A 72089-nucleotide genomic window follows, 5' to 3' on the forward strand; every position below is an offset into this window, starting at 1 on the left:
GGTACAACAAGGAGTTTAACAACCCTCGACAGACACACACTCGTGCTGAATCTACCTAGCTCCCACCAAGCAGATCTAAGAATAGAACACCTCTGCCTTACTCACACAAGAAGCTTGTCATCTACCTCTCGAGTTGGAACATAAGGCGATGTGGGCATGCAAGAAGCTGAACTTTGATCTAGAAAGTGCAGGGAAAGTCTGGAAGTTGCAACTGAATCAGATGGTCGAATGGCGAAGGGACGCCTACGAAAATGCCAAGATCTATAAAGAGAGAACTAAGAAGTGGCATGACGACCGCATAAACAACCAGACATTCATCGAAGGTCAACAAGTATTATTGTTTAACGCACGTTTGCGATTGTTTCCAAGGAAGTTGAAGTCTCGCTGGTCTGGGCCATTCCGCATCAAGACTATTTTTCCCCACAGCACAATGGAACTGACAACTGAAGACGGAAGTAACGCATTTAAAGTCAATGGTCAACAGATTAAGCTTTACTAGGGGGCGATGTGGATCGACGAATGGAGACCATTGACTTGGGCAACCAGGACTGACAGCTTGCGGGGGATGTCATTGCGGTAATTCTGAAAAACTCTTTCACTTAGCATCCTCATATCTATGTTTAATTTCTTTTTCTACAGCTTTTATTTATTGCTTCCTAAATTGCGTTATTTACTGCTTATTGGGATTAGCCTTTAATGTTTTCTGTATTTACCTTCAATTTGATGTCATGTTTCATTTCTTTAGTTTATATGCATTAGTAGCGTCGTTCTTAAAATCTCTGTGAATGACTGAATAAAACGATAAATACCGCAAAGTCTTTTTGACTTACATTATTGATGAATTAAAAAAAAAAAAAGGAAAAAATAAAAATTGGTATGCAACGCGATGATGGGTGCATCTCATGATAACAGATACACTTTGCTTCCATTAAACCTAAATGCATTGCGTTTAAGGGTGTGGCGCGCTTGTATGTATTATTAGCCTGTCCTTAGTGAAAATGCACTATGTTGAGGTAGCGATGCGCTAGTAGAAATACCGTGCCCCATCCTCCAGAAATGCGTTGAGTTAAGGAGTGTGTTGCGATGGTACATGCGTTGTTGCCCGTCCTCAGAAAAAAATGTATTTGCATTAATGGAAGCGTGGTGTTAAATTTTAATCGTGCACCTGTCTGAATCAAATACAAAAGATAACTTCAATTCATTATTTTTCTATGTATAGAAGCTAATTCTTTGATTCTTTGTACATGCAACAATTTTTGTATTGCGTTAATTGTAATTCCTTATATACTTAGTTAATTTTCAATACAACTAAGTAGCAATTCTTTCAAGTACGCAATAGCCTCTTCTTTATCATCCTTTTTCATTATTTACGATATTCTTGATCTTTTACTTTGCGTTATTCATTGCAATAAATATTTCTTTTTCGATTCATCCCTATTCTCTTTTTATTGGAGAATTGAAGGATCTGCGATGATGTATAATATGCATACACTTAGTAAAATTTTCCATATTTTGTATTTTCTTACTAACACCTAGTTAATTCGTAGCTATAGCAATGCTTTACCTTTTATCCTTCAAAATTCTGCTCAAACCTTCTTTTTAAAATTTTGTCTAAGTATTTGTCTATTATGTCCAAACAACGCAATGAGGACCTTGCACATTTCTAAATTTGGGGGTGGGGAAGGTTTGAGCAGATGAGATCAAGTGATGCGGTCATTAAGAAAAATGCGTTCATCATCTCTACTATATATATATATATATATGATAAATTTTCATATAAACTCCAATGTCAGCGCAAGGGAAACTCCAAAAACAATCCCAACCTGATATGAGTTAAGTTGTGAAAGGAGCCTGCTCGTAGTTGGATGTTTGCATGATACCCGTGGGAGCAAGCCAAAACGAAGGTGGGTTTCCAAGAACAACACAATATGAAAAGAGAAAAATAAGAAAAAGGAAAAAAAATAAAAGAAACAAGAGACAACTCCTCTAAAACTCAAGAATTAAAGTTGAGATTGGCACACAACCATAGTTGGATGTTCGCATGACACCCGTGGGAACAAGCCAAAATGAAGGGTGTAACCATGATCAATAGTCTCTAAATAAATGACGCAAAGTTTGACCACCGCATCCAGACGCATCAAGTTGTTTTGACAAGAAGAGGTAAACATTCTTTTTAAAACTAGAAAAGCATTTTTAGCAGAAATTTGTTGCATAGAAGAATAAAGTAGGGCTTTGCTAGGAATTTTCAAGGATAGAAAGAAATTGCGATGTTAAGTAATGTGCCTAGGTGGAGCATTCGGAGCAACCAATCGACACAAAATTTAGGATAGGAATTAAGCAATAGTATCTTAGTAGAAGATATGCTTGAGGACAAGCATATATCTAAATTTGGGGGTGTGATAACTTGTAGAAATACAAGTTATTTATACTATTTTAATTAGATATTGCAGCCAAAAGAAAGAAAAGTTGCGTCAATTATATAGAAATTGGCTAAGAAATACAAGAATTATAAATTTTCGTCAATACACCCATTGACACCATTATGATGATAGAAAAGAATATTTCAAGTCTATTTTGCAGGAAATCAAGTCACCGCATATGTTCAAGGCTCAAGATAAACTGAACAACGCATCTACGTCGCATTGCCCCATCATTCAGGAATGAATAGACGATCAATGCAATGACGGCGCATGCAACAATCAATCAAGAGCTAAGCAATCAACGCAATCTCAACCGCATGCGGTAATAAAAAACAACACCGCATGCGGGCAAACGATCGAAAATGTGAAGAGCAACGCAATTGCAGAGGATTCTGACACGTGTACAGCTGACCGTTGTGCATTTCGGACGGGATTGATTGCGTAACCAAAGGAATATTTACTCCACCATTTCAGGAGTTGCCATAATAATAAAGTGGGGACCACAAGTCAGAGAGTCAAAGATTAGCCTATAAATAGCACCAACCATTCCACTGAAAAAAGGATGCTTGAATACAGAGAAAAATGTATATACTGATCTGAGGGAGAGACTGGTTGAGCGACTAATCAGAGTAGATTCAGGAAGAATTAAGAAACAGGGCCGAGAGGTGAGTCTCCGGACAAAGAATCATTCCGATCCCCACCTTGAAGCTCTGTACAAAGGTCACTTCTACTGGACGAGCAAGCCTGAAAGGAAAGCTCTTCTCTGTTCATCCACTCCACACATCGGCAAGAAAATCCACCATCCAGATCTGTGTCAAGACATTGACACTCTTCTGTATTTGTTTCTATGTCATTATCATCACTTGTACTCATCTTCTTAATTTCTATCATTCAACCATGTATCAAACGCTTAATCTTAGTATTAATTGTTATGATCATTTTCATTCTGTCTATTTCCGTTCATCCATATTTCACTTTCTCCACGATGTTTTCTTAATCCCTTAGATAATTAGCAATAATTGAGCAAGTAAATTAATTGGGTTAATGAAATAATTATGTTTAGTCAAAGCATGCTAGACGGCATCTTCATCTGTGAGAGCAGAAGTGAAGATGTCATTCCGCCCATCGAGAGAGGGTTGGAAGAATGCATTAACTAAAGCGAGAAGTACTTCTAGAGATGGAAGCAACCTTGTGTTCACCACGTTCATCCCTGTTTCACCATAGAGATATGGGAACGCGACTACTCATTTAGAGGTGTACGCCAAGGGAAAGCGAAATCTTAGTTATATCTTTAACACAATTAACAACCTTGCAATGTTTGTACTAATTATTCTTTCCCCTTCTGATTCATCCATAAAGTCTTGCCATCGCATACCACGATCCTTTGTATAAACTTCACAGTCAGTCTCGAACTCAGCATCATGTATATCATGTATCTTGTATCTTGCATCACATTAGCTTAGGTTTATTTTTATCGCACGTTATTTTATTAACACAACTTTAGTTTATCTGCACAATTTTACTTTACCGCAATTTAATTTCCTATACAAACACACTCTTTATTAATTGTAAAAACACTGGTCGCATATATCACAAATGTAATACACTAACGACAACAATCCCTGTGTTCGACCTCGGATCACTCCGAGAAACTTGCATTGGAATTATACTTGGTTTCAGCGCAAGGAAACTTGTGACAACGCATTACTCCATAGCATACTACAAGCGTTTCATTAATATCGCATATATCTAGAAGTAGTATCGCATAAAGTGTAAATAAGCATAATATAGCATCCACACTCCATCTCCATCTTTCCAAGTCAACAAGTTTATGGCAACATGAGCTTGTACGATTCACATTCATCATTGTCCATATTTGTCCACATGCTTATTTAAAGATATAAAATTAGCGTTACACTCACATGTGCAATCAATTGGGAATTCAGATAAGAGTTTCCTGCCCGTATACATCAGCTCAAAATGGTCGTGCTGAGCGTAAACACCGTCACATTGTTGAGACGGGCTTGACACTTTTAGCGCAAGCCAATATGTCCCTGCATCTGTGGTGGTATGCCTTTCAAACTGTTGTCCTACTTATTAACTCATTTCCTTCTCCTATTCTTCAGGACATCAGCCCACTGGAAGCCTTACTTGGCAGCAACAAATTGGATTTGTCCTCTATCAGGGTCTTTGGTTGTGCATGTTATCCTCATCTCCAACCGTACCAGACTCACAAATTTGCCTTCCATAGAAGAAAATGTGTCTACCTTGGTCCCTCATTAATACACAAAGGTTACCACTGCCTCATTGATGATGGAAAAATAATCATATCCCGTCATGTAATATTCAATGAAAAAGAATTCCCCTTTCAAACCGGCTTTGCCAACATTCAGCCCTCAATTCCCTCCAATTCAGCTCCACCAATCACCATTTGGTTTCCTCAACCTCTTGTACATCTACCCTCAAACCACCACCTACCAAGAACCAACCCTCCTGATCAGTCTCAATCCCCCCAAAACTTACCTGATCCAGTGTCGAGTCCATCAACTCCACATTTCGGTTCTCACCTACCCCTCTCAGACTCTCCTCCAATATCATCACCTCAGCTCCCACATTCATCTCCCAGTCCCACGATATCCTCACCTCAGATTAACTCCCCACCTCCTTCCCCACCACAACACTTACAACCTGCTGTCCAACCTTTAATAGGTACTCACCCAATGATCACCAGAGGAAAGGCTGGTGTCGTCAAGCCAAAAGCTTGGGTTGCTGAGCTAACCAAAGAACTTACTTAAACTTAGTGCTTGCTCGACGTTCGCGCCAAGCAAGACCGCCCTTGTCCCTTTCCTTTCTCCATTCCGCCTTCCGCTCTTCCCGAAGTGAGCGAATTGCATGTAGAGATGGTTTCAATTTTCCTCGGTTTATCAGAACCGTTCCACGGGGGTTATCGAGGGCCCGGGCTCCCTGTCCCAGCCAATCTCCTTGTGGATCAAGACCAGACATGATCCTGACAATCTCGACCTTAACCTCGAATCGGTAATTACCTAATGAGAGAGAGTCGATGCCAAAGTCGCCCTTTACGGAAAAGACTTCGAACTAAAGAGATACAAAGGTAGTGTGTAGTTCCTTTGGTTTTCCCCCGCCAGTTGTGTTTATCAAGTACTGGATATCCCCTTAGTTGGGTTGGGGGAAGGAAGAGGGGCGGAATCGAAGAAATTCTGAGTTCATGCCACGACGATTTATATGGCATTTATTAGCTTAGCTGAGTTGGGTGGATCATGCAATAAGCCTCTCTTGACCATCCATTTCTCATATGTACAGCTTATTTAGTATTTTTTTTTTACGGCGCGAATCCTGTTAAGCGTTAGAGAAAAAAGGCTTGACTGAAAGGGAGAGGGTAGGGGTTGGAAAATGGGATTCTGGTGAAATCGCTAGAAAGAGGAAAGTTGGATCGCTACCATGTGGGGGGGTTCGATACAATACAAAACCTACCCCTCCCCAATCTATTCTTCAGCCTAGTAACCAATGTCCATAGGGTGTAGCCTTAACCAGAAAGTTCAAAAGATTCTGAAAATTGGTTAATGATAGCCTGATGCCCTGCAACGTACACTAGTACCCAATTTTGTCTCTCAAGCTCTTCCAATTCCACAATGGAGAGTAGCGATGGTTGAAGAGCTTGATGCCCTGCAGCGTACCAACACTTGGACACTAGTACCGCCTAGCCCTGATCACACTATTGTTGGATGCAAATGGGATTATTGCTTAAAGCGAGATGCTCAATGATCTGTTCAGAGATACAAAGCACATCTTATTGCCAAGGGCTTTCACCAACACCCTGGCTTTGACTATTTCGACACATTCATCCCTGTTGTTAAGGCGTCCACCATCAGAATCTTCCTCACACTGGCGGTATCCAACCACTGGCACTTCGCCAAATAGACTTCAATAATGCCTTTCTCAATGGCACACTGAAGGAAACCGTGTACATGTCCCAGCCTCCCGAATTTGAAAGCAAGTCTCATCCCCACTACATTTGCAAGCTCAACAGAGCTATATACGGCCTTAAACAAGCCCCTCGCGCTTGGAATGATGAACTCAAAGCTTTCATCTGTCGATCCGGGAAACTAAAATGCTGTGGATCTATCTTTTTGTCATCATTTTTTTTTTATACTTTTTACAACCAATCCAATTATTCTGACTAACCAATTTAGTTTCTTTAGACAAACTAGATACAAAAATTAAAAAGTAGTAAAAATAAGCTTAAAAAGTGGATAATCATAAAATTTAAAATTAGTAAAATTAAGATAAAATTAATTTAATGATTAAATTTTTTTTCAAATAAGGCTAGATAAAAGTAGGTTACTATATGGCATGTATCAAGTGCACTAAAAAATTGAATATTATGTACATTTTTTAAAATCAAAAATCAAAAACTATAGGCGGTAAATAATTGTTTTCAAATTTTGAAAAATGTAGAAATATGAAATATTTGTTCGAGTTGATTGAGAATTAAAAACTATAAATTAAAAAAAGTTTAAAATATGAGCAGGCGGCTTTCAGCCGTTGATTAGGTGTTTGACCCAGCTCCTTGTTTGAAGAAGCCCTCCACTTCAATTGATATTTTTTCACAAAAAGCAAATATGAGATAACAAATCCAAACATGTCTTTAAGGTTAGTGATTTTGAGTATGTAGCAAAATACTGATATTTAGATTATTATTCATTTTCATTCCAATTATTGAGCCTTTTAAACAAACAATCCTATTTTTCTTCGTCCATTTTATTTGCTCGGGCGCTCAATATTCGAAGTGAAGCCCCTTCAATACGACGGCAAAATTTAGAAGCATATTCACATCAACGGCGATGATATAAGATATAGAAGAATTTGAACCTAAACAAATTTAGGCACTTTGAATTTTCTCTCTTTGAATGTAATTGAAAACGCACTGTGAATTTGTTGAAAAGGCACTTTGAATTTGGTTTGTCGTCTCTTTCTTTTTTAATATTTGTTCTCTCTCTTAATTTTGTTGATTGTCAAAATGCCAACCTATGCAGTCCACCGCCACTACTTCATCGTCTCTTTTTTTATTTTTGCAATTTTATTTTTTCTTTCTTTTTAATTATTTTTATTGAGCTTCTCACGTGTCCATATTTCAAGATTTATTTCTTCAATCGAGGAAAGACGAGTGGATAATCCAAACAAACATTGATCTTCCATATGAATTGAATTGATTGTGTCAAAAACCCTATATTTAAGAAATGAATCCAATTGTAATCCATTACCAATCACACCATACTTATCAAATAACAATCAAATGGTAGTCACAAACTACTTCGTATCCACTAACAACATTAGAAGGCACAAACTACTTAATATCAGATAGCAATCAGATAGCAATCGATATCACTGACAATCAAATAGCAAGCAAACAACATTCGTATATAACCAGTATCATTAGCAATTTATATAAGATATCTATCAGATAACAATTAGTATCAAATAGCAATCAGACAACAATCAAATATCGATCGATATTACTGACAATTTAATGGTAATTAAATGGAAATCATATGATAATCATATGACAATCAAATATTTTTAATTGTTTGAGGGCATTTTGGTCATCTGAAAAAAGAATTAGTCGCTAGTGTATATCAATCGTTGTAAAAATGGAAGAAATGGGAAGTGAAAAGCAGAGTTGAAAGGGTAAAATTAGTAAAAGTAATAGAGAAGAAGATAATCAAAAGTGAAACAGAAATTACATAATAATTAGTACAATCGGCAATTAGTATCAAATAGCAATAAAAAAAGAAATTAGATAGTAATAAAAAAGAAATCAGATAATAATTTATATCATTAGCATTCGTATAGCAAATCAATATCAAATAAAAATCAGATAGCAATCAAATTCCATATAGTCAGTGAATCAATGAGACATTTTTTTACTTTTCAATTTCAATGCCTCATTTAAATTGGATTGAGTCGACCGATTTTGCTATTTTTATAAAATTTATATTATGTGGATATGAACCTAATTTTTGTAACTTATTTTGACATACTTGCAAGTGCCCTATATCTAAAATATGCCCTTTGTGAGGTACATGCCCCTTAGTAGAACTACCTCTATTTGTTTGCTTTTCTACTTCTTTTTGGTGTCTTTTCATTGTAATCCATTCTAGTTCATGTGCAACTATCGAGTGGATAACAGTGTATATTCCTTCCACCCCACATTTGACTTGCCATTTGATGATATATTTTTGTTTATTATATAGGTCCCATGCAAGTATTTTTAAAGAAAAATATCTTGGTGAATTTCAGGTTACACCCAATTTCATGCAATTCACTCAAGTATATAATCATAAATTGTCACATGACAAACTTTTTTTTCTTTTGAATATATATATATATATATATACATCCTTGTAATTGGAGGGATGCATATGAGATGGCTGAGTAATGGAATTTACATAACTATTCATGTTAGGGGCACAATTTCATACATGAATAAAAGTTTTAGCCCATAAACCTTGCATATGTGTCTATAATATATGGTCCTTAAACTTTAAAATATATATAACAAGTTCCTAAATTTTTTATTTTGTGTTTGATAGATTACTTTGATTTCAAGTTTATATCCTATATTCAAAATTGTTAAAATTTAATTGTTATTGAAATTAACTAGAGGATACTTACTCCATGTCGGAAGTTCTTAAAACCACTGTTACAGCATTAAATAGAACATTAAATAGAGATAAACAATCAATAAACAGAATACCAGAGGTTGGTAATCCAGTTTGGTGAAACACTACATACATTTGGTAGGCAAAGTGTCTGGAAAAGATATCTTCACTAATATAAATGATAAGCAATTATAACGTAGTATATATCTGTAACTACAATCTGATTACAATGACCCCCATAGAGCTTAATCACTCAACCGTTCACTTAGGCTCCCATTAGATTTGAGACTCTCTCTGTCAGTGTTTTAGGCTCTCTTCAAGTATTGATATCAGTGAAGAACTATTTAGGCTACCCCTAAGATTGAGACTCCCTCTAAATAAGATGTAAGCTCCCCTTAAGTCGTGAGACTCCCTCTCACTCGAACTTTATCTTTCCCTCTCGAATGAAGACCACTCTACTTGAATAGTTTAGGCTCCCCCTAAGCTAAAAAATCTCTTCTCACGTTGACAACAAATCGGACAGTACGATTCAGAGTGAATCTCTAAACTACTGCAACAATACCTTTGCTTCTTCAAAGATCAACACAAAGACGTTATCAAAAGACAATGACAATCATAATAATCTTGTCAAAACATCCAACCCAAAACATCAAACATCAATCCTTTAAATATGCACAATGGACACGTATAGGAGCAACTCTAGATTCCAAAACAATTGTGCACAAGGAAGACAAGAAATCTACAAAATTACTGCAGACAGAATTTTTCACATAAAGAAAATATATTACACAAGATCAACATTATTTCTAGAAACAAATCTTTGCCTGATATAACAGATGCATGAAAATTTTTAATACTACGGTAGTATGGTAAATTTTCCATACTACCTCTATTTATTGCTTGCCACATAAGGAGCTTTTAAGAATTATATGGGGTCCTTAACTGAGGTGTCAAATAATCAGTGAAGGTAGTATATACTAGTACTAGAAATTTCCTCTAAACGTAGAGACAACCTGAGAGACAACTACAAGATTTAAACAAATATTGCCAACACACTATTTCTAAAAGTTATATCATATATACAATTTAACTTTATATCTAATAGCCAATAGGTCCTATTATTGGACATTTTTACGAGAGAAAAAATTAATATATTATCCATTGTTAAATAAATTGAAATTGTAAGGCTCATAGATACAAAGTTAACCTTTCTGTCCAATGAAATTATTAAATTTTAAAAATGTTGATAATTTTCAAATTTTATTTAATACAAAAATGAAATGTTATGGATATATTAGACATTTGTAAGAGCTTTATTAGACACAATATTTAAAATTTAAAGGTTTAATAGACACAAATTTAAAAATTTAGGCACTAAACTTGAAATTTAACATTGATATAAGTATTAGTATAGTATGATTTACTATTCATGATTTTATTACAAGCAAAATTTAAGCTTTTGCAATGTCTTGAATTATATTAAGCAACATGTTTCTTGTCGTACAGATTTTGTTTGGAGATAGTTTTCTTATATATTGATATATAAAATACATATTTAATGGTTTGTTTCTCTATCCACAATGACATGTTTTGCAACATGCCATGTACGATATCAAGAGCAATGTTACATGACGACGGACAGATTCTATAGAATTTTTTTTCTTATTTTTATCAGCGTATTTTACAAATTTCATGGTCTGCCTTCCTTTTAACCTATAGAGCTTATTTGGCAGCATGTGTTGTATTATGATGGATTATACTTCAAGATAAAAATGGGTTCCAATAAGTGATTACAATATCTTTCAAGAGTTCCATGCATAATGTTTACAAACTTAAGTTTGCAATATTTATTCAAAAGTCAGAAGAAAAGTTAATTATGTTGTGCTCACTCGTTACGTTGCTACTTCTATTGAAACTGTAGTTGAGCATATTGTGATTGCTGTAATATTGTTGATTCTCTCAAGATAAAGAAGCTAAACGTGCAAGAAATTGGAAATATAACTTAATTAAAATCTAGTTTAAATCGAAATGAAATCAGGTACTATCTTTTCTCAATAAGGTAGAGTTGGGTTTTAACATCCTCAATAAATCTTGAAAATGAGACTTATCAATAGCAATCATTATAGTCGAGATGTCGATCCAATTAACGAAATATCATAAAGAAATAAGAACACACTTAGATAAATGCTGGAGCTTAATTATTAATAAAATTCAAAATCTCATGATCTACAATTGGACTCGAACTGATCCTTGAATGAGAAACATAGACTCTAGCCTAGCAATGCGATGATATGACTAAAATTCTCCATTGAATCAATTTGCTACAATGTAAGGGGACCTAAATTCATAGAGAAAAAGATAAATTTATAAGAAATTCTCGCGACAGTACTGGGATTTAATTTCTATAATTATTTAATCTTAAAATTTATTATTTAAAGGGTGTTTTATTATTTAAAGGGTGTTTAGTTTAATTTTAAAAATAAATCATTTTATATGGAAGCACACCAAAAAACACGAAACAACTTACTACGCACCCCCTTACCCGACCCCACTCGACACAACCAACTCAACTCTACATCCCAATCAGCCACTCGATGTGTTGAACCCAACTGACGCAACACACTAGACCACACCTCTCTCCCAAACTCATACTAAAAAAATAAATAATCCCGTAACTCCACACTTCCCCCACATAGAAGACACCCCCCCTCTGACATTACACCCCAACTCCTCAAACAATCCTGCGTACCCAACCTGTCCATCACTACTAACCATGCACAGAAAGAGTGGCGCGGAATACCACCCTCCGCCCACAAAATACCAGCCCAAGACACCCTAAGACGACGAGGACGTATACTCTCCCAAGTACTAGTGATAGAAAACCAACCACTAGCATCCGGTACCCAAACCCAATAATCCTCTCCCCTCATCCTAGGCCTCACTGTCTGGATAAAACCCTAGATCTCAAGCAGCTTCCAAGACACTGTAGGTCACCTCCAACCTTCCTCAACATCCATGAACTCTGACAACCGTGCTTCCGAACTACTCCTTGCACCATGAACCACCGTAGACTCGTATGAATCCAAAATCGCATCCCTCGGCAGCCAAGGATCCCATCAAACAAAACAAGACCATCCATCGCCAATCATCAAATGAAACAGATGCTTGAATCTATCTCTACTTCGCAAGATAACCCTCAAACACCAAGACCTCCCAACCTCACTTCGAACCGCCCACAACAACCGCCCACGCAAAACATACGCCTCCACCCACGTCACCCATAGTGACCCCGATTTATTAAGAGAAGCCAGAGTAGCTTCATAATAGCAGTCTAGTTCCAAGAGGCCACAAGTTGCAACCTCCAAACAAAGGAGAGGGACCTCGCTGCCCAACTTCTAATACAAGTTGTAATCCTCTGTATCAAAGGTGCACAATCCACAGCCCACCGACCCGCCAATAAAAGGTAAACCCAGATACCTAACAGGCAACAAACCAAGAGAGACACCCATATACGCAGCTAGTTCCTCTGCCTCCCCCGACTCCATACCTGCAACAAACATAGAACTCTTCCCAACATTTGCAACTAACTCAGACAGCTCTGCAAACTCTGTCAATACCTATCTTACAAACTCCAAAGAATCTCTCTCAGTTGCATAGAAAATCATCAAATCGTCTACAAAAATCAAATGAGTTAGGCCCAAACACTCACACCAATCATGGAACCTAAACCACACAGGAGGTTTATTCAATAACCTAGACAAGACCTCTATCACCATCACAAACAAAAAATGAGAAAGCGGATCCCCCTACCTCAACCCCTTCCTACCAGGAAAAAACCCTTCAAGGGAACCATTAATCATCACAGAGAACTTAGGCGAAGTAACACAAGCCCTCACCGAACTAACAAACTGAAGGGGCGTACCTATAGCCAACAACACACTAAACAGAAAATCTCAATTTACCGAATTGTACGCCTTCTGAAGGTCAACCTTTAGCACACAACGCGACTTCCCTCTGCCCTTCTTATAGTTCCCCACGAGCTCCTGATACAATAAAATGTTATAAAAAATCGACCTACCTGGAACAAACGCAGACTAATTACCACTGATAAAATCAGCAACCACAACTGCAATCTCTCAGCTAAGATCCTCGAGATACACTTATACATAACATTGCAACATGAAATAGGACGAAACTCCTCCATACGTTCAGCTTCCCATCTCTTAGGAATGAGAGTAATAGCAGTAGAATTAACTCCACCAGGCAGGTAACATGTCTAAAAAAAACTCATAAATATGATTTTTTTTAAAACAGTTTAGAGTGTATTTTAAATCCTTTTTATCAAAATAAATAAATAAATAAAAATGATTTAAAAAAATATTTTTTTTCTTTAATCAATTCAAATCAACCCAAAGTTTGAAAGAGAATATAAAATTTACATATTCAAATTATCAAAACATCATGTTAGTAAATAAAATTGGAATTAAAATTTTGTCACAAAAGTATCATAATTTACATAGATACTCTCCAATCTCCTTTAAAAAATGACCTATAAAGTCCAAGACAAGGTCCAAAATCTTCACCCATATCAACAAGGATAGGCTTATCCACCTCCTTCCAACGTGGCACCTCCTAAGTGACACTTCAAATTGTCTTCCAAGATCCCATTTCGCCACGTGTCAAAAGAAAATCCAATAACAAAATGAAATCCCATTTGAAGCCTCACCTCCTCCTTCAACCTGCAACTCCAAGATTGTTTCTTTTCAAACCAAGCAAGGCAGGCAGCAATGGCTTCCTTAGCAACATTAGCCGCTGTTCAACCTGTCACTGTAAAGGGTCTTGGTGGAAGCTCCCTTGCCGGAACCAAGCTCCCTCTCAGGCCCTCTCGCCAGAGCCTCAGTCCAAAAAACTACAAGTACCAAAATCATTCATCATAAACTTCTTTAATTTCTTTTCTTTTTTGGTATATATTGATTTAAAACTTTTGGGGTTTTTCTTTCCCCTGTTTTTGTTACTCTGTTTTCAGGGCTGGTGCTGTGGTTGCAAAGTATGGTGACAAAAGTGTTTACTTTGATTTGGAGGATTTGGGTAACACTACTGGACAGTGGGATTTGTATGGATCTGATGCCCCTTCACCTTACAATTCTCTTCAGGTTTGTAATTCATTGTCTTGCTTTAATGAACTTTAATCAATTTCATTGTGCATGGGACTGCTTCTAACAAGTTTGAGTAAAAGTGCTTTGATTATAGGAACTTTCTAACAAGTTTGTGAAAAGTACTTTATAAGTCCTTTCTCACAAGGGATTTAAGTTATTTTTACTATTTCTATTAGCATCTTTAAAACAACTCAGTCCAAATATAATGATTTTGAGGGGGGAAGTACTTTTGAAAGTTAGGCAAAAGTGATTTTGGCAGGGGATGAAGTAAATGTCTAGATTGTTATTGACTTATTTTGGTACATTTTATAGAGCAAATTCTTTGAGACCTTTGCTGCTCCATTCACCAAGAGAGGATTGTTGCTGAAGTTCTTGCTACTAGGTGGTGGTGCCACTTTAGCTTATTTCAGTGCTACTGCCCCAGATGATGTTCTTCCCATCAAGAAAGGACCTCAACTTCCACCAAAACTTGGGCCGCGTGGCAAGATCTAATTCGCTTTCGAATCCTTCTCATTTTCTGGGGGTTTTTGTTGTATGTAAATCTTCTCTTTTAACTCTCCTTCCCAGTATGTTTCAAAGATACCATATAGGAGTGTTATTTGAGCAATTGTTATTATGTGATGAATGTACTTTTACAAAGTGGTCTTGCCAGTTGCTTTGAAAGACTGATAAAAATATGAGTTAAAAAGACTAACTCTTTCTAACAAAATTGACTAACAGATACCCCTGCAGAAGAACCATATTAGAAAAAAAATACTCCAAAACCAAATTACTCGTGCTCATCATTCATATTTACAACAGGAATGAATTGAATAGACTTGGTAATTACAGCTCTAAAGAAAAACTCGGTCAAAAGAAGGTTGAGCTTTTAACTGTGTTCTTCTGGCCCTCTCTTCTCGAGTCAATGTCGTGCCGTGGGGCTTTTCAAGCCGCCTATATTCTCAAGGTACGATACCAACTTGTTATTGGTCACTATGTTTTGAAGCTTGTGCACATGCTTCACTTCACTTTCTGTAGATAAGTTGTCGGAATTCGCTGTTGGCGACTCCTTCTTTACCTCATTATCAGCAATATCCGGACCCCAATTCATGAAGTCCAATAGTGTCATTGAAGTAGGTGTCTCTGCAGCATTTTGTGTCTCTTCTCCTGTTGTACACTTATCCACCCCCGATGATACTGGGGTTTCCCGTGAAGGGTTCTTCTTACCTGATGCTTGTGATGGATTTTGAGCAATGTAATCTGCATAGAGTACATCCTCAATCCTTGACATCACTGTGAAGGCCAAGCTTTCGAGGATTCTGGAGTAACTCTCTAGAACAGCCTGTCCAACATCCTGTAAATTCAAAGAAGCAATCTTGCAATAGTTCAAATTTACATAGTAATATAACGTTAGAGAGTAGTGCAACTACAAACAGAACTATCCAAAAGAACATGTTTTGTACCCGATTGTATTGGATTTTGCTAATGTCTAATCCTGATTGAGGAGTGCCTGGGAAACGATGTTTGAGGATGAGTAAAATTGTTTCCGCTCTCTCCTCGAAAAGCTCTCGCTTCTCCAAGCTTACAGCTGAGCCCCAAGCAGATTTTCCATCTTTCTGGTTCATTTTCCTCTTCCATATCACAATGGAAGCCTCAATTCTATCCTTGAGATCTAGGATCTTGTGCTCTGAAGATAAGTCCATGGTAGACAGAAACTGATCCGGGTCGAAGAATTCAACCGTTATGTTTCTATAGATAGAGTCTCCAAGGCTTTCCCTCCCATTCTGCAAGTGAATATTCAATCACAAAATCATTGAAAGATAGAGCATTCGCGATATCAAGTACTTGTTCAGGTAAATTTTGTTCACCTTAGGCAAACACTCAATGTAGTTTTCTGGGATCTCCATTTCTGATAGAACTTGTGCATTTATAGCCATGGCTGCTTTAAGGACTTGGTTTACACAATCCTTTTGATACTGCATAAATTTCCTTGAGTTTTCAGATAAACCATTTGTAGGAACCTTAGGAGTAGGTAGCCACCATTTGTCATCTTTTCTTTTTGAAGCATTGTCTTTATTTGACTCACTAGAATCTCTGGATACATAGTAGAACTCGGATTGGTCCTTAAAATTATCCAAACAATCCTGCGCATCATGTGAAACCATTAGATAGATTCATGTATCATTTCCAATGAAAATCAAGGAATCTTATTAAACAGGAAAGAAGAAAGTAGAGCAAGATTAGCAATCTTTTCCTACAATAAGCATCGCATCGAGCTTCCGTAGTGCCGGGATGTTCATGTGAAGATCATTGCGCTGACGGGTAACCATGATCTGTTAAATCAAAAAATGTGAAGAGTATTATGGTCAATAATTTCATTTTGTCGCACTTCTGCTTGTCTTTGTTTTGAAGATCAGAGAGTAAGAGAGAGAAATATTGCCTCCATGTTTGTTCCATCCTTGGATTTTTGTTGGGAAGGAACAAATTCAACTATGTAATCAGTGACTGATAATAGCAAGTCAATCTCTTTTCTCCATCTTGCTTTTCGCTCTACTGACATCGGCTCTAGACGCCATTGTTCCCCGAAAACAGAAGCTACAAAATGATAGGAGGAAGATGAAAAAGATCATCATTTGACAATCTCCCTAGATTCAACTAGAAAACTTGTTTAGATTTTGCCCTGAATTAGGTTTTCTTCCTTTAACCACATCTAGATGAAAACACAGTAAAAGCAACGTCGTGATAATTCTCGACAGAAAACAGAAGATCGATACACCGACCACATACCTGCAAGATTTGTAATCGCATTTGACAATGCTAAAGCCGACGAAACACCCTTTCCTCCACCAGACATATCTTCACCCAAAAGCAACTTAGCAAACCGCTCCTTCATCTGTTCAATTTCTGATCATATCCAAGAACACAAAAATTTCAAACCGAGCTCAAGAATGGCCTTCTAATTCATACAAAACATGAATGCTGCAAACAATAATACAGGTTGACTTTTCATATGCAATCAAATGGCTCAAATCCATTTCTGAGTTAAATTTTACGATTCAATATCGATATGCTGAGAAAATTTCTCAATCCAAGATGTAATGAAAATATCACAAACATCAGAATGTCAACCATATGAATATAAATATCAATAATAATGTTCACAACCATTTGAGAAGTCAAAAACTATAGTTTACTAATTCAAATAATTCTTCCTTTTCTTAAAAACATTGAAACATCATCAAACTTTTAAAAGACAGACAGATATTTGAACCTGTTGGTGGCTGATCTTTAGGCTGTTTAATTGCAGCATCATCTCTGGAGACCTTAGCTTTAGGGCCTTTGTCCTGTCGATTCGTGGGGGGTTTGTCCGAAATGGTATCGTTCACCGGAGTTGATCCCTGATTTCTGTTGGAAAACAAATAATTATTATCTGAAGAAAACAGGACAGTTGCACTCTCCATGCTCAAGCTTTTCGAGTGTTTGGTTGCATTATTATTCTCCTGAAATGCTTTGAAATTGAACAATTTGGACCTGTAATTTTCTTCATCTTGTTCCATTTCTCGTACCATCTTCAGCTTTTTGATGAATCTTTTGATAGAATAAACGAGAGAGAACAAACCAGCAATCTTGACAGACCTGAAAAAACAAAGTTCATAGAAAAAGAACAAAAGGACAGAGCCTTTGGAAAGGGGCCTCAGAAGCTTAATCAAAATTCCACAAGGGAAAAAAAAAAAAAAGAAAAAAAGAATATGTTGGTTTTGGTTTTGGTTTGTAGGAGTTTCTTTCTGAATTGAAATGGGAATTGGGTTATTGAGAAAGTGGGTTACATGCAAGGTTTGATAGATAGCTTAGAGATGGCTTAAGAATTGAGAAAAAAAGGGAGAAAGGGAATTTTATGATTGGTGTTTGTTATTTTGAGATTATTGTTAATTATTGTTGGTGGTGGGATTATGGATGGCTGTAGTTTTTCATTGGAAGGTCAAAGGTTCTCAAAACCAGGAGAAGACAGACATGCTTGCATGCCTAACCACCATTTTTTTTTCTCTAAAACTCACACCTCTTATCTTAAGAACCAATGGTAACTTCTTGTTTTCTCTTCTATTTTGACAACATTGTACAAATTTGTGTTGTATTTTTTTTTTCCCTGTTTTTTCTGGATCTGGTTTTGCTAAATATATGTTTTTTCTGTTGCAACTCATCATTTTGTTAGGTTTTGGGTTGGATGGTAATTTCCTCTTTGACCTTAATTTGAAGGGAATTTGACAATATTTGTCCAGAAATTATGGGTATTAGAAAATCATACCATAGAGATTTTGTATTGGGTTGAAACCCCTTGACTAGATTAGATGAAGATTAGGATAAAAAGAATGATGAATAATTACATGTATTCAAAAGATTTATTTGTCAATTATATCTTTTATTTAAGTTCAAAATTCAAAGACCTTATAAAACATGAGAAGTTGTGGATGAAGATATGAAACAAATATAACTAATGATAAAAAGACATCGTCGTGTGTGATGTATCTCCTTGACGTTATACCAAATACGATATCTTATACACAAGGATTAAAATATCGATATTTATTTGATATTGACATTTTGATTTTATAGATACATCAACAAAAATATCGATGGATATTTCTATAAATTACAAATTTTATAAAATTTATATAGATTAATAATTAAGTTGTTTTTGCTCCCATACTAAGTTATGGATATTGTTATTAGCATTTCAATTCATATTGGACTGAAGAGATGACAACTTTTTATGTTTTACTAGCATTAATAAAATATGTTGGAGATATCTATAGATATTTAATATCGATTCAAACCCTTCGATTTACAGATACATCAACATATCGATAGATATTTTCATCCTTGATTGGCATACCATGGATCCAAATAGTTCACTTTCATGGTTTGAAAATATCTATTTAAAAACAAGGAACTCAATAAAAACAAGGAACTCAATAAAAATTGAGTTGTATATTATGTTTTCATACATGCCTTTGGTAACATATTTAGAAATACATGTTTGAAATGTGTTGATAATACATTTGGCTAGATAAGAAAAAAATCATGAATATATAAAAAAACATGTAATTAGTCATGTCGATAGAATCCTATTGTAGAGACATGTGGTGGTATATTTCTAATGTACTAGGCCTTTCGGGTGAAATAGAAAACAAAATTACAAGAATTTTTATACCCAAAGTGAACAATATCTTGCCATTATTGAGACATATGGTGGTATCATAATTATTTCCCTAAATGCATCTTTAGGAGTGATTTTGAAATGATTAGAATCACTTATGTTATTTTCAAAATCACCCTGAGATATGTTTTTAATCATTCAAACCTATTTTGATGATATGAAAATTGTATTTGAAAGTGTAAAATTAAATATTAAATTAATTTTGAGTGATTAAAGGTATGTTTCAAAGTGATTTTTAATATGGTAAAGTGATTTTAACAATTTTAAAATCATTCTAAAAAATGCACTTAGCATAGAATCTTCAAGTGATGAATAAAGAGGATGTAAGCCTTAGAACAAAGAACTACCGAGCTCCCTTTAAATAGTTATTCGATATATCTGCTCACTTCTTTGGCATCACCCAGAGTTTGCTCTCATCAAAGTATAATGTTTTCCATTAAAATTAGTGGACGAATTAACGTAAATTGAATCAAGGATGAAATTGAAAATTTAAGGTTATAATTAATTTTTTAATATATCTATGTGTGTATATATTTATATAGTTTCCCAGTTTCGTTGGAATCTTTTTTTCTTTTATAATGAAGGTGTTAGGTACGTAAAATAATATTTTATTGGACTTTCCCTTTAGCAGAATTTAATAATAAACTAAATTGAATATAACTCAAATGTCGTATATGTTAGCGATTTTGAGGTCTATAGTTCCATTCTCCCTCTCATAGTTAGTTAGTTTTTTTTAAAAAAGAACTTCCTCATAATTCGATTAAAAAATACTAAGGGATGTTTGGCTCACTAATGTGAATTGAGTTGTATAATATATCAACTCAATGTTTGGCCCACCAACTTTAAATATTGGGAGAGTCGAGTTGGTATATTTTACCAACTCATCACAACAATCTTTCTTTCAATGTTTTCAATGGCTCCACCCATCAACCATTGCCTGCGACTATCACTGCCACACTTCGGGAATCAACTCTAAGCTTCAACAACCACCTCCGGTTAAACTCCCATGACCAACTTCAATGACCAATTTCAGGTTCTAACAACCACCTCCGACAACAAACTCCGACAACCACTTTCAATGCCTCCGACTACAAACTCTGATAAAAATCACTTTTAATGCCCACCTTTGAGCAAACAACTTCAACAACCAACTCCAGGTTTTGACAACCAACTCCGACGATAAAACTCTGGCAACCAATTCAATTACCTCTTTCATGCGATCAACTTCGAGCTCCGACAATCACCTCCGACTACTAACTTCAGCAAAAATCATCTTCTATGATCAACTTTGACGACCACCTTCGCGCAACCAACTTGAGACTCCAAAAACCACCTCCCATGACAAATTTTGGCTACCAACTCTAATACTACCTTCATGAAACCAACTTCAGACTCCAATAACCACCTCTGATTAAAAACTTTAGCGAAAATCATCTTTGATAATCAACTTCAACAACCTGATGTAAAAAGAATAGCGGTTAATTGTGTAATTAGGTAATATTCTAGGTTAATTTCCATTTTACCCCCACTTGCAGTAAAACTCTATAAATAGGAACTTTCTCCTCTTGTATGAAACACATTATTCATTCTAATAAAAGATCAACAATCTTGATTCTTGGAAAGAATTCTCCTTTTATCTTCTCTCCAATAGGCTACATCAAATTGGTATCAGAGCAACCGTCTGGGCCAAGATTGACTGTCGTTGATGGAAGATCGAGAAACTCTTGGCGACACCAATCACAAAAGGGAGCTTCGTGAGTTGTGCTCGTTGCTAAACAACACACATCTAATTAGGTGAAACCTTTGAAATTCCAAGAAAGAAAGAAGAACCAAAGATTTTTTCATTTTGCAAGAATGGAATATTACTGACCAAATAAGACATCTAAGAAAAAAATACAACAATTGGTATGGGCAAGAAAATCGAATTTACTTCCAAAAATAGTGTTGGAATTCTAACTCAAGTGATTCCAAAGAAGGATTTCAACATACTAATTTTGTCCATGCTCAATTTTCTCAAAGAATCTATCATTATTCACATTGAAAATTTGATTTTAGTGATTTTGGTGATGTTTCAAGGACAATTTGGGACAGAATAAGAAGGCGACAATATCGAAAAAGGGCCCAACGATCCAATCAGACCCATTTTCAAGATATCAACGTAAAGATTGGGAGTTAGATGAATTAAGAATTATCAAGAATGGATTTTTACAGCCCAAGAAAAATGTTCAAGACTCAAAAATACTCTTTTGGTTATGAAACACAATCAAGAAAGGTTTATTCAAAAGAATCAATGGATGAGTCCTATACCCATCATGAGATTAAAACATATTCAAAAATCCAACAAAATGACTACGTAGATCCCACTGCATTGGAGGAAATAAAGAAAACAACAAAAGAAATCCAACATTCATTGGAGAAAATGACTTAACATATTGATCAACTATCAATTCATTTGCAAAAGTTCAAGAACAGATTGATTTCATATACCGAAGAAAAAAATAAAAGAATCACGGTTGGAAAATTTTCAAATAGAAAATCTTGAAGATAAAATTAAAGAAAATAAGAATTTGGAGATGTTAATTTGGAAATAGTTTCAAGTGAAGAAGAAAAATCCAACAAAGAAGATGGAAAAGAAGTATTAAACACTAAAGAAAAATCAAATAAGAATAACAACACATTGATTGCGTGGAAATGGATAACGAATAATTAAACTGTCAAAGAAGTTGAAGAGAATGATAAAGAAGACGTGATTCTTGAATGATTTTCCTTGGAAGGTGATTTTTTAGTGATTAATCCTTTGAATATGGTTTTAAATGAGCTTGAAGGAAACATCCTTTTGGGTTTATGTCCAATGGAGAAGTTCCTCTTTTGGTAGCAATATTGGACTTTTTTTTATCTCAAATTTATACCTTTGATCATAATATTTTTGTTCAAAATGTAGAAGATTGGTTTGGTCATACTCCGTTGAACAAGTTTATTTCATTCCTTGTTTACTTCATAAATTTTTCTTTTTAAAACTCGAGGGCAAGTTTTCTTTTTAGAGGGGTAGAATGATGTAAGAAGAATAGGGGTTAATTGGGTAATTAGTTAATATTCTAGGTTAATTCTCTTTTTACCCCCACTTGTAGTAAAACTCTATAATAGGAACTTTTCCCTCTTGTATGAAACACATTATTCATTCTAATAAAAGATAAACAATCTTGATCTTGGAGAGAATTCTCCTTTTATCTTCTTTAGGCTACATCACAACCACTTTTAACTATTACATGATAGATGACTATTAAAGTATGTTGTATGGTTGTTGATTATATAAATAATAGTATTTTGTCTACATTAAGTACAATATTTATATGTAGAAATTTATAAAATATATTTTTATTTACTTGAATCCGCATATCAAATGAGTGTTAATAATAGTTGGAAAAGTATGGTTGAATAGCCAACAAGAGCGTAGCTGCATAGTGTTCATACTATCAACTACGTGGTCTAAAAAATAATAAAAAAATTGATATTTGTTCTCTGGTGATCCTCCAAATTTAGAGGAATTAAAGATAAAATTGTTGAAGAAATGTGGTGACAATCCATTAGCTGCTAACATGATCGTAGAGATTCAATTAAAAAATCATGACAAAGTAAAAATACAAAATAACACTAGGAAGAAGAAGAAAATGAAGAAGATTCTTATGAAATTCATGAAGAAAAATTAAAAATCAAAATTTTTTATTTCTCTTCGGTTTTCCATTTTATTTAACTATATTCCTGCAAGAAATGTAATGGATTAATTGTTGTTCATTATCCAAGAAAAAGAAAGAAAAACTTTAAAAATTAAAATAACAAAATTTGTCATCCATATTTTATTCAACACAAATATGGATAGAGTTATTAAATAAAGAAGTTTCAAAACAAAAATAGTAACTAAAATATAAATATTTAAATTTAAAAAGATTACCTAAGATATTCAACTTAACATAAGATATATGAACTTATACCAAAATAATTTTCCACCTCAAAACAAACATATAAATTCTACGAAGATATGAATTACATCATATTTCAACTTAGTGTATCAAATAATCCTCAATATTTTTCTTTCTTCGGCGAGAGAATGTAATTTAAAAAAGAGAAAAAAAATATTAAATGAAAAGGGAGCAGTGGTTGTCCCACTCACGTTGTAGTTTGGTTGACCAAAGAACCGACAGTTTTAATTTTGAGGGATCAGTGTTCACTCACATTTTCACATTACACCAATTCAACCAAATCCACCTCTCTTTTCCTCTTCCTTTCTCAATTAGCGCCCTTTTTTACAGAAATCAAAGAAGCAAAAAACCCTCAGAAACCCCATTTCTAAGCTCTTCCCTTCCCTCCCGATCCAATTTTCAACATCAATCACATCATTTCCTTCATTCAAATCCAACAAACTCTCAATACAAAACCCATCACCATGATTTTAAGAAAACCCACTTCCAGATTCATCCTCCTCGCCTTCACCCTTCTCCTGTTATTCGGATTCTTCGCCATTATTATTAACTCATCTGAAACCAACCCAGCTGAAAATGACGATGATGATTTCGAGGGTCTCGAGGAATTGTTGGCATTGGATGAAGAAGAGGAAAATCAGCAGCAGGATGGGGATAATTTGAGGACCTCAGAAGCAAAGGTATTGACTAAAGCACAGAGGATAGTTCTTGAGCTTAGCAATGATAATAGTGAGAGAGTGATTGAACAAAATGAGTACGTTTTGCTTCTGGGTTATGCCCCTTGGTGTGCTAGAAGTGCAGAGCTTATGCCCCAATTCGCTGAGGCAGCCAATTCACTTAAGGAATTGGGAAGCCCCATTTTGATGGCGAAGCTTGATGCTGATCGCTATCCAAAAGCTGCCTCTGTCCTCCAAATTAAGGGGTTCCCTACACTGCTTCTGTTTGTTAATGGGACTTCTCAAGCTTACACTGGCGGATTCACTTCGTAAGTAGATTTTTTCTCTGTTAATACTATTTTGATATCATGGAATAGTATATTGCAAATGGAAACTGATCTTATGATCTAGTTATATAATTGAAAGCTCTCTTGATTTTTTTGAATTGGCGTTGTTTTTCCATGTATTCAGGGAAGAGATTGTGATCTGGGTGCAGAAAAAGACTGGTGTACCTGTTATAAATATAAACTCTTTGAACGAAGCTAAAGAATTTCTTAAGAAGCACCACATGTTTATTGTTGGTCGGTTTGAGAAATTTGAGGTTTGTTATTTCTCTATGCATCTTTTATGTGTATGCTTTGTTTAGAAAAGTTGGACAAAAATAAAAACAAACCGCCATGAGAACAGAATTTTGCATATCATAGGAAAAAATAACTCCGAGCAAAAATAGCAAATCATGTTACAGGAGGTTAACTGCCATACTCCAAAGGGGTTCGTTCTTAGGTTATGATTTTGAGCCTAATGAGCCAATCTTTCCACTGGCACCTTAGACCCCAAAATGTCACATTCATGTTTTTGGATCCAGTCAAAACAAAACCTCGGTTTTGAAGTCCTTACAACTTGGTTGGATTACGTAGGAAGGGTCCTATGGCGGTCTCATTTCTCTTGAGAGGAATAGCAGAATCTTTAGAGTGGTGGAGAGGTACGATTAGGAGCTTTGGGGGGCAATTTGATTAACCTCCTCTTTGTGGGTGTTTCTTAGTTCAACTTTTCTACTTATCAGCTCGGCATCATTCTTTTAGATTGGGATCCGTTTTGTATTTTTGTTACAGTGTTCATTTGTTGGTGAGCTTTTTTCTTATGCTAATGTATGTACTTTTATATGCTAACCGAAAGCATGGTGTCTTAACTCTTGTTTAAAAGCTAAAGACGGCCTTGAGGCTTTTCCTTTCAATAATTGACACTCTATTATGTAATCACCTTTAGGTGTTTAGGGTTATCCCCTAATTTCATTTATCAATGAAATGTTTCCTTTATCTAAAAAAGCCTTGAGGCGGGATTGAGATGTAAGCCTCAAATAGTAAATTAAGAACCTTTTACAAATCCTAGATTGGTATGACCAAGTATTGATAAACGTGAAAGATATATACAAGCGTAAGAAAAAAATTTCACACCTACAATCTTCACTTAATCTAAATTCTAAAAGGATATCGTTATCATCACTACTATAAAATTTTACCTTCAATGTTTTCGAAGTCACATCAGTAAAAGTAGTCCTAGTTCACATCCTCACAACTTAAACCTTAATATTTTTTGAAGAATTAGGCAAATCACTATTATTTTTCTAATCATTAGACGAGGCGTAGAGATTTTAAGCCTCGGTGTGTTTTCACAAAGGTTTAGCCTCTTATGATTTATTGGCAGAGTATGTCTTGAGGCTAAAAGTTAGAGTCTTGCCTCGAGATGAGCCTCAAACTTTAAGTCCCAAAGCTTTCTAAAACATCTTGTGATCAAGTTGATGGTTTGGCATGCATCCTTGGAAAACTTCATAGTACTTAAAAATGTTTTCCGGTGTTTTCTTTTCTCAAGGGACCTGCATATGAAGAGTTTTTTAAAGCAGCCTCAGATGACAATGAATTCCAGTTTGTTGGGGTGAGCGACATCGAAGCTGCAACGATCCTCTTCCCAGATATTAAACCCTCAAACAATTTCCTTGGACTGGTTAAAGATGAGGAGGAAAGATATACAATATATGGTAAGTTGGATTTATAGTTTTAAAATTTTATTTTCTGTTTGATATATGTCAATATATGAATGTATGGGCTATATCTTGCATGCACCTCAGATTGATAGTAAAGTGGATGTTAATATCATTCTTCTTGTATTTTGCAGAAGGAACTTTTGAAAGGGAAAGGATATTGCATTTTTTGGAGCATAACAAGTTTCCATTAGTCACTAAACTGACGGAAATGAACTCTATTCGAGTTTACTCCAGCCCTGTTAAACGCCAGGTTGGTCAACTATCTCTTTGAATTGCATCCCTTCATGTAGATCTCTAAATTTTTTGCATCTGAATTTGTTTTTTTTTCTTTTTGGGTTTATAATTAGTTGATAAAGAAAAATTTACTCGTAACCCACCTATAATTATGCACTTTTTCTAATTTGTTGGGTTACCTCCTAAAGTTTTGTAATCAGACAACATTTGTTACCTCCTAAAGTTTTGTCTCACACACACACACACACACATTTTCTTTCCTTTCATATAATGTAGGTGCTCACATCAAGAAACCTAAGAAATTTCCCCTCTGCCTCTACTCAAATACACCTGATATTCACCTGATATTTCATATAATGTAGGATTTTTTCATAGCGTTGCCAATTAACATAGACAGAATCTGTTTTATAGGTTGCACATAGTATCTTTGAGGCTCTAACTGGGGTGTTGCTTTAGCTGTATTGGTTGATGTTCGGGGAAAGTTCCTCAAAGTCTTGGGTTTAAGACTCCAGATCAAAACTTAATTAAATTCCTTGATGTCCCCTGTGGAGGAAACATGAGTGGAGCGTGCTTGATACCAAATATTAAAAAAACAAAACAAAACAAAAAATTCAACAAATGTCTACCTGCTTCGTTCTTGGTGCTCATAGAAGGCAAAGAATTTTTATATAGTACATTCAAAATTCAAATCTTAGATTTACTGCAGTCGATAATCTATACAACTTTGACACGAAGCATTTACTACTTGGATTGTCAGAATCTGCTCTAGACAAATTGTCTAATTTTCATTTACTTGCAGGTTCTCATTTTCGCTGAGGACGATGAGCTCCAGAATCTTCTTGAACCCCTTCAGAATGTTGCAAAAAAGTTCAAGTCAAAGGTAAACAAATTATCTAATCCTTGGTTATCAAAGTCACTCATCAGTCATCGCATTGTCTAGATGAATGTTGACATCTTCTTCTGACTGCAGGTGATGTTTATCTCCATAGACATTGCGAATGAAAATCTCGCAAAGCCCTTCTTGTCGTTATTCAGTCTTGAAGAGTCAGACAGAACTGTGGTTTGTATTTTATTTCAGCATCTTTTGACCAACCAAAAAACGTAAAAACTGGGGAGAATCATATTTTTAGCGAAATCTATCTCCTAATGCACTTTGTATTGGCTATGCATCTTTCAGGTTGCTGCTTTTGATAATGGAATGAGCTCAAAGTTTTTGTTAGAGTCAGATCCAACTCCGAGCAACATAGAGGTAAAACTATTGTTCTATATTTTTCTTTTCTCGTCTTCAGTAAAATTGTTTTCCGGCAGCTCATATGGTTCTGTGAATTTCCATCTATGTAGGAGTTTGGTAGAGGCCTTTATGATGGTACTCTGTCTCCTTACTTCAGATCACAGCCAATACCAAATAATGTGAGTTCGTTGTGAATTTGTTTTGGATCATAAATTCACTCATTTCAAGTACCACAGTATAGTTGTGTGAGTTTGATTTCGAGACATTCAAATATAAGATCGCTGCTGTTTTGATAATTCTGTTGTTGTGATTTAAAAAGGAGGGAGCAAGCATTCAAGTAGCTGTCGGAAGGACATTCGATGATCTGGTTTTGAAGAATCCCAACAATGTTTTCTTGGAGGTAATGAATGAGTTCATAGGAATAAAATCCCCTTTCTTTCTTTCTTAAAGTTAGCCTCTGAGGTAATAAGTACTTTATGATTGAAGAAATTCTTGTTTGTGAGTTCTTATAATTATAATGTTGTGATCAAAATATTATGAAACAGGTGCATACCCCATGGTGCATCACCTGCGAGACAACAAGCAAGAATGTGGAGAAATTAGCTAAGCATTTCAAAGATTTTGATAACATTGTTTTTGCCAGAATTGATGCTTCTGCAAACGAACATCCGAAACTACAAGTCAGTCAGCTAACCACTCTTATCATTATTACCAATCCGACACTTCACCCCATAAATCAAATCCTAAGAGTTTGGTGTCTGTTTGCGATTGAGCAGGTAGATGATTATCCAACCCTCCTGTTTTACCCTGCAGCAGATAAATCGAATCCGGTTAGTAATAAACTCATTGTGTTTTAAAGACACGTTTTGAATAACTTTTCAAGTACTTCAGAAGGGGTTTTAAGCAATAGCAAAGTCATTCCAAACAGATTTAAACTTTTGATCTTTTGTCCGAAGATATAATATTTAAACCATGTCGAAGTTGGCGTTATATTTCTTTTGGTGAACATATGTTTGCAGATAAAGCTTTCGAGCAAGGGAAGTTTGAAGGATTTGGCAAAAAACATTTCCAAATTGCTGAAATCTGAAGAGCAGGCCCGTAGTAAAGATGAACTATAGAATACAAGCTTTTAGATTTGAAATAGAATGCGACAAGGAAATTAGAATTTAAGAAATTTTCTGAGGTCTCAGTCAAGATAGATACAGAGGCAGAGGCAGTGGGCAACACTTGTTGGAGTTTAAATTTATAATATATTACGTTTTCCTTTTTTAATGTGAGATTTTACTAATTTATGTTGTCTTCAACACATAATGATTCATGTAAAACACATCTTTGTTAATTATGATGTGTTACTGCTTATCACTAATATTTCCTAATTTTTCTCCTTATATTACAATATCAAATTTGTCTTTTTTGTCCATAGACTGTCTGTTCTGAATAAACCTCAAATTTAAAAAATATTTATTCATTTTGATTTATATATATCTTTGAATTTTTAATTATATCTAATATATCTTTAAACTCTCGATCAGATTTAACTATAAACTTAAGTTGGGACATTTATATTTTGAAGTTATATTTGAGTTGAGAAGATGGTAATTTATTAAACAAAATAATGATGGCAAAATACAATCTTGACCCAAGGTTTAAAAAATGGGTGTTTTTTGGTCTTCAAAAAATAAAAAATAAAAACCATTGAGGTCTGAAAAAATCTAAACAAATCCAATGCTTGCCAGTTAGTCAACCACACAAAATTACATATTCTTATATTTCATACAAAATTGCCCGAAGCTACTATTTGGCTATCGCAGTTTGATAAACCATTTGATTTTTTATTTTTATTTTTAAAAATTAAACTTTTTTTATTTTTATTTTTAAAAATTAAACTTATTTTTTCCATATTTTTATGGATTATTTACCTTTTTTTTAGTACAATTGTTAAATTTTTAATCAAATTTAAAAATAAAAACAACTTTTTGAAAGGATTTAGTTTTTTAAAACATGGACGAAAAGTAGATAACAAAAGAAGAAATTTAGATATAAAAGTAGCATCATAGACTTTATTTTCAAAAATAAAACAATTACCAAACAAAACCTATATAAAATTTATACTTGGACAAATAAACCGCATATATTTGGGTTAATAATGATATAGGTAAAATACTATTTTGATCTTTTTTATCTAATTTTAATTCATATATTTTCAATAAATTTTAAATTTAGTCCTACAAAATTAATTTTGATATTTTTTAGTAAAAATTAATTATTAATACGATATGCCTTCAAAATTTATGAAAAAAATATTAATGGATAAGAAAAAATAAAATAAATTAAATAATAAACTAACTAAATTTAAATTTTAAAGATACAAATATTTTGAAGTGAAACTAACATTCAGCTACAAAATATAATAACGAAAATGATATTAACACTGTAACGCCAAAATGACTAAAGGAGCAGACTCAACTACAACAATGAACATACTCAACTATAACAACAGTCTATATGTTGTCTAAGTGATTAGTATCTATTAATTAGATACTAATCTATTAATGTCTATTAGTGATATTAGTATATTATGAATGATAATAATGTGTCAATGTCAATTAACGATAATAGTCTATTATTATCGGCTAATTATCAATGGATGATAGTAATCTAGATTAATGATAATACATAATAGTCTAAATTAATAATAATAATCTATTAATATCTATAATTTATCCATGTAGATGTATCAGTATCAATAGTCAAACATCGTCGATCAGTGTCAATAATCTAACATTGTCCATCAACGATAATGGTCTAGCAGAGTGTTCGATCCGTGATAATAGACAGTGTCGATGAGTGATATTTCGTGTGTATATATATATGATAGAAACTCTAAAATACACCAAATTGATCGGAAAAACAAAATCAAGAACTCATCTCTAGTCTCTCTCATGTATACTCACAAAGAAGGTGAACACAGAAAAATTCAACCAGGAATTCTCTAACTCCCAAATTATTCACAATCAACAACCAAGAACAAGAACCCCATTAAATTTAGCGACCTAAATCCAACTACAGAAATTCAAGCAAAACCTTCGCCTAAAATAGGTTTCTCCTCTTTGCCGCTCTTCTTCTCCTTGGCTTCATCGCCGATCTCCAATCCTTCCAATCCATCTACCACACAAGCCTTCCCTCTCCTCTCCTCCATTCCCCCAATAACGACCTCGTCTCCACCAATTTCAGGCAATTTCAATCCCTTCTCCGTCGCGCAAACCGCCGGATCGTCCCGGTCCGGCAAGATGCCGGTGACGACATCGGTAGGTAGTGTGGAAGTAGGGGACCATGGATCATCGTCGTCGGAGGGAGAAAGAAGGGCGGTGGCGGTGGATTTGACCGCGGAGGCGGCCTTGAAGAAGGCTTCGCGAATGGAATCGGGAGGAAGGGCGCAATCCTCGAGGCCGGCGTCTTCTAGACGGGGAGGGAGGATTTGATCGAAGATACCTGGATTGGGATTGTGTTGCTCTGCTGCGTCCATGGCAATGAACAAGAATGTAAAACCCTAATTTTGGAAATTGTGAGATTTGGGATTTGGCCGTTGGATGGGTTCTTCTAATAAATAAAGAGGAAGAGCCACGTGGTGATTATCCACGCACACGCGTGTGATTGAGTTCTAGTTAGAAACGAAAATTTGAATACATCAACTAAGACTACTAGGAAGGATGGATATTAAACCTTCGACATCTTAGATCATGATACATGTTAATGTCACTTAGTCAAATTCATTTTAGCAATTATAAAAGAAAAATTAAGCTATGTTGATAATGCATTATAGATATATATTTCATATAAATAAATTATATATATCTTTTGGCTTCCAAAGCTAGAGTAGAGAAGACGTTGGCTAACCTTCAAGTTTAGAGAGTCCTTCTAGAGATTAATTGGCTCAAGACAGTCTTGGAAAGTAGGCCCCTCATCCAATAGGCTACTAGAAGCTCAACTCTGATACATCATGGAGTTAGTCGAAGGGCAGAGGTGGAATTGGGTGGATAATTCGAAAATATCAAGGGTCTCTTGTTGGGGCGTGATTCAAGGTGATGTACAGGAGATAGCCAGTGAAAGCTCTTGAAGGTTTGACAATGTTAGAAGGCCTTAGATGCATCTACAACAAGTTTTTAGAGTGCTTACCCATTTTGGAGGTCACATCGGATTCTTTGGAGATTATTAATATCCTTAACAGGTGAATGTTATGAGGACATTCTTTTCTGAGAATATTCTTTTCCTCGCTCCTCAGGTGAATGTTATGATGCTTTCTTTTTGTAATAGAGCTTGCAATAAGGCTATCCATGCCCTTGTGACGATGGAGGACTAGCTTCCCTCTGATATTTTTTATAGTATCTCTTCCCTGAGTGAAGGGTCAAAAGAGCTTTTTTGGTGTGGACCTTTTTCGGACAAAGTATCCTCCTCTTTGTTAGAAGACCTTGGTTGGGTGTATTTAGTTTTTTTTTCTCGTGTATTAATATACTTTCTCTTTAAAACAAAAAAAAAAAAATCAAAATGAAAATTTAAAAACTTTGTTTAAAAAAATATTATTTTATCTAAAATATTTGAAATAAATAATAAATCATAAATTGATTTTTGTTGTGAACTTGAGGAGTACAAAGGGAACATGAGTGTCAATAAAAATATTAAAATAAATATAATATAATAATAAAATAAATAAATATTAAAATAAATTAAACATAATATATAAATTAACAAAATATAAAATAAGAAAATACTCTAAATTTTCTACTTTTTCCAATTTTTATGGAATTTGCCCAATGTCCGTTCCAAAACCTATCAAAAACCACTATTTATAAGCAATTTGGCAAGTAGAAGGTGGATTACATGGACACTAATAATGTGTAATGTTGAGACACATGGACAACACTTTGGGAAATAAGAACATGGCATATGGTCAATGGACACTAAGCATACACATCTAATGGGTATTTATTATCATAATATTTATAATGCTCCCTTAGATGCCTATTATATATATGAAATATGTCTCGTTAAAACCTTACTAGGGAAAAATCCAATGGGAAAAAATCCTAGCGAAGGGAAAAGAGTACATATTTCATATAATTTATACTCCTAAAAAATATATTTATTCCCCCTAATGAAAACATCACTTGAGATCTTTGAGTCACTGCATTCCAATGTTGTCCACTGATTTCTCAAAGGTTGTAGTTGGTAAATAAGTCTGCTAGGTTATCCTTCGAACAAATTTGTTATACAGTGATGTCACAATTTTCTTCAAGATCACGAGTGTAGAAAAACTTTGATGAAATATGTTTTGTTCTATCTCCTTTAATGTATCCTTCTTTGATTTGGGATATGCATGTTGTGTTGTCTTCGTATAATATCGTTGGAAGATTTTTACTAGAAGACAAACCACATGTTCCACGAATGCGCTGAGTCATTGATCTTAGCCATACACATTCTCGACTAACCTTGTGAATTGCAAGAATTTCAGCATGATTTGAGGAAGTAACCATTATGGTTTGTTTCACTGATCTTTATAAATAAAAATTCTTCTCCATGTACTATGCAACCTATTTAACATCTAGCTTGTATGGGTTAGATAACTAACCTGCATCTTCACAACCAACTACATCATAATTAAATTTACTAGAATAAAATAAATCAATATGAACTAATTTTCAAATAAAATGTACCATATGTTTAACTCTACTTCAATATTCTTCTTTTGGAGGAATATCATATATATGTAACAAAATTATTGACAAATACTACAAAGTGCAGTGTATAAACTAGTTAAACTATACCGTGCACTTATTTCTCAAAATTTGTGGTTCTTCAGGACCTAACATTCTTCATCATCTTTCTGAGATCAGATGATATATCATTTTCACATCGAGTGAATGAACCACCATAAGAGTATTCAATGATGTACATAATCCATAAAAGATCTTTAATGTATAAATTGATGCAATTTCATTTACTCTATGTTTTATATGCAAGGTAAAGCAAAATTTATCATCTCAATTTCTTTCTTCTAAAATTCCATTGTCTTTAAAAAATTTTCAGGAGTTTCTGCTTAAATCATCAATATATGGTAAATCTCAGGTTGTGAATTTTTTTATAAAAGGACACAAACAAATAGGGTTATTTTTGTACCCTCATACCAACAAATATTGAATAAAATGATTATATCACATTCGTCAGGAATATTTTATAAGAATCTCTATGATATATATATATGATTCTTTAATATTTGAACTATAAGATTATGGTATCAAGAATGTTCATAAATAAATATCATTATTAAGAGATTCATATAAATGTAGTATGACTACATCCATGGTATTGTATATTAACCATTAGAGAATATGTTTTCTCACAATTAATACTAGTCTATTGCGAGAATTATTGTAGGATTTGTCTCGCTTTATATCTTGACAAATACTCTACTTATATCCCACATGTTTGACATTCTCTGATGCCTAGACTACTAATCCTCACGATTTGAAAAATGAGTTTATTTATATTAGATTGTTTCTTTCCACATAATAACCATTATCTAATAACATATACAATACCATGAGATTGTGTATGAATATTATATTTTTCATACACAATCAGATAAATTGAATATCTCATGGTATTGTATATGAACCATTAGAGAATATGTTTTCTCACAATTAATACCAGTCTATTGCGAGAATTATTGTAGGATTTGTCCGCTTTATATCTTGTGACCTCACTCTATTTGTTTTACAAATACTCCACTTATATCCCACATGTTTGACATTCTCTGATGTCTAGATTACTAAACCTCACGATTTGAAAAATTAGTTTATTTATATTAGATTGTTTCTTTCCTCATAAGTCAATCCTTTCTATATCGATATTTTTCTTACTCACTTTCATAAATAATATTGTGAGTAACATTGCATGCAAAAACGTTGTTAACTTATTTGGTTCCATAATTTATTGAGATGTCATTATTATCCTTATGAGTACTCATATCTAAGATTTCTTCTAGAACATCCATTGTTGAGTTCTATGCCTTAAAATTCGTAGATAGTAAATGTTATTAATTGACTATTATCAATAAAGAGTTATCGATGTTAATTCAATAAATGTTATTGATTGTGTTGTATTCTATTTTGTCTTAATAACCCTCCAATAAATTAACCTCCAAGGTTGCCTTATGAATCTTGAACTGTATGTGAAGACATATAGAGATCAATATTCAAGAAACAGTCTAAATGGTCTATAGTATAGGGATAAGGTTGGATACCTTATCTTGGTGACACTATGGATACAACCCACTTTGTATTTGATACGTGTTCTGTAGGTGACACATGAGTGGGGGTATCCTATGCAATGAGTTTGCATGAGATTGGAACACAAAATAATAACCACTAGATGTAACGTCGTTAACTAGTTTGGTTCCTATTTCAATTGGATGACCTAGGCAACTTAGTCTTAATCCTGAGTGTATTATGAACTCATGTTCACAAGGGATTGTCCTTTTATTTGTATGGGGGAGAGTGGACAGCTTGCCAATTCAATAAGTCTACCATTTTGGGGACAAGACCAAGTGAAAAACTGGGAACATAATGATACAAGATGAAATTCACTCTTTTCCGATTTCAGGGTAAGTAGATGAGTGTTACCTTAAGTGGTATTTTCGGGACTTGAACAAAGAGCCCTACCCTCTCATTGGCCCCAGAGGGTTTCTGTTTATTGGTTGGACCATAAAAAAATTGTTCAAGAAGCACTGATACTTAAGGATACTGAGGTAACCCAAGGGTAAAATGATAATTTGACTAAGTTTTTGTTATGGACACTCATGAAGGACTAACTTGTTGTTATTGATTTATATTTGTAGACATAGAAATATATCTGCAGTGAGAAGAGTGCAGTTGTGGGTTTTTAGTAGAGTGTACCCACAGTTAACGAATATTGATTAATTTGGTTAATGAGTTTAATTAATTAATCTCATATCATTGGAGCTTCTAATCTACAGGTCTACCAGGTCCTCTTGTTAGCTCGCTAAAGGATATTAAAGAAGAATGATTCAAATTGTTCAAATCAATTTGAAGAAATTGTATATTAATGTGACTAATATGTAATTGATTATGGATGTGATCTATAATTTAAATTAAGTTGGAGAGAAACATGATGTTTATTTATGTTAATTAAATATATACGTTAAATTGGATTTAATGTATAGATGATTATTTAATTAATGTGCTAATTAATTAAATAAAGATTATTTAATTAATTAAACACAAGGGTAAATAGAGAAAAACCTGGAGAAAGGTTAACCCATCTCCATATAAACTCTACCTTATGTCCTTTTTTTAGGGAAGAATTGATTTTGGTGAGATTTACCCTAGTCACCAAAACAAAAATCTCTTTACTCTCTAAGAGAAATATTTCTATCTCTTCTTCTTCCAATTAGTTGGATACCGCCCATTCTTCTACTGGAATCCTTGAAAATTACAAGGTTATTCTCGTGGTCGTGTTCAAGTTTGATTTAAAAGAAGTTCGTGCCAAGATCAAGAGGATTTTTCATGGATCTCAGGAATCTTCAAAGGTAAGAATGGTTCTCTCTTAGTTTTCCTTCTCTAAAGCATGTTATTTCATATGTTTTTCCTTTATATGTTATGTTTGAGAACATTGTTTTTGTTTCTTCAAAAATCGATTTTTGGGATGCAAGGCGTTCACACGCTTCCGCTCGAGATTTGATCCCTGCATCCATATTCTTAACTGAGTCATTTATTGACTATTTCTTTTTCGAGAATTTTTATCTTTGGAACTGAATGTTCTATCACACTTCTGGCATGTCCCAGACTCATTAGTGACAACTTATTGTATTTAGTAGAGCATTTGCAGCTAGTATATGTGACTTAGTTACTTTCTTAGTATTTATAAATGCATCTGGTAACTGATTTTCTATATTTGAAGATGAATTATTTTCTGAATTTTAGGTTCACATTGATTTGTACGAGGATCTAAATAAGATAATAACGATACATTCCATGTAATTTCTTTTTCAAACTTTTTAATTCCTCCCCCTAATGTTGGAAAATTTATCTCATCAATGACAATCAGCAAATCGTGTCGTAAATACATCACTCGTCAGGGGTTCAAGATATTTAATAATTGATGGGAAATCATATCCAACATATATTTCTAACCTCCTTTGAGGACCCATCTTAGTACGTTGTGATGGAGTAATTGAAACATATACTGCACATTCAAAAATTCATAGATGGGAAATATCTAGTTCATGGCCATAAACTAATTGTAATAGCGAGGACTTATGATAAGTTATTGGCTTAATGCATACAAGTGACGCCGCATGCAAAATAGCATGTCCCAAGATGTAGGAAGCTTAGCTCTTATAAGCAATGGTCTAGCAATTAACTACAAAAGTTTTATGAATGGTTCTGCTAAACCATTTTGTGTATGAACATGAGCTACAGAATGTTCAACACTTATCCTGAGCTACGGAATGTTCAACACCTATCCTAATTGACATACAATAATTATCAAAAGCTTGGGATGTAAATTCACCAACATTATCAAAACAAATTGTCTTAATTGTATAACCAGACAATTGTGCCCTTAACTTAATTATTTAAGCAAGTAATCTTGCAAATGCAAGATTTCAACTTGATAATAAGCACACGTGTGATCATTGGCTGGATACATCTATTAATACCATAAAATATCTAAATGGTCCACTTGGTAGGTTAATAGGTCTATATGTATCACCATGAATTCATTCTAACAATTCAGGTAATTCAGTCCTCACTTTAGTTGGTGATGGTCTAATGATTAGTTTGCCTTAAGAGTAAGCATCACATGATAATTCATTATATTGAAGAATCTTCTGACTCTTCAATGGGTGTCCATTTGAATTTTCAATAATTCTTCTCATCGTTATAGACCTAGGATGACCTAATCTATCATGCCATATTGTAAATATGTCTGGATTCATGAACTTTAGGTTCATTGTTGCATATGTTTCAATTACTCATCTATGAGTATAATATAATCTAAAAGATAAAGCAAGCAACTCTTCTAGTATACGTTTTTCATATGAGACAGCAGATATGATATATAAAGATACTTCATATTATTCTTTCTATCAGTTTCAATATGATAATCATTGCAACGTATACCTTTAAAACTAAGTAGATTTCTTTTTTATTGACAAAGAAAATGTATTGTCAATTATAAATTTTGTTCCTCTAGGCAAAATAATATTTGTTTTTCCAAATTCTTCAATTAGGTTTGCAAAACCTAATATAGTATTGACTTTTGCTTCAGCATTGTCAGTTTGGAAAAATATTTTATAGTTGTAAGTATTATATGTATAGTTACATTGTCTGCCAGACATAGATCTTCTTTACTCATTTTTTAGTCACCCAACATATGAAAATGATCCAGGTTTCTTCATTAAAAGAAAATAATTACAATAAGAAAAATAACATTTGGAATATACACATTTTAACATCTACTAAGAGGGGAAAAAATATGAAGATGAATAAAAAACAATATTTGTTGGGATTGGTGTCCTAATTCTCCCGGAGTCTCGTAGTTTATAAACTGTAAACAATGTTATGAATAAAATAAGAGTTATTTTATTTGGCATTTACTCATATCCAATAAACAAAGCTCCATGGTTATTGTATGAAAACTTAAGCATGTATATGAGATATACTAGTGGATCATGCCTTAAGTGATAACTTAAAAAGGTCTGTAGTATAAGGATTAAGGAGGGATACCTGATCCTAGTGACACTACGGATACAGCCCACTTTGTAGAGGTTTACAAGTGTTGTGAACTACTACAGCTGGTAGATTCTGATCATTCATGTGGAGACATGTGAGCGGAAGTATCCTATACAAAGGGTTTATATAAGTCCGGACCACGAAATGACTAGTCTCTTTATATAACATCGTTAATATTTGAGACTTACATCTCACCTAAATGACCATAGATGACATGACCTCAATCCTGAGTGTTCTGGGAACTCCTGCCTTTGAGGGCAGTCCTTTGATTAGTATAGGTGAGAGTGCAAGATTAACATGCCTACCTTTTTAGGGATTTGTCTGATTTGGGAGCTGGGAACTCAGTTAGACAAGTTGAAATTCACTCCTTCCTCGAAGCAGAGGTAAGTAGATAGATTGCTCCCTTAAGGGCTGATTCCAGGTTTTGAACATAGTATCCACAACTTCTCTTTGGAAGAGATAACTCAGTCATAGTAGGACTATGACTTATGTTCATTAGAGGGATCAATGGTATTTAAGGAGTTAGATGTAACTACAAGGGCATAATGGTTATTGGCCCAGCTATACTTACGAGCGATCTGTGAAGGATTATCGCATTGTTGATTGGTTGATATGGACACAAAATATATTTATAGTAAGAAAAGTGCAGTTGTCGGTCTTTAGTGGAATGCCCGGCAGTTAACGAATGGTGGATCCCATGGCTAAAGAGTTTAATCAGTTATTCACGTACCGTTGGAGCTTCAAGCTATAGGTCCATAAGGTCCCTTCGGTAGCTCAATGGATTCAAGTTGAGAATCAGTTCTTGGTGTTAATTTGAAATATTCAAATTGACAAGAGGAAATTTGATTATATATGATATAGTCGGTATGATGTATGAGATACATCAAGTGGAGGATTAATGTAAATATGATTTACATTAAGTATCATAAAAAAGAAAAAGAACTATGGTTATATGTTTCATGATATGAAATATTAAAACTATAGGTTATAAATATAATATGGTAAGTTGGATATCATATATACTTATAATAACATTAATTATTGGATAATTATCTCTTTTTCTCTAATAATCAATTGAGTGTGAGGTTATTGGTGGTTTTATGATAACCGTGAGATAAAAAGAAAAATGTTTTCCTAAATTTAAAAGAGTTGCTATTCTCGAAAAAAAAAAAGACTCATGGAATTGTTGTCAAGTGAATTGGTTTCACTAAATGATAGTAGAAAGAGAGACTAAACGATCGTGGAGTATACGATAGTTCACTCAGTTGGTCGTAGCTAAACGATCGTAGGACTTTTTTTATACGATAGATTGTTTTCTTCTACAAATTGAGCATTTGTCTATACGATAGACTCTTCTCATCTCCGACTTACTCAATCGTCTACACGATTATTACTCCTCCGGTCTCTATCTTTAACCATTATTCTCATATACTCGAAGCGCCACACAGAGCCCACACTTATGGATTCTCACACCGAGAATACCATGGTAACACTTGTGGTGGTGTCTTCATTCAACTCGACTGAGTTCAAGGTTTTGGAGGTCGTTCATTGGGTCCGTGATCTTGGAGATCGTGGAGTTCATGTTTTCTATTGATCATGTTGTGTTGCAATTATTATGTTCGAGCGTTCGTGTATTACCGTCTTGGAGACTGTTCGAGCGTTCGTGATCAAGGGAGTTTGAAGCATGAGTCTTCAAAGGTTTGTATTTGTTATCTTTTGATCTCATTGTTAAGCATGTTGTAATTTAGTATTATGCATGACCTGTAAGTTTCCGTTTCTTGATTGTAATTGTTAGTGTTCAATTTCAAATGGAATTTGGAACGATCATTCTACTGCTCATGGAAATCCTCATGTCAGATTTCCTTCAACATTAAATCAAGATATTTTCAAAATTAAAGAAAACACTTTATGTCTCATCAATTCTGTCAATTTTCTCTTCAAGAGATCTAAAGAAGTCCACCACATCCAAACTTGTCATATGGGATGGGTCAATTATGTCATTATCCTGGTATGCAAAATTTGCTTCCACATTTTTCTCTTTTTCCTTCAGGGAGGCTCGATAGAGATCAACTAAGTGTTTTTGGCATACGTCAGATATGTGACCACTATCCAGTCATTCCACATTGGAAGCATTTATTTTCGACACTTTTTGAACTCTTATCTTGTGAAATTTTTCCTTTGTGATCATCATTTTGTGTTGTTCTTTTGAAATTTGAATGATTAGAATGACCATTACAAAAATAATAATTATTTCCTCATCTGCCACTGTCACGACCTCGACCACGATTATTAACATTCACAACATTCATTTCAGGGAATGGTGTTGTTCCAATTGGTCGAGATTCATGATTTTTCATCAATAACTCATTATTTTGTTTGGTCATAAGAAAATATGAAATTAGTTCATGATACTGTTTAGAACCTTTCTCTTGATATTGTTACTGCATGAGCATATCTAAAATGTAGAAAAATGTTTTCTCTAAAATATTAATTTAAAATTTTGGAGCCTCAAGTACATCCATTTACGACGAGTTTTAGGAAGAAAATTTGTTTTTCGATTATCAATTTTTTATGACATCAAGGGTGTATTTTGGCTCAAGCACTAATGACAAGTAATTATTATCATTAATATCAAATGCTACAAATTCTAATTTTATAATATTTTCATAGTAACACTATTACAAAATATTATATTTATATTTGAAATTTAATATATATCAATTATGTAAAACAACATTTAATTTATTAATTATGACAAAGAGAGAAAAACAAACATACATTTAAACCTACCTTTAGCGAGGAAAACGATAGGAGCTGGTGCTGATAATGTGTTGTGAATTTGAGGAGTACAACAGGAATACAAATACCAATAAAATATAATATTAAATTAAATATAACATATAAATAAACAAAATAAAATAAATTAGCAAAATATAAAATAAGAAATTTCTCTAAATTTTCTACTTTCTCTAATTTTCATGGAATTTACCCAATCTTTGTGTTCCAAAACCCACCAAATGTCATTATTTATAGACAATTTGGCAAATAGAGAATGGATTACATGGACACTAATCATGTGTAATGGTGAGACACATGGACAATGCTTTCCGAAATAAAGGCATTATCAATGGAAACTAAGCATGAGTATCTAATGAACCTTTTATTATACTATTTATAATATTTTTATTGTTTTCATTTTTTATTTAAAGGTTTTTTTTTTTTTGAAAAAATAAAACATTAGTAATCTATTAGCTTATGAAAAAAATTGTGTACCTAGTGTCTCACAGAGATTTTAATTAATTATTTAATTATCAATAGTAAATAACAAATTTATTATCAAACAATAATTTGTATCAAATATGAAAACTTGAACTACAACATTTTATCCCTCGATATGTTAAAAGAACTTTTCTTTAATTATCAATTACAGTATGACATCAAATTAGTATACTAATCTTTATTTATATATTAGAAAGCAAAGATTTTCTAAAAAGAAAAAATACATTTTTGGACCAAAATATTTACCTTTTATAGCAAAAAATTTCAAAAATACTTACACATATTTTGGACCTTTTTCTATAAAGTGTAAATACTTTTAAATACTTTTTTTATATTTAAAAAGACTCCTTAAATTTCAATTAATAATCGTTTGAATAAGAATTTTCTTCATTCCATTTTCAAAGTTGTTTGACAACTTATGTGAAAGAAATTTCTAAATTCACAAAAGAGTTCATTTCTTTTCAATAATTTTGGAAAAATTTGAACCTTCTAGCAATACGGATGAAAGATCAATATTAAAAGTGATTATGGTTAGAAAATTCTTCATCCAACATTCAAAGAATAAAATAAGATCCAAGAATTATAGAATTGACTTTGGTCGACGACTTGACAAAAGAAGGTATTGCATATACTTTTGTTATCTACTTATTTAAAAAATTAAAATTTAAAAATTAAAAAAAAAAACCCCCAAATTTTGATAACTAAAAAAATAGCTTTCAAAAAGTTGTTTTTGTTTTTAGAACCTTATCCAGAGCAAATGCAAAAAAGAAATGGTGAATACTGATTAACAAAACAAAGAGAATGATGAATAAATTTATATATATATATATATAAAAATTGAAAAAAAGGGCAAATTGCATTCTCAGTTGAGTGTTGTTTCCCAAGCTTGTTTATAGTGTTACAAAGAGTATAGATTGAGAGAGTGAAATGGCCTAAAACTATAGCCTGAGAGAGTCATGGAGAGAGTAAGTATTTATTGGATAGCTACAACATTTATAACACTTTCCCTCCAATGTCCATTGTATATAAAATTTATGTCTTATTATTAGTCGTATACGAGTATAATATAACCTAGAAGAAAAGGTAAGCAATGTTTTTGATATAGATTTTTCATGTGAAGCAATTTTAGATAATCGATACAACATATTTTTTTTATATTAGAGAAGTGTCCGCAAGTTTTCATTAAAGAAAAAAAAAAGGTTACAAATCTTCAACTAAAAAATGAGGAAAAAATAAAATAAAATAGAACTAGATGGCATAAATGAAACATAAAGTAATACTAATAGTTGACATTGCCATGCAAGTGTTTCTTACTTCTTTAATTGGTAGTTTTTTCTTTTCTTTAATGATGCTTAGTAGAGATCAATGTCGTTCATGCCACATCAAAAACACTTTTCAAAACTTTTAGACTGTACACTACCATTACTCGTGATTTGCTTGGAATTTTAATTATTATAGAAATCACTACAAAATTACAACACTTAATTGGTTGCAATTCATGACTTTTCATTACAAGTTTGTTATTTTGTTCCATTACAAAAAGGCATGATATAAATTTATAGCAATTTATACTACATTTGATGGTATCTCACTATTGTTGTTACATGAGCTTATTCGTGACATGAAAAGTACAAAAGTTTTATCTCATATTTCCTCATCAAAAATAGTTTTTCTATAGTTTTTCTATAATGTTATTTTTCAACTAGTAAATGATTACAACTTTGTATTATTCAAAACTAATTTAAAAACGAATAATGAGAATATTAATTTTTGTTATCACATACACAAAAGAGATACACAGACATACTTACAATATAATTTGAAGATGTTCACATTAACACAACAATATTATTTTATAATAATCTTTCATGTTTATTATAAAAGAGGTTGAATAACAAATTTGATCATAAGGACCAAATTCATAATTAAATTATTTGATACTTATTAAAAATAAATTTTATTTTAAAATAAACATTTTTACTATGTTATTCCAAAGAGAGTATTAAACCAATCATGATTAAAAAAATTTGATGGTGATCCATGATGGGAGTGATTATGATTTGTTATCATCTTTCTCATTTTCAAAATCACACAAGCACATACTTTTATGAATTGAAAATCAATTTTGATAATATGAAAACTAGATTTAAAAGTATTAAATCTATCATTAAATTGATTATGAATATTAAAAACATGTTTGAAAGTCGTCCAACAGTTATTTAAACAATTTCAAAATCAGCTACATGGAGGTATATTTCAAATCAGGAAAACCCAAAACATACCCTTCCAAATGAGAACCTCTACAAAAGCAGTGAAAAGTGAGTTAAAAAAACTTCATACTAAAATTGTAATAGTATAAGATACCTCCTGCATGTACAATATTCTTCTAACTAAACATCCTATAATGTGGGTGCCCCACAATAAAAAAAACAAAAACAAACAAAAACAAAAACAAAAAACTACATCGACATACTCCACAAAATGGAGATGACATCAACGTTTATAGTTAACAGTCACAAGTAGACTTCACAAGCAACATATTAGGAAAGATGAAATTGCTAAAAGATCATTTTCTTCTAGTGATTTTGTTATTGGGTATAGACTACAATGCTGTTCGATTCAATGAAATTCCTGACATTTTCATTCTAACGAATCTCACTTGTCTTCTCATTGGAAGCGTACAAGGATGATAAGAAATCAACACAACAAAGGTGTACCCAAGCTCGAGGATGATTAATAGTTCAAAGGTGATTAAAAAAGATGACAAGAAATCACCACAACAAAGATGTAACGAAACAGCCATATCCTGTTCGTAGGGAACCATTTCCAATCCTTCAAAATCCTCCAGCATTTAAACCCTTGTCTAGTTGCTCACCCTCTAGATTCGAAATTTCTGCATCCCCATTAAGTGAGGTTTATTGGTTGGCATATAGCTGGGTCAACCAACTCAACACATTTGTAGCGTAATAGAGATCTCCGTTTTGCTACTTAAACCTAAATGGCATGTTCTATGCAAGCACGGGGAGGAGATATTTTTTAATCACTCAAAGATTTGATGGATGATTCTGTAAATTTCTAAAAGTGGCTTCAGCTTCAGCACACTGACCAACTTGTGGTATTGCTGACATCATCTTACCTAGGATAGAGAAGTATATTCTTCGAGAGGCGAGTGTTTTAGAAGCCTCTGGTATATAGCAGGATTTTTTTTCAAGGCTTAGATGGATCTAGATAAGAGTGTTCGGAATTCTATGCATTTGAACATCTTTATTCAGTTCCTTGTTCCTTAAGCCTTCTTCTACTTTTCTGATCCTATGATCCCAACACCCTTTCTTAGAGTTTTTGATATCTAACCATATCTCTTAATGAGTGGTTTGCTTCGTTAAATGGTAATTATACAATAACCTAAGCAAAATTTCTCTGCTTATTTTGGATAATCAACCCTAATCATGGTCAGGGGAAAAAGTATACATATTATAAATTAAAAACATGCTGTCATGCAATCCTGAGAGGCTGCAACTCAGAATAAGGAACAACTCTAAAATTAACACATGATCTTAACACCCAAATTTGATCAAATTTCTTACTAATAAATTCTACCGTGGCATTCAGGGTGGGTGAAAATATCTACCAGCAAAAACATCTTAAAATGGTTAGAAGTATATAACTCAAGACATAGATTAAGCAAAGGTGAAAGTGGTCTGAAAACAATAACCAGAAATTCCAAAAACAAAATAGTAACAAATAAAAATGAGTTTCAGTATTGAAGGCAATAACATCATCAAACAAAATTCTTATAAATTCTAGTCCCAAAAATGACAAAATCCTCCTAGAACTATATAAGGTACCAAGTTGTGCCACAATTAAGCTTCGATGTCTTAGGCTGATGCTGCTGCTCCTTTGCTCCTTGGCGCTGCCTCAGTACCTAATCACAGAACCCGAGCGTAATTAAATTCACAAAATGTCGTAAAAAATCACATTGATTAGTAAAAAAATGCAAGAATTACACAACTTAGATTTCTACCTTCTCTGAAACCACTCTTAAATCTGCGAGGAACATGGCGCAAATATCTCATCCGCCCAGTTCCAGTGGTCTTCCTTCGGATCGCCTTGACACTCCAGTTATCTAAATTCAAAACCCCATATAAGACAGACGAACAAGTAAACCAAAATTGAAGACCCAAAAGTAAAAGAAATTCATTCAAACAGATTAGAACACAGAGAACGAAACTACTGCTATCCGGGTCGATAATGAGGGATCTAGAATTACCACTTCTAATGGATTAAACAAATTAAGCATAGTAAATAAAACAGATTTAATTGTACAATGATGAAACAACGAACACAGACTACAAACTGATTAGGCGAACTTACATTTACGCTTACGGGCGGCTGGAAATGCACAGGCGGAGCATCGACTCTTCTGAAGATGGAAGCTGCGGCGGCCACACCTAACACAAAGAGTGTGAGTCTTGTTCCTCCTCTTACCGAAGCTTCCCGTTCCCTTACCCTAATTACGGATCAACAAACAAGTCGATTAACGCACTTAAATTTCGAATTCAACAACATTCGTGTAGAAAGGGAAGAGATTGAAGTTCGCCATTACCATTTAATCGAATTCGAGGATGAAGACTTTGGATTCCTCTCCCGTCCAAAGAGGGCTTAGAAGTAGGCGGCAGGCTTTATATTGCGAGGGTTTAGGGTTTGAAGTAATTGGGTATCACAAAACCCGACCCATGAAGCTTTGACCTACCCGAAACTTTTCCATTGGATCTGGTCGGTTTGTTATTTGGAAAGTACAGATTTTGGACTTATGGGCCTGCTAGTGCTAGCTAGTGCACAAGAAAAAGCCCAACTTGAAATTATCGTACAAACTATTATACTATTATATTATTATAAATAGTATAATATAAATATCTAATGTTTAGTGTTCTAAAAGTTATGTGTCAATTTTCATATTGTCCATGTGTCTTGTAGTTATTCATGTTTGGTTCCGTGTAAGACCACATCCTATATACCACTTTGATAGTGGATCTTGAAAAAACACACACATTGGTATGAAAATCCACTTCAAAATCCCACTTTGAATTTTCATATTATCATATTCTCATAATTTTAGTTATTTTATTTTATTATTATATTATTATATTATTATATTATACTTTCTCTATATTTGTGTTCTCGTTGTGCTTCTTAATTTTACAACACATTATCAACATGAGCTTCTATCGCTTCCCTCGTTGAAGGTAGGTCCTAAAGTGTTGCCATGACAAACCTTACCAAATAAGAATTCACAGCTTTTGACATTAATGACAATAATTATTTGTCATGGGTGCTCGATGCCGAAATCCACCCAGATGCTATGAACCTTGGGGAAACAATTAAAGAAAAAAATACGACATTCAGTCAAGATAAAGAAAACGTTATGATTTTCCTTCGTCATTATCTTCACGAGGGATTGCAAATGAAAGATCTCATAATAAAATATCCTCGTATCTTGTGGAAAATTTTGAAAGAAAGGTATGATCATAAAAAAAAAGAGTCATTCTTCCTAAAGCTCGTTATGAGTAAATGCATTTGAGACTACAAGATTTTAAATCAGTAAGTGATTACAATTCCGCAATATTTAAAATTAGTTCAAAATTGTTGTTATGCGGAGAGAAAATTATTGATGTTGATGTTAGAGAAGACATTTTCTACATTTCATGTCTTGAAATGCTTCTACAAAAGCAATATCGAGAGAGAGGTTTTAAATAATATATTGAGCTAGTTTTCATGTCTTCTCGTGGTCGAACAAAATAACGAGTTATTGATGAAGAACCACGAATCTCAACCAACTAGAACAAAACCATTCCCTAAAATGAATGTTGTGAATATTAATAATTGTGGTCGTGGTCGTGACTATGGCAAAGGAAGAATAACTATTAGTTTCGTGGTGGTCGTTCTAATCATTCAAATTCCAAAAGAACCACACAAAATGATGATCACAAAGGAAAAGCCCCACAAGATAAGAGTTCAAAAGGTGTTGAAAATAAATGTTTCCGATGCGGAATGACTGGCCATTGGTCACGTACTTGTCATACGTCAAAACACTTAATTGATCTCTATCAAACCTCCCTAAAGGAAAAAAGATAAAAATGTGGAATCAAATTTTGCATACCGAGATAATGACATAATTGACCCACCCCATATGATAAATTTGAATGTGGTGGACTTCTTTGAATCTCTTGAAGAGAAGATTGACACAGTTAATTAGAACATCAAGTGTTTCTTTCGACTTTGAGAATATCTAGACTTAATGTTATCGTTTCTTTTATCTATCTTCATGTTTTTTTTGTTTTAGTAAATGTTAACTTTTGTATATTCCAAGTGTTGTTTTTCTAATTGTAATTATTTTCTTTTAATGTAGAAACATGTAACATTTCCATATCTTGAGTGATTAAAAAATGAGTAAAGAAAATATATATCTGGCAGATAGTGCAACCACACACACATTACTTACAAATAAAAAATATTTTTCCTAACTGATAATGCTAGAAGCAAAAGTCAATATAATATCAGGTTCTGCAAATTTAATATAAGGGATTGGAAAAGCAAATATTATTTTGCCTAAAGGAATAAAATTTACAATTGACAATGCATTATTCTCTAATCAATCAAAGATAAATCTTCTAAGTTTATAGATATACATTGCAATGTTATCATATTGAGACGGATAGTAAGAATAATATGAAATTTCTATCTCTACTCTCTCAAATGAAAAACATATATTAGAAAAGTTGTCTGTTTTATCTTATGGATTATATTATACTCATATACGAGTAATTGAAACATATGCAATAATGAACCTGAAGTTCATGAATCCATATATATTTGTTATTTGGCATGACAGGTTGGGTCATCTAGGGTTTATAATGATGAGAAGAATTATTGATAATTCAAATGGACATCCATTGAAGAGCTAGAAAATTCTTCAATTTTAATCTAATGAATCATCATGTGATGCTTGCTCTCAAGACAAATTAATAATTAGACCATCACCAGTTAAAATGATAACTGAATCACCTTCATTGTTAGAAATAATTTATGGTGATATATGTGAACCTATTAACCCACAAAGTGGACCATTTAGATATTTTACGGTATTAATCGATGCATCCAGTAGATGGTCACATGTTTGCTTATTATCAAGTCGAAATCTTGCATTTGAAAGATTACTTGCTTAAATACTTAAATAGCACAATTTTTTTATTATACAATTAAGACCATTCATCTTGATAATGCTACTGAATTTACATCCCAAGCTTTTGATAATTATTGTATGTCAATTGGGATAAGTGTTGAATATCCAACTTTTGATAATTATTGTATGTCAATTGGGATAAGTGTTGAACATCCTGTAGCTCATGCTCATATACCAAATGGTTTAGCAGAATCATTTATAAAAGGTTTGCAATTAACTACAAGACTATTACTTATGAGAGTTAAGTTTCCTATATCTATATGGAGACATGTTATTTTGCATGCAACATCACTTGTACGCATTAGGCCAGTAGCTTATCATAAGTACTCATCATTATAATTAACTTATGGCCATGAGTCAAATATTTCTCATATGGGAAATTTCGGATGTGCAGTATATGTACCAATTGCTCCGTCACAACGCATTAAAATGGATCCTCAAAGGAGGTTAGGAATATATGTTGGATATGATTCCCCATCAATTATTAAGTATCTTGAATCCCTGAAGAGTGATGTATTTATTGCTCGATTGGTTGATTGTCATTTTAGTGAGAAAAATTTTCCAATATTAGAGGAGAAATCAATCAGTCGAAGGAGCGGCAAGCCTTTACTTGAGATTCTCTTAGTAAATCGCACTCACTCTAACGGTGTGGAAAAAGAAATTACATGGAATGCATCATTATTGTCTCATTTTGATCCCCGTACAAATCAATGTAAACTTAAAGTTCAGAAACTAACTCATTTGCAAAATATAGCAAATCAATTACTAGATGCATTTATAGATGCAAAGAAAGTAACTAAGTCATATATACCAGCTGCAAATGTTCCATCGAAAATTGCTATCCTAACACAGCAAGTTGTCACTATTAAATCTGCAACACACTAGAAGTGTGGTAGACCAATGGGTTCCAAAGATAAAAATCATCGAAAAGGAAAAGTAATTAATAGTAAAAAAATACTTGGTTGAGGATGTAAATGGTGGGGTTGATGTCTTAAATCTCGTGGTATTGTAGTTTGTAGTTGTATTTGTACAAACATTTTATTTATCTAATAAATAAGTGATATTTTATTCGATATTCGGTTGCATTAACCCAAAGTCTAATAAACTAAGATTCAAGATTATCTGTTGTAACTTAAACATGTATGTAAAGAGATACAGGTAGATCGTGTCTAAGTGATAACCCGAACGGTCTGTAGTAAATGGATAGGGTTGGGTACTTTGTCCTGGTGACACTACGGATACGACCTGTCTTGTAGTTATTACAATTATTGTAAAGTGTTACAAGTGATCCGATCATGATCACTCATGTGAAGACATGTGAGTGGGTGTATCATATACTAAGAGTTTGTATAAGATCGGACCACGAAATGAATAGTCTTCTTTATAATATTATTGCTAGAGGAGACTTACATTTCACCAGAATGACCATAGGTGACTTCGAAATGAATAGTTGTAAACTCCTACCCATGAGAGCGGTCTTTTAATTTGTATGGGAGAGAATGACCAGATTCGCCGACTTAATAAGCCTACCATTTTAGGGATTTGTCTGATTGGGGAGTTAAGAATGCAACTATACAAGAAGGAATTCACTCATTCCATTCTATTAGGGTAAGTAGAGAAATTACTCCTTTAAGGGCTAACTCCGGGGCTTGAACAATATGGTGCCACACCCTCTCTTAGCGCGAGAGGGATTCAGTTATAGTTGGACTATAACTAATTGTTCATTAGAGAAATCAGTGGTACTTAAGAAGTTAGATGTAACTACAGGGGCAAAACGGTAATATTGGCCCAACTGTACTTACGAGCAATTTGTAAAGGGTCAATGCGTTGTTGACTGGTTATATCCAATGGACACAAAAATATATCTATAGTGCAAAGGGTGCAATTGTTGGTCTTTAGTGAAGTAACTAATAGTTAATGAAGGTTGATTAATTTAACTAAATGGTTCAATTAATTAATCAAGTATCATTGGAGCTTCAGTATATAGGTCCATAAAGTCTTCCCATTATCAATTAGGATTAATGAGAATCGAACTAATTTTGGATTAATTTAAATTGTTCAAATTAATTGAATGAAATTAACTATATAAGATATAATTAATATAATATATATGATACATTATAATATAAAGTTTTAATGAGAAAAATAAATATTTGAATATGATTCAAATATTAATCATATGAACATGATTCATATAAAAACTATGGGCTAAAATTAATATGAGTATGATTCATATTAATTGTATAAGTTATATAAGAGATTAATAAACTATAGGTTATATGTTATATATGGTATAACATATGACTATTTATAATAAGTTGATTATTATGCATTAAAATTCAAAATTATATTTTTAATTTTTGATTTTTTAAAATTTTGAGAGGGGGAGTTAGTTTCATAACTTTGCCCCCTCTCTCATTTAATCTCTCAACCCAAAATACGTGTAGATGGGTTCTTAAGTTTTTACACAGAGAGAGTACTCTCATTTAAGAAATCTTCATCTTCATCCTCCCAAAAAAGTTGCACTCTGTAACTCTCATCAAACTCCTACTCCCTGCTCCCGAAAATAATCCCTAGAAGCCCACAACTCTCTAGCGGTTCTCATCCTTGAGAATAACGGGGAAGCCCTCGTGGTAGTGTTTGATGCGTTCATACCATGCGATGAAATAAATGTTAAATATTGGATTTTAACCTACTGTTTATCTATTAAACCCAAGTATGAGCTCAACTAGAATAATGGTAAGTCCAGGTCGAACTCAGGGATTGCTTTGTTGTGAATATGTTGACAATTAATGTTATGTTCTTGAAGTAATTTGAACACTCAACAGGTTATGGATTTTAATGCTATTCTAATGCTAAGATTAATTTTAGTAAAGGATGAGGATTTACACTTCAAGTGAAACAGTGTATGCGATGAATATGAAATTCAAATGAGAGATGGTAGGGTTGAGAAGAATATTCACTAACATTCCCTAAGCAAATATATAAATAATGTGTTCAACCAGTGCACTCGAAATTATAACTTACACCTTTCAGCGAACATAGCCACAATATCACATTTCTAAGATGCATGTGATGAGTGTATGTTGTAAAAGATATTTCTTTATTTCTAAAGAATCCCTCTTCTTGTATTATGAGTTCTAAATCTCTAGTTCTTTCGAACCTAAATTTAATCTACTTAGAATAATCTCTTGAGTTATTCAAGCGTTCAATAAGTATGCATAAAATAGGTAGAACACATGGTTCAAATATTGCTTAGTTCATGTTAGCTAAATGTTTCTCAACCCCTAAATGGTTTAGTTACTCATAATGAAAGTAGAAAAGATGGATGAGAGATGAACTGAATATGTATTCATATTGAGGAAAGAAGTCTTTCAACATTCATACAATATAAATACACTAAGATAGGAAGTAGAGATAGAGAAACAAGTCGTGGTGTACAATTTCTTGCTTTCTCCAGTTTTATCAATGATTGCTTCACTAGAAGTGTTGAAAATGGAGTTCTTCTTCTGCCTTTAGAGGTGATTCTTAAGTTTTCCCTCAAGGTTTACAAATGGTGGAAAGAGGAGTAGATTTTTGTAAATTTTTCTCCCTATTCTTCTCGTCTCTTTGCGATTTCATGGTGTATTTATAGGCGTTCAGATGCAGCTTTTCCTCTCTTACTAATGATTGTGCTAATAAAGTGCATTAAATTTCATAACCTGATGCGTTGCTACTGCGTGTCAGAAGTTCATTGGTTCTGCAGTGAAGCTTTCTTATCAGCTACCAACTTCATCTTTGATTTGACTTCCACTGCCCACACATCATGTCATATCTCATCACCTGAAACCACCGACTTGGCCAACTATGTGACCATATATTGGTGTTGAGAACTCATGTGATCGCATCGGCAGATTTTCTACACTAAACAAAGTGTGATTTTTAACCTTTTGTAGATAGATTAAGTTTTGCGTGTGTGTGATCACAATATGTAATTATTTTCATTAATTTCTTATCAAGTTGTCGCATTTTCAGAGCTTTTTCCTAATTGTCTTATATAAGAGAGGCAAAATAACTTGTATTGCTATAAATTATCAGTGTTCAAGTTTTATATTGTTGTGCGTTTCGTTCAGGTTTTGGAGGAGAAATGTCGTTCGTGAGAAGAGTTCGTGACATGGCTGTGAATTAGAAGAGAAAACATGAAGACAGTAATCTTCAAGGGTAAGTTTTCTGATTCCCTGAATTCCTTTTTTAGATTTCACAATAGACAACGTGCTTAATGTAAAATTGTTTATCATTCATTTTTGTTCTCTGTATTATTGTGGTTCTTTAAAATGTAAAAATGGGACATAATCTTTTCCACTGGGGGTATTCACATATTCTTTAATAGATATCAAAGCCAGGTTGAGTCTCATTTTTCATTTTCGAACTATGATTTAGAGTTATGGTGGGTAATGGATCTGCATTGTGATGTATGTTGTATGGTTTTGCATATTGGATGGTTTGAAATTTAGAATTTTTTGTTGCTTTAATTGATTCTATTTGTAAGGGCCCGTTGTTTTTTGGCATAATTATTATTGCAATCGAGTTTGTATTCATGTCTATGTCGCTCGCAATCAAGTTTCAGCTTCAATTTGGGAAAATTAGAAGAAAGAACAGAGCAATTCGAGTGGTCGGGCGAAACAGAGCAAACATTCTGTCGTAGAACGTGCAACATTCATTTTATATTGTAAGGCAAAGGGCTCAACGTCGAAACTGTAAGGATAAAAGCCCTAACACAGTAGAATAATCAAGGCCTAACTCGAATTCAATTGAGAAATTGAAATACCAATAAACTGACAAAAATATAGAATAGAAAGGGGAGACCTAAAACTTTCAACCTACTGTAGGTTAAGCATGCATAACAAATAGGAATTCAATCCTACTGAGAAAGGAAAGAACACTTACTTTTTATGACTTGAATGAAAGAATACCAATTCTCCTTGGGATTAAAAGCACGAACAATACCAATTCGGAAACCTTCTGTAAAGAGAACCACCTTCCTTGAACTTACATTTTGCAGGTATATCAACTAATGGAGAGAGAGGGAGGAAACGTGGGAGCTATCCCACGTTTCTGATAACTCCCCTACGTGGGAATTATTGTTTGATTTAAAAAGTCAAATAAATAATTAATTTAAAATAATTAAAAATTAATTAAATCTAATTTAATTAATGATTTCATTTAAATCATATTTAAATGAAACATCTCTCATATGACCTATAGCTTTAATTTAACTAATTTAATTTAATCAAATCAAATTAATAATTAATTAATCTTTCAATTAATTAATTATTAAATTAAATACCATATATTTAATTTAACCTATGTGTGAATCATATTCAATTGTATTTCTCTCATAACCTATAGTTTTAATGTCCATATAATATGCATTAATTTTAACCTATAGCTTTAATATGAATCAAATTCATATTAATTTAATATTTGAACTTCTTCAAATATTTAATTCTCTCATAAATTAATTTTTAATCATATACAAAATTAAATATATATTATAAAGTTTAATTAAAATATAAACTTTAGATTATGATGTATCATTATACATTATACTATTTCCCTAAGTGAATTTGAACATTTCAAACTCTATTCAAGACATAATTACCTCAATTCCCTTTATGAGCTAGGAGACCTCATGGACCTACAGATTAAAAGCTCCAACGATATGAAATTAATTGGCTAAACTCATTAACTTCATTAATCAATATTCTTTAACTGTGGATGCACTCCACTAAAGACCCACAATTGCACTCTTCCCACTGCAGATATATTTCTGTATCCATGGATATAGATCAATAATAACAAGTTAGTCTTTCACAAGTGTACGTAACATCAGCTGGGTCAAAATTACCATTTTACCCCTAGGTTACTTCTTTATCCTTAAATACTAGTGCTCCTCTAATGAACAACCTGTTTATGGTCCAACCATTAAACAGAAACTCCTCTCGGGCTAGTGAAAAGGTAGGACCCTTTGTTCAAGTCCCAGAGATACCACTTAAGGGAACATTCATCTACTTACCCTATTGCTAAGGAGGAATGAAATCCATCTTGTATTATTATGTTCCCAACTCCCCACTCAATTTTGTCCCTAAAATGGTAAGAAAATTGAGTTGGCAAACTGACCACTCTCACCTATACAAATCAAAAGATAATTTCTCGTGAACAGGAATTCATAGACTCGGGATTAAGACTAAGGTGCCTAGGTCATCCCATCGAAATAGAAACCTAATTAGTCAACAGAGTTACATTTAGTGGTTATTATTTCGCGGTTCGGTCTTATGCAAACTCATTGCGTGGGATACTCCGACTCGCATGTCGCCTATACGAACGCATTGGATCATTGCGTTTGTATCAAATATCGAACCCAGACTTCCAAACCAATTTCTCCCCTAATCTAGAACGACGCGTGAAGACATTAAACATCACTTCTTTCTGTGAAATCTAATGTCCAAACTCTTAACATATTCTGTACTCAAGATCAAACCTAGACTTCCAAACTAATTTTCAAAAATAGTTTACATTCATTAAAGAGTTGAAGAACCCAACTCAGTTTAAATCGCTACGTTGTTTAAAAAGATTAACAGACCAACAATAAGGATTATTTTTAACAAACCTCCCATGACATAAAACTCACAAGTTTTAACTATCTGGAATACTCTCAAATATATGCACAAACAATACAGTAGATGTTTAACAACACTAGTGACGTTTGATGACTCACTAGACACTAGGAACTTTATCGCTACCTGGGGGAAAGAAAACATAAAACATTGAAAGCATGAGCTGAAGCCCAATGAATGATAATTTTATATACATATAAGTTTTCTTTTTCTAAATCATCAATAAAGTTGGTCAAATTATTCACTAAATCATTGTCAAAATATAAAAGATTTAGTAACATCTCAAACACGTGCTAGTAAAACAGCGACATGATCATAAATAATAAAAAATAATAATAAATCTATTTACTATCCAAATCTAATCTTTTAAAATCTAAAAAAGACTATGAACAAGATATATATTTATGTTTTATGAAAAATCACAGTAAAAAAATATATATTTTTTTTTATAAAAAAAATCAAGAGTTTGATTATATCTACAATCTTATGTTGTCTAAAAAAATCATGGATGAAAATCTCATTTTATCTAAAGATAATAATAATTGACGTTAAAGAAATTAAATAAACAAGTAAAATAAAAAATCTATATACTTTCTAAATCTAAAACATAAAAGTGGATATGGAACCCTATTTACTATTTCTTTGTTGATTTCATAAAATTATATTAAATATTTACTATTTAAAATAAATGAAAAATAATCCTTTCACTATTCAAATTTTACCCTCAAAATTTATGTTTAAAAAAATCATGACCACATGGATCACAAGTATATTATACAAGTACAACTAATGCACATCTATATGGACTCAAAAGGTGTAAGATGTATTTTTTAAATACTTGCTAACAATTTGCATTTATTTTCTTTATTTAGTTAATATTAAAAATATATATTACGAGTAAAATCAATGTGACATTGTGAATTCAATGTGGAATGATATTAAGTTTTTTTTCTCTCTCTAAATAATACACAATATATCAATGTGAAATAAAATAATAAAAGTTTTTCTTTTCTAAATACTACAAGCTTTACAAATTTGTTTCAAAGTAATGTAAAATCTTACAATAACCTTACTGTGCGCAAATATTTAATTTTTTTAATTTTCTCCGACAATCACTTTGACGACAACTCCGATAAATACCATCTCTGACGTCGACCAATTTCGACGATCAACTACAACAATCACTTCAAACGACCAATTTCAACCCCCAACATTATACCTGTCAATCATCTTCAACAACTAACTCTAAATACTAACTCGATTGATCATATACTTAAAAAAAATTATTGATGATATACAAATTTGAAATTATTAGTTTATAGTGTTAAATAATCATCTTTTATTGTATTTTGACATCAATAGAAACATATTTTTAGTATTTATCAAACCAAACAAATTTGTGTATAAACATTCTTTTGGAAAAATTATAGCCAAACACACGAGAAAATGAAAAAAAAAATTGAAAATGATTTTTCTAAACCATCCAAACAGACCTTAATTCAAATTTTTGTATGTTAAAAGAAATATCAAATGATATATTAAAAAAATAAAATTAACATACCATTTCTTTAATTCCATAATACATGTGTAGTTGAAAAAAAAACTTTATAATACATATAATTTTGTATTAAAGAAAAACTGAGATGCATTTTTTTTTATCTTGACATAATGCTGTTAAAATTTTTCTATCTCGTATTCATGAATAGTGATATACACAAATGCTCTAAAGTCCAAACAACCAAATATACATGCATAATAAACTCTTATCTACTTCCTTATTATATTTTGTCATATAGAATATTCTGATAACATATTTATATTTTACGTAAGTTTCATTATATATTCTACAAAGTAAAAAGTATGTTGTAAGTTTATTGATCTTAAAAAAAAAATATATTATTTTGTTTATCTCAAATATAATGATTACAGGTAAAATACATATAAACTTATCTAAAAAAATATCGAGAAAAACATGTATTAAAATTGTTTAACAAAAAAGTTAAGCACAGAACAACAGACTTCTCTAGGTTACAAACAACACCAAATATATATAACTTGACTCAGATCCAAATTAAACCATTCTTCATTTCAAACACAAAATTTTAACATTACAGACAATTTTTATCGTGTAAAAAAAAAAAATTGATCAAATAAATGATATTAAGAAATAAATAAAATAAAGAAATCCCAAAGAAATAGGAGGGAAAAGCACCGAAAGAGACATTTTCCTTGGATTTGTGGATACGTGGGATAGGTCTGAATCACGTGGCCGCCGACCACTTTGATTTTCGTGCGGGTGCAGTGTATGTGGCCCTCTCGAAACGACGTCGGATGGAAATGTGGATGTAGGGACAGCTTTCACCTGTAAATATCCAATCAATTACGTGACACCTGTCTCTGTAGTGGGTCCCACTATTTTGTTCGCATCAGAATGAATATAAGGGATGTTTGTTTTGTTTAGTTGGAATAGGATGAATTTAGAATGGGATGTAACAAAAAAAAATTATGTTTAAATTGAGCGTTTGGAGTCGGATTTTCAATACCAGATTTATTATGTTCTCACTGTTTTTAATCCAACTTATATTTTCATCGTTTTCATACTTTACGATCCTATTTTCGTTCCACACTCGATATATCATGCATTCCAATACTCTGATTTTCATAATCCTGATTACATTCTAACTTTTCAAGTAGTTCATAATTATCATACAGCTAGGAATTGATGAGTCTACGTGGATTTTCTCAACAAACTCAACAAGATATTGAAATATTGAGCAATACTTAAGTGCAAGAGTCCATGCTCCCTATTTTTATCCATACAAAAAAGTGGTTTTTTTTATAATTTATTTTAAAAAAATTATAATTGACATGTGATAATTTTTAATTCAATGTAGTAGAGGCTACATTATAGATGGGTACAATCTAATTGTATCTAAGTTATATATATATATGTTCAAGCTAGCTTTAAAAATAAAGAAAAAAAAAGTTCAAACTCATCTATAATGGACGATCTAAATTTTAAGAACACAAAAACTACTAAATTTAGTTCATTTTAACTTATCGTTATATTATTTTAGGTTGAAAAATACTTCTTTGACCTCAAAATTTGTTTGGTATTAATAATTTAGTCTCTTCATTTTAGTTTATAATTGTTTGGTATATATACTTTGGAATTGGGAGCCATTTCGTCTTTGAATTTTATAATTTTGTAATGGTTTAATTCCTATTATAAACACTACATTTGTTTGGTATATATAACCTCAAAATTTGTTTGGTATATATACTTTATAATTTTATAATTTTTTCAAAATTAAATTTATAAACACTACATTCATCTATTAGTTTCTATATTTTTTATATATTTTAGATGCATTTTCAAAATTGAAACTAAAATTTAAAAGCTATAAAATTAATATTTATTTTTGAAGATGGACTAATAAAATTTAAATATTTAAATATTTATATGAAAATGAATGACTCCAAATATACCATCATGATCGGGTCCTACACTTACTCATTTGTGTTTTGGAAAAATTGAATATGGAATAAACTAAAAAGATAAATACATGCCAATAATTGTTTAAGATAATGTCTATCCAAATCTACAATAATCCAATTATTTAACTTCATGTATTATCAACAAGTTTTTTTTTTCTTCTTTTTAGTACAATGGATTATTAACAAATTGCTATAATATGGTGTGGATGAAAAGCAATGATCACCATTGCTTTTAAATAAGAGGGTGTTTACATTAAAAAGGCATGCTTGAATCTCTCTATTTATTATTATTATTATTATTATTATTATTTAGGAAGTTGAAGTGGATCATGAATTTGTTGTTTTCCAATAGGGTTCTCTTCTTTTCAACAAACTTTATGGGAGTAAGAAGTTGTTTTGAACTCTGATTCTTAATAAAGTATAAGTAATTAATTTAATGTTCACCTATTTCCATGCATTATGTTATATTCCATTTCATTTTAAGTTAAATATCTAATTTTATAATGCATTATATTTTTAAATAAAATAAAAATAAATTAATGAAATAACAAATGAATTCATAAATAGTAGGAGCATGTTTGAATAGACGATAGAAAAAAATTGTTTTTTTTTAAATTCATTTTTATTTAAATATTTTTGATAAAATATATTCAAACACTCCAAATTTTTACAAAATAACTTTTTTTAAAAAAATTAAATACTTGAAAAGTTAATCCAAATGCACCCTAAGATAGATAAAATGCATATTTCTTTATCTAGAAGGTTGATCCACTACAAGAAATAACGAATACGATAGCAAACGAAAAATGTTATAAAAGGTCTTTTATAACATTTTTCGAAAATCCTGACAACCCATATTATTAAAAGTCTAGGACTTTTTATAGCATTTTTGTAGAGCTATGTTGGATGCTATAATAAAATATGAAGGTATAGCTTATTTACTTTTCTATAAAAACATTTAATAACGTCTTTTATTAAAGCAAAGCTAAAATAACATGTTATCTTTGACTTATAATAGCACTTTTTTAACGCTATAATATAGTATCTATAGCTTTAATCTTATGCTATAATAAGGTTATTTAGACTTTTCTAATAGTTGTATGCTATAATAATCTTTTGATAGCACTTCTTTTTTACTATACAAATTTTGTTATAGCTTTGCTCATAGTCATAAAAGGTACCATTTTTTTCTCAACAATAATAATTTGTATATCATTCTTCATATTTGTGTTAAAATAAACTGACCCAAGCTCAACCCACACTTATTAAATACTTCATAACACATGAAATACCATAACTTTCATTCAATAATTGGAACTTTATAAATCTATTAACATTACAAAAAAAAGAAAAAGAAAAAGAAAAAGAAAATAATATAGTTATTTCCTAGAACAAAATATAAAAATGATACAAAATAAAGTAACGTCTCTTTCATGTTTATTTTTCCAAGTAAATAAAATATTTTGTAAGCCTTCTTTATTCACTTGTAATTCTTAAGATTCTCTTGATCTTCCAATGGACACAGAAAACATAGACACATATTAAATAAACAAATATAACAAATGGAACCTATTGAATTAATAGCACAAGTCATTTAGAAATCCATCTACACCAAACCAAAACAACAAATTACATGACTGAACATTCCAGACTTATGAACCCAACACATCTTTATTTTTTATTTTTTAATCAATTATTAGCCAACAAAATCCTCCAACCATCTCAACATAAATGATATTCTATAAAAACAAAAGGAGCAAGACAAAACTCTACTACCAACTAAACTAAACAAGATAGTGAGACTTGCAAACTTATGAATTAACATATATATCATAAAGCAAATGTGTGGTTTAAAGTTGTCAACAATACTCAGAACAATAATGAAACGAATGTCATTAACTAAAAAATAATGAAGTAGAAATGTCGTAAATTCGAAACGAATCCACAACATTTTTTTTTCACACAAGGAGACACCAATTAAATCATAAAAAGGACACTAAAGAATTAATGCCAACCATTTTTAACATCAATTCTATATAGAGCATATATAAATACAAGTAAATATGAGGTTATTTCTTAACGCTTAATCCTACACATGAACCCTTCTCAAAACAACCAACTATACTAACAATATTTTTCCAATATTTTATGACCAAAACAACTAACAAAAGTTCAAGGTGTAATAATAAAAAATTACATCTCAAAGTTCAAGGTGTAAAAATCAGATTGCAGGATGCAAGGTGTAACGGTCATGCTTGTCCAGGGCCTGTTGCCCATGGCCGCATGCCCAATCCAACCCCCTTCTAGCATATTTTCATGTCCTGTATTGTATTAGTTTAGTTAGCTTGCTTTCTTTACATTTTCATTGTTAGTGACCACTCGCCCTTTTGCATATGCAAGGGCGCCAGTTGGCTTTTTGTTCAGAATGCACTATATGGGGATAAGACTAACCATCATTTCCTCATACCCGGAGTAGTACTCTATAAAGCCGTTGTTGTTGCTTATTGCTTTCTAGTCTACTACAATCTTTCTTTCTTTATTCACACTCACAATTTCTTACGAAAACCTTTTCTCCAAACCCGTTTTCTAAAACCGTTTTCCCTAAAACGGGGGTGGAGGTTGCAAGAGGCACTCGGTGTGCCATCGGCAGTCCGTAATCGAGTTGGCTGGCTTGTTCGTGAGCGGAACAAGTGCCGCACAATCGCTAAGAGAAGCTTCCGAAAGAGCGATTGTGACAGTTGGTATCAGAGCCAAGTTGGCTTATAGAGGGAAGATCAGTGATCATGTCGGCGACGAAGAACTTGAACAAGTCCCATGTGGACAGATTGGTAGAGATAGAAGAACAAATGCTCTACCTGAGAGAGGTCCCAGATAATGTTCATTTCCTTGAGACTCGGCTACAAGAAGTTGCCGAGAAAGCCGATGGAATTGATGCGTGGTTGGCCGCCTAGACGGATTACCCGTCAGAGAATTGATGATGAGGGTAGAGACCCTCGAGACCAAACAGTACGGTCCGGCAACTTTGAACGAGGCGATAGCTCCTCGGGTTCTGTTGCCCACATAGAGGAGCGTGTCGAAGAGCTGGACAGCTCCCAAAAAAGCAATACTTCAGATGGTAACCGACCTATCTGAAGACTTTCGATCGGCCCTGGATGTCGTCAGAGCCGAGATAGCGGATGTGAGAGCGAGGGTGAATCTCACCATCCGAGCGGTAGGGAACCAAGCCCCACCTGGGGGCGCAGTGGCAGTAAGCCGAATAAAAATCCCAGAACCAAAACCCTTCTGTGGGGTGCGAGAAGCGAAAGCCCTGGAAAATTTTATCTTCGACCTTGAACAATACTTCAAGGCGACGAACACAGTGACTGAAGAGTCGAAAGTCACAATAGCAACGATGCATCTAATTGAAGATGCAAAACTGTGGTGGAGATCACGATTTACAGACATACAGGAAGGACGTTGCACTATTGATACTTGGGATAGATTGAAACAAGAACTTCGTTCGCAGTTCTTCCCTGAAAATGTTGAGATCTTGGCTCGACGAAAACTCAGAGAGCTAAAGCAAACAAGTAACATCAGGGACTACGTAAAACAGTTTGCAGGACTCATGTTGGACATACGAGATATGTCCGAAAAAGACAAGGTCTTTTGCTTTGTGGAGGGGCTGAAACCGTGGGCAAAAGCAAAACTATATGAACAGAGAGTACAGAATCTCCCCTCTGCCTATGCGGCAGCTGAACGACTATACGACCTTAGCACTGACTCACGAGATGTGAGGAAGCAATCAACTTCCTCAAATGAGGAAAACAGAAACAGCCGTTCCAGCCCTCCCAGGCCTGGGGAGGAGAACAAGAACACAGGGGGACCGAAATCATCCCAACCGAGATCAGGAAACAACTGGCGGGGGCCGAACAGCATAACAATTACAATCGCCCCCTGTCTTGTTTCATATGTAGAGGGCCACACAGGGCGCGTGAATGTCCAAATCAACCGCGTTCAGTGCTTTTCAAGCCACATTAGCCTCTACCTCCGGAAACGAGGTCGAACTAAGGAGACGGTAACCGAGCCAGCGGCAGAAATTGAAATCCCAGGATGGGGGCATTGAAATTTCTGTCTGCACTCCAGAAGAATATGGGAAGGCGACGGAGCCACTAGAGAAAGGTCTCATGTATGTGGACGCTTGGGTCAACCAAAGATCGGCCAAAACCACTATGGTTGACTCTGGGGCTACCCATAACTTCATGGCGGAAACGGAAGCTCGCCGCCTAAACTTGAATTGGGAAGAGATGCAGGAAAGATGAAAGCTGTGAATTTCGCAGCCCTACCGATTTCGGGGATAGCGAAGAGAACTTCGATAAAGTTAGGAGACTGGAAGGGCCTCGTCGACTTCGTGATTGTCAAGATGGATGATTTTGATGTGGTACTGGGGATGGAATTCCTACTTGAACATAATCATACCAGTGCCCCTCGCCAAATGCTTAGTCATTACCGGATCTACACCGACCGTAGTCCAAGCAAGTATCAAGCGACCAAATGGAGTGAGAATGATCTCAGCCCTCCAATTGAAGAGGGGCCCGGCCCACGACGAACCCACGTTCATGACCATCCCAGTAGAATCGGTTGAGTCCACTGAAGAGGAGATCCCCCAAGACGATCTATTTGTCTTGGAAGAGTATCGGGACGTCAGGCCGAGAAGCTTGCCCAAGTCCCTACCCCCACGAAGGGGGATTGACCATGAGGTCGAGTTGTTGCCAGGGGCAAAGCCGCCTGCCAGGAAGGCATATCAATGGCCCGCCCGAATTGGCTGGGCGTCGAAAACAGTCAGACGAGTTGTTAGGTATGGCTCAGCTTAGCTTCAATATCCAGCAGAGTTCCGCGATCGGAAAGGCGGCCCTCGAAGTGTGCGACAGACAGCCACTCAGGCCACACTTGGTGGACCACCCTTATGCAGGCAAAAGTCCTCAGACACATAACTTCACTAAAGAGTGGAGCAAAACCCCTGAGATAGCTCGCGCCTACCTAGAAAGAGCATCAAGAGGAGTGAAGAAATGGGCTGGTAAGAAGCAGAGGGCCCTTGAGTTTCAAGCTGGGGACAAGGTCTTGATCAAGTTACGACCGGGACAATTTCAGTTCCGAGGCCAGAGAGACCAACGGCTAGTAAGGAAATATGAAGGTCCAGGAGGTAATTGAGAAGGTCGGAGAGACCTCATATAGGGTTCAGTTACCCTCATGGATGAAGATTCATTCTGTCATCGGTGTGAACCTCCTGAAGCCCTATCATCCCGAACCCGAGGATGGACAGCGGAACATGCTAAGGCGCCCATCAGTCACGATGAAGAGATCAGTTGGGAGCGGGCCGAAGACTTGAAGAATGCGGCTCCGGCCATCGCAGGTTTTGAACAAGGTCGGTTGACGGGGACGTCAACCAATTAAGTGGGGGAGAATGTAACGGTCATGCTTGTCCAGGCCTGTTGCCCATGGCCGCATGCCCAATCCAACCCCCTTCTAGCATATATTTCATGTTCTGTATTGTATTAGTTTAGTTAGCTTGCTTTCTTTACATTTTCATTGTTAGTGACCACTCGCCCTTTTGCATATGCAAGGGCGCCAGTTGGCTTTTTGTTCAGAATGCACTATATGGGGATAAGACTAACCATCATTTCCTCATACCCGGAGTAGTACTCTATAAAGCCGTTGTTGTTGCTTATTGCTTTCTAGTCTACTACAATCTTTCTTTCTTTTATTCACACTCACAAATCTTCTTACGAAAAACTTTTCTCCAAACCCGTTTTCTAAAACCGTTTTCCCTAAAACGGGGGTGGAGGTTGCAAGAGGCACTCGGTGTGCCATCGGCAGTCCGTAATCGAGTTGGCTGGCTTGTTCGTGAGCGGGAACAAGTGCCGCACAATCGCTAAGAGAAGCTTCCGAAAGAGCGATTGTGACACAAGGCGTTCTCACATGTTTAAAAAATTATTTAAAAGTTCTTTTGATTCTATTGGTCTTAACACATATAAGTAGTATTCTATTTTAGCTGAATAAATAGCCATACCATTTTTCATAATGAACACTTCATTCGAATCAAAAGAAACAGAGTATGATTGTTCAATTAAACAGGAAATAGAAATAAAGTTCCTCCTCATTTTGGAACAATGTATAAGTTTTCTAAAAACAAAAATCTATTTCCAAAAAATAACTTAGCAGTATTGTACTGGGTCTTTGTGCCCTAGTTTATTGTTTTGTACTTGTAGTTTTCAAGTACACCCCATTAGCTTTAGAACAAGTGAGAAATTGTTGGGGTTAATGCCCTAAATCTCGTAGGGTCCTGTAGTTTATAAACACGTGTATGAACAAACATTTTATGATATAATAATATGAGATATTTTATTCACTTCAGTCTTTGAAATATGAGATATTTTAGTTGCATTAACCACAAACTAATAAACTAATGTCCGTGGTTGTCCTTGTAACTTAAGCATGTATGTGGAGAATACAAGTGGATCGTGTTTTAAATGATAGCCTAAATGGTCTGTAGTATATGGATAAAGGAGGGAAACCTTATCCTAGTGATGCTAGGAGTGTGGCTCGCTTTGTAGATATTATAAGTGTTGTAGAGTGCTACAAATGGTCTAATCCCGACCATTCATGTATTAGACATGCGAGCAGGAATGCTCTATTCAAAAGAGTTTGTATAAGACCCGATCATGAAACGTTTAGTCTTGTTATATAACATGACTTTCATTTCAATAGGATGACCATAAGTAACATGACCTTAATCCTGATGAGTTGGGAACTCCTGCCTATAAGGGCGGTCCTTTGATTTGCATGGGTGTGAGTGGCCAGATCGTCGACTCAAACTACCACTTCGAAAATTCATCTGATTGAAGAGCTAGGAACTTAGTTATACAAGACGAAATTCACTCCTTCCTCAAAGCAGGGGTAAGTAGATAAATTGTTCCCTTAAGGGCTGATTCTGGGGCTTGAATAATGTGGTGCCACACCTTTTCATGGCTCAAGAAGTGTTCACTCATAGTGGGACTATGATATATTATTCATTAGAGAATCAGTGGTACTTAAGAAGTTAGATGTAATTACAAGGGCAAAATAGTAAATTGACCCAATTGTACTTATGAGCGATTTGTGAAGGGTCATCGTACTTTTGATTGGTTATATCCGATGGACACTATCTATAGTGTGAAGAGTGCAACTATCGGTCTTTAGTGGAGTACCCGACAGTTATTGGATGGTGGATATCGTGATTAAAGAGTTTAGTCAGTTATTCACGTAGCTACAGGTTCATAAGGTCCCCTTGGTAGCTCAATGGATTCATGTTGAGAATAATTTTTTGGGTTAGTTTGTAGTGTTCAAATTAACAAGAGGAAATTTGATTATATATGATATAATTAAATTAGTTAAATTATATGTGATATAATTGATTTGATATATTAGATACATTAATTGGAGGAATTAATATAAATATGATTTATATTAAATGCAATAAAAGGAAAAAATAACTATGGTTTAAATATTACATATGATGTGATATTAAAACTATAGGTTATAAATATAATATGATAAATTAGTTATTACATTTATTTATAATAAAATAATTATGAGATAATTGTGGTTAGTTAATTTTTCTCTTTTAACCGTTTGAGTGAGAAGTTTTTAATCAATTTTAATAACTGATGGATAAAAATGAAAAACGTTTTCATTTCTCATAATGCAACTCATTTTCGATCGGGTGAAGAAAATAGCTATATGATAGCCTTTAAGAGAGTGAACGATCAAGCATCAAGGCATTGAGTTTGCTAGACGAAGGCATTGAGTTTGCTAGACGATAGTTCCTCATTACCTAACAATCGAGTACCAAGTCTATACGATAGGCTTTCTCATTCTCCGACTTACTCGATCGTATAGTTCCTCCTTCCCTCAACTAAATCCACATAAAGCCCACACCACCTGGATTTCACACTGAGAATACTAAGGTAGCCTCTTGGTAGTGTCGAGTTTGCTGTTCGAGGGTCGAGGATCGAGTGTTACTCAATTGTGTTCAAGAATCTGACTGTTCGTGTTATTCAGTGGTTATTATTTGCGTTCGTGCATTTGATCGAGTTTGTTTGGATGCTTGACTGTTGGATCGAGGGAATACTCGAAGAATAGTTCTTCAAAAGGTATGTCACTCAATTTCTTATGTATTGAACTTAATAGCATGCTGTAATTTACTTGATGATGCATAACTGTTGTTATTTGATTGTAAATGTGTCGCCCTTTCACAATGGGTTTGAAACGATCTACTTCCACTTGACGGTTCTCTTGTTTAAGAAGCAGCTCCCACTCGAACTGGGTCAAATTACTATTTTACCCTTGGATTACCTCTGACTCCTTAAGTATCAGTGCTCCACTAATGAATAACCCGTTTATGGTCCAACCAATAAACAGAAAGCTCTCTTTGGCCAATGAAAGCGTAGAATCCTTTGTTCAAATCCTGGAGATACCACTTAAGGGAACACTCATCTACTTACCCTTAATTCGGGAAGGAGTGAATTTCATCTTATATTATTATGTTCCCAGCTTCCCGCTCGATTTTGTCCCCAAAATGGTAGGCCTTGGATCAGCGACCTGGCCACCCTTACCCATACAAATCAAAGGACAATCCCTCGTGAATAGGAGTTCATAATATACTCAAGATGAAGACTAAGTTGCCTAGGTCATCGTATTGAAATAGGAACCTAACTAATTAACGGTGTTATATTTAGTGGTTACTATTTCGCGGTTCGATCTTATACAAACTCATTACATAGGATACCTCCACTCACATGTCAACTACACGAACGTGTTGGATCATTATGTTTGTATCAAATACAAAGTGGATCGTATCCATAGTGTTACTAGGATAAGATACCCAATCTTATCCCTATACCATAGACCCTTTAGGTTGTATCTTGAACATTGATCCTTGTATGTCTTCACATACAATTCAAGACTCATAAGGTACCCTTGGATGATAGTTTATTGGATTTAGGGTTACTAAGACAAAATAGACAAACAACATAAACAATAACGTTTATTGAATTAACATCTATAACCATTTATTAATGACGGTCAATTAATAACATTTACTATCTACGAGTTTTAAGGCATAAAACCTAACACAACATATGTACATCAACCATCAAACCACATCATCAGTCTCAAAATGATCACCCACTACAATTATGCTTTTCTTTCGACATATATGGAAAGAATTTCATAAAAATATTAATTGACAACGATGTACTAGTTGTCTCATTTGAACATGGCCCTTAAAGTAAAGAAAATTTGGGGGGAGGGGGTACGATCACTAAGTCTAGAATATATATTAGTGGTAATATGAGCAACACAATTACATAAGAGAATGTGAGATTGTGCCCTTCACAAGATGGAGCGTTAGAATTTTAAAAAAACACAACTCAGAGAAATACTCAGAGAAATAAAAACAAAATTTGTTCAAAATCCAAGATAAAGCCTATAGTTCAAAATGAGAGAATAAATTAAAGAAGGATTAAAGTCGGACCTTTTTTAATGTCAATATTCACAAGGAGCTTGGTTATCATTGAAACATCCTCAAGGAGCTTGGTTAATCACTTTGCGAATGTCCAAAATACTTTAAATCTTTCATCTCAAACCACAAAATATAGAGAAATAAGTAACGATTAACTTCAAATCCCAAAAGTTTGAGGGGAGGGGGGGGGGGCGAAAGAGAAACGAATTTTCTTGATAACTATATAATAGAATATATACACCTACATAAGTACACAATGTTAAACCTCTACTTACCTCCAAATGCCTAACCAACTCCAAAGAAGAAGGAAAAACCCCAAGCTACTTACTGCACAATAGAAAAAAGAGGAAAAAAACAATGAAAATTTGTCTCAAATCAAGCTTTAACTACACAATCAACTCAAAACAACAATTTAATTAAGTAAAAATTCTAAAAAGACATACTTTAATCACACCACATAAATTCCAAATTAAACTATATTCATACTATAAATTCCAAATTAAATGTTAATTATAATCCAAATCATACGTTCTCATGTTTTGTTATTCCGATGGAGATGGGGCTATCAAGATATTGACCTTCCATTAACATGGCGCAGTTGGTTGATTGGATTTTGTTTTCACTGGCTTTCCTAAAAACTTTGTAGTCCTAAATTATCAATTCTTGTCATCTAATAAACCATCCATAACCAAAAAAAACTTGACATTGAAGAGAAGGAGAAGAAAATATGGCAATGAATTGTTATAACTAGCAAACACACCCGAATTTTGTGGTTTTTTAAGAAAGGATTTTCAAATGCAGGCCATTGAGAAATGTGATAGCATAGTGATGAAGCATCTGCAGCAATATCAAATGAAAGTACACTTCTTCTCTAATTTGAAAGTGGATGTAAATATCATGTCAAATTATTATAACTTTCAGTGTTAATTCTTCTTCCCTACTCTTCATCTTATGCTTATTGTTTTTTACTTTGTTGTTGTTTATTTGTTTCAACAGTTGGTATCAGAGCACTTGTTGAAGAATCCTCGTGTTGATGATTCTTTTCTTATGTTTCCTCTTCCATGATCCTGTACTGTGATCATTGCATCAGTTGCACGATGTCAGCGAGATTTGAAATTGAAAAATTCGACAACAAAGGAGACTTCAACCTTTGGAAAAAGAAAACGAAAGCCTTATTGGCTTCGCTAAAGCTTGCTAAAGCCTTAAGCGATCCAAGTAAGTTACCTGATACAATAACTGATTATGAGAAGCAAGAAATGTATGAGATAGCTTATAGTATTATTATTTTATATTTAGCTGACAACATTTTGAGGCGAGTGAATGATATCATAACGTATCAGAACTCTGGGCCAAATTAGATAGTATGTACATGTCTAAATCACTCACTAATAAAATCTATATTAAGGAGAGACTATTCAGTTTTAAGATGGACTCTTCTAAAGAACTTGAAGAAAACATAGATGATTTTAATCGTATTTGTCAGGATTTGGAGAACTCTGGAGAAAAGTTGGATGGAGAGAATCAGGTTATGATTCTTCTAAATTTTTTACCCGATAAGTATAAGAAGATGAATCATATGTAGTTCTAAGTTCCATACGATCAAAAGAGTTAGAGCTCAAAATAGAGAAGAAGGAATCAATATCTTTGTTTGCCAAAGGGAAACAATCTAAATGCCATAACAACAAATCGAATAAACAAAATTCTACATTGAATCAAAAGGAGAACAAGTTGAAAGACAAAGTGACTTGTAACTACTGTCGAAAAGAAGGCCATATAAAATTTAATATCTTGAAAAGGAAGGGTAAACTTCTTGTCATAAAAGAAAACAAGGTAATTGCGAATGTCCAAGAAGGCTATGAATCTGCTGAGGTATTGATGGTTAGCGGATTGAATGACTCTGATGACTGGATAATGGACTCAAGTTGCATAACCCACATGTCTCCTCACAGACATTACTTCATGGAACTTGAAGAATTCAAGGTAGGTACCGTTTTCATGGGAAATAATCAACCCTGTGACATTAGAGGTATTAGATCTATGAAGATAAAGTTGGATGATTGTTCTTAAAAAAATCCTATCATCTGTTAGATATATCCCCGGTCTAAAAAGGAGTTTAATCTCCTTGGGAACACTTGATAGATTTGGTTGCACTTACAATTCATAGAATGGAATCTTGTCAGTTTAAAGGATTCAACAATCAAAATGAAGAGAATCCTAAAGAATGGCTTGTGTGTCCTTCTTAGACATGTTGTTTCAAGGGAAGAAAATGTTGTACCTGAGTAAAACAACAAGGCCACTCAATTATGGCATAGAAGGATGGCTCATATTAGTAAAAAAAAGGTCTTAACAACTTGTATGATCAAGGTCTAATTGGAAAATATAAACAAGTGGACTTGGGTTTTTGTGACCACTTTGTAATGGGAAAGTCTACTAGATTAACCTTCAACAAAGAGACTCCTAGAACTAAAGGCAAGCTAGATTACATCCATTCTGATCTTTGGAACCCTTAGAAGTCTAAACACGTGGAGGAGTGAGGTACTTTCTTACTCCTATAATGACTTTTTTTTAGAAAATTATGGGTTTTCATATTAAAGAGTAAGAATGAAGTATTTGCTAAGTTTAAAGAATGGAATAATTTAGTTGAGAATTCTTCTGGTAGAAGGAGTAAGACTCTTAGAATAGATAATGGTCTAGAATTTTTTAATGAAAAATTTGTAAAGTTGTGTAAAGAATCTGGAATTCAACAACGCCTAACAAGTCCTGGAACTCCATAGCTGAATGGGTTGGCCAAAAGGTTCAATAGAACCATATTGAATAATGTTAGGTATATGCTTCTGAGTTCCAATTTTCCTAAACCTTTTGGGGAGAGGCTGCAATATAGCCACCTATATCATCAATAGAAGCCCCTCTACTTCATTGAATTTCAAAACTCCCAAAGAGTTATTGACTGGTACACCATCTAAGCTTGATCATCTAAGAATATTTAGATATGCTGCGTTTGCACACATCAAACAAGGAAAGTTAGAAGCAAAAGCTAAGAGATGTGTGTTCCTAGGTTATGCTCATGGTGTGAAAGGTTATAGACTATGGTCCTTAGAAGTTGGTGAAAAGAAAGTCTTCATCAGTAGGGATATAACTTTCAATGAGGAGTTAATGCCATAGAAGGAACCTTATTTTTAGAATGGTTCCTCCTCTTCTGGAACAAATGAATTTGAAATTGGCCTTCGAACTCCCATTGTCACTATTGATAATGCCATTTCCAGAGAAAATTCTAAAGAACTCTGAGTTATTCCCACTATTACACAAGACATTTTAACTCAAGACCAAAAAAATGCACATTCAGAGGGTGAGAACTTACCAGTTGAAGACTTTGTCATTCGCACATCTCATCCTAACCAAAATATTCCCAACCTTCGATCCTATCAACTCACAAAAGATAGAGAAAGTAGAGTTATTAAACCACTAGCTTGATATGAAG

At 33.7% G+C, this 72089-nt stretch overlaps 6 protein-coding genes across 6 annotated transcripts; 3 read left to right on the forward strand and 3 right to left on the reverse strand.

The window, feature by feature from the left end:
* The first annotated feature begins 13821 nt into the window (after positions 1-13821).
* Positions 13822-14895, forward strand: LOC120089367 (photosystem I reaction center subunit VI, chloroplastic-like). The gene is made up of 3 exons (XM_039046812.1): positions 13822-14015; positions 14127-14253; positions 14569-14895. The coding sequence occupies exons 1-3, from the start codon at positions 13888-13890 to the stop codon at positions 14746-14748; spliced, it is 435 nt and encodes a 144-aa protein (XP_038902740.1). The 5' UTR covers positions 13822-13887; the 3' UTR covers positions 14749-14895.
* On the reverse strand, positions 14780-18773 carry LOC120089376 (rop guanine nucleotide exchange factor 12-like). The gene is made up of 7 exons (XM_039046824.1): positions 17507-18773; positions 17023-17139; positions 16676-16830; positions 16494-16568; positions 16104-16379; positions 15699-16019; positions 14780-15589 (listed from the first exon to the last, which is right to left on the reverse strand). The coding sequence occupies exons 1-7, from the start codon at positions 17802-17804 to the stop codon at positions 15158-15160; spliced, it is 1674 nt and encodes a 557-aa protein (XP_038902752.1). The 5' UTR covers positions 17805-18773; the 3' UTR covers positions 14780-15157.
* A 4897-nt stretch (positions 18774-23670) lies between these two features.
* Positions 23671-29009, forward strand: LOC120083708 (protein disulfide isomerase-like 1-6). Its single transcript, XM_039039859.1, has 12 exons — positions 23671-24412; positions 24555-24684; positions 25953-26118; positions 26256-26374; positions 27158-27238; positions 27329-27418; positions 27536-27607; positions 27700-27768; positions 27909-27989; positions 28135-28269; positions 28366-28419; positions 28609-29009. The coding sequence occupies exons 1-12, from the start codon at positions 23892-23894 to the stop codon at positions 28705-28707; spliced, it is 1617 nt and encodes a 538-aa protein (XP_038895787.1). The 5' UTR covers positions 23671-23891; the 3' UTR covers positions 28708-29009.
* A 1422-nt stretch (positions 29010-30431) lies between these two features.
* On the reverse strand, positions 30432-31183 carry LOC120087668. Its single transcript, XM_039044523.1, has one exon. The coding sequence runs from the start codon at positions 31113-31115 to the stop codon at positions 30663-30665; it is 453 nt and encodes a 150-aa protein (XP_038900451.1). The 5' UTR covers positions 31116-31183; the 3' UTR covers positions 30432-30662.
* Positions 31184-45335: 14152 nt separating this feature from the next.
* Positions 45336-46412, reverse strand: LOC120088713 (60S ribosomal protein L37-3). The gene is made up of 4 exons (XM_039046146.1): positions 46283-46412; positions 46051-46186; positions 45701-45802; positions 45336-45601 (listed from the first exon to the last, which is right to left on the reverse strand). Exons 1-4 carry the CDS (start codon positions 46283-46285, stop codon positions 45555-45557), a joined length of 288 nt encoding a protein of 95 aa, XP_038902074.1. The 5' UTR covers positions 46286-46412; the 3' UTR covers positions 45336-45554.
* Positions 46413-62185: 15773 nt separating this feature from the next.
* Positions 62186-63175, forward strand: LOC120079815. The gene has a single exon (XM_039034230.1). The coding sequence runs from the start codon at positions 62186-62188 to the stop codon at positions 63173-63175; it is 990 nt and encodes a 329-aa protein (XP_038890158.1).
* Positions 63176-72089: the final 8914 nt, after the last annotated feature.

This window comes from Benincasa hispida, chromosome 1 (genome assembly GCF_009727055.1).
Source record: "Benincasa hispida cultivar B227 chromosome 1, ASM972705v1, whole genome shotgun sequence".
NCBI classification, from domain to species: Eukaryota; Viridiplantae; Streptophyta; class Magnoliopsida; order Cucurbitales; family Cucurbitaceae; genus Benincasa; species Benincasa hispida.

What these genes read in the sequence shown, in the direction of transcription:
- LOC120089367 (XM_039046812.1), top strand. Translation starts at nt 13,888, where the DNA reads ATGGCTTCCTTAGCAACATTAGCCGCTGTTCAACCTGTCACTGTAAAG. An exon ending in CTCAGTCCAAAAAACTACAA is followed by an intron (nt 14,016 to 14,126) that starts GTACCAAAATCA and finishes CTCTGTTTTCAG; the next exon opens with GGCTGGTGCTGTGGTTGCAA. An exon ending in CACCTTACAATTCTCTTCAG is followed by an intron (nt 14,254 to 14,568) that starts GTTTGTAATTCA and finishes TACATTTTATAG; the next exon opens with AGCAAATTCTTTGAGACCTT.
- LOC120089376 (XM_039046824.1), bottom strand. Translation starts at nt 17,804, where the DNA reads ATGGTACGAGAAATGGAACAAGATGAAGAAAATTACAGGTCCAAATTG. An exon ending in TAAAGATCAGCCACCAACAG is followed by an intron (nt 17,140 to 17,506) that starts GTTCAAATATCT and finishes GGATATGATCAG; the next exon opens with AAATTGAACAGATGAAGGAG. An exon ending in ACATTGAGTGTTTGCCTAAG is followed by an intron (nt 16,020 to 16,103) that starts GTGAACAAAATT and finishes ATTCACTTGCAG; the next exon opens with AATGGGAGGGAAAGCCTTGG.
- LOC120083708 (XM_039039859.1), top strand. Translation starts at nt 23,892, where the DNA reads ATGATTTTAAGAAAACCCACTTCCAGATTCATCCTCCTCGCCTTCACC. An exon ending in GGAAAGATATACAATATATG is followed by an intron (nt 26,119 to 26,255) that starts GTAAGTTGGATT and finishes TGTATTTTGCAG; the next exon opens with AAGGAACTTTTGAAAGGGAA. An exon ending in ACGAACATCCGAAACTACAA is followed by an intron (nt 28,270 to 28,365) that starts GTCAGTCAGCTA and finishes GCGATTGAGCAG; the next exon opens with GTAGATGATTATCCAACCCT.
- LOC120087668 (XM_039044523.1), bottom strand. Translation starts at nt 31,115, where the DNA reads ATGGACGCAGCAGAGCAACACAATCCCAATCCAGGTATCTTCGATCAA.
- LOC120088713 (XM_039046146.1), bottom strand. An exon ending in AGCCGCCCGTAAGCGTAAAT is followed by an intron (nt 45,803 to 46,050) that starts GTAAGTTCGCCT and finishes TTTTGAATTTAG; the next exon opens with ATAACTGGAGTGTCAAGGCG. An exon ending in TAAGAGTGGTTTCAGAGAAG is followed by an intron (nt 45,602 to 45,700) that starts GTAGAAATCTAA and finishes TTCTGTGATTAG; the next exon opens with GTACTGAGGCAGCGCCAAGG.
- LOC120079815 (XM_039034230.1), top strand. Translation starts at nt 62,186, where the DNA reads ATGGTAACCGACCTATCTGAAGACTTTCGATCGGCCCTGGATGTCGTC.